This window comes from Pagrus pagrus (assembly GCF_965226575.1).
Source record: "Pagrus pagrus genome assembly, chromosome: 22".
Lineage (NCBI taxonomy): Eukaryota > Metazoa > Chordata > Actinopteri > Spariformes > Sparidae > Pagrus > Pagrus pagrus.
Genome location: NC_140204.1, coordinates 1,017,109 through 1,087,066, shown reverse-complemented (window position 1 = coordinate 1,087,066; position 69,958 = coordinate 1,017,109). Strand labels below are relative to the sequence as shown.

The window sequence follows — 69,958 nt, the reverse complement described above, 5'->3', positions numbered from 1 at the left end:
CATCAGCTACATCGTCCCGTTGGACAGTGGAGTCTACTGGTGTGAGTCCACAGAGGGAGCAGCCAGTACCAGCATCAGCATCACTGTCTCTGGTAAGATGAGGCTGTGCAGTCAGTGCTGATGAAGCTGAAGGTGGATGAAGTGCTGTAGTTTGTCTCTGTGTTGAGGTGGAGCAGTGATCCTGCAGAGTCCTGTCCTCCCTGTGATGGAGGGAGGTGATGTCACTCTGACCTGTACAACAAAGACCTCCAACCTCTCAGCTGGTTTCTATAAAGATGGCTCCTTCATCAGGACTGAGCCTACAGGTCACATGACCATCCACCATGTTTCCAGGTCTGATGAAGGCCTCTACAAGTGTAACATCAGGGGTCATGGAGAGTCTCCACCCAGCTGGATCACCGTCACAGGTCAGGAGGTTCAGCTGTCTACAGATAAATCTGTTTGCTATGTTGACTTAAAGGACAATTTAAAGAGCCCAACAATCACAGCAACTACAGAGAGAAACAAAACAACTTCAGAGAGAAACAAAACAACTTCAGAGAGAAACAAAACAACTTCAGAGAGAAACAAAACAAAAAGTTCTCTGGATGATTTATATTTGTTATTTTTCATTCACTTCAGGGAAACTCACCACGACACCTCCTCCATCCTCCACGGCTGGTTTCTCCTCCTCTTCCTCTCCTCCTGCTCCCTCAGTGTTGTGGTCGGCTCTATCTGTCTGTGGCCTGGTGGTACTGGTGCTGCTGGTGGTACTGGTGCTGCTGGTGCTGCTGGTGAGACGACGTGTCCGGAGGAGACCTGAAGGTGAGACATGTTCATTCATCCTCCATCTTTGAGAGGAGTACTGATTACAGTCCAACATGTCTGTGTTTGTGCCACAAGTTGTCTTTTTTACTTCACATTTCACTTGTTTTGGTTTCATTTAAATTTTGACGACAACAATAACAACATACATGTGTAACTTTCATTTATAACCACGACAACTCAGTCAAATGAAACGTTCTTTAGTACATTAGGTTTTGGACTCTGGTGTGTTTGGTCTGGTCCGACTGTTTGTCCTCTGTGTGAAGTCAGTTTGACATGTTGGTAAATCGTGGGCCTTGTGGTCAAAGTGAGGCTCTGCTGTCATCCAGTTTCCTGTTTGCTGATAAAACCCCCCAGTTATTATAACTCTTATACGTGTTTCTTGACACTGTAAGAAAATGTTTTCACAAGTGGGACCATTGTGCACAAGGTGACGCCGTGCACAGAGACTGATCACACCTGGGATTAACAGACCTCACCTCCTGCTCTGTGTGCAGGTAAACATCATGAGACAAACAGACGCCATGTTTCTGCTCAAAGACAGAAAGAAGTTCATGCAGAACATTTGCTGAATTCACAAGAAGGAACAAATCAGTCAGAATCAGTCAGAGACAGAGTTTCACACAGTTTATAAAGTGTCTCCAACTCAACAACTCACTAAACTGACACATTTGTTAAGGGAGTCTGGGGACAAAGAAGTCGCCTATACTGGTTACTGTTCAGTGTGTTTGTAAAATGTGACATGTTTAGATCAATAAAATGTTTCTTCTTTCATAAATTGAGTGTAAATGGTGAAATCAGTGTAAACAGTGTGTTCAAACAGCTGCTAAATGTTGGCAGGTGAGACTTTAGCACTTTAGACACAGAAGCAGACAGGCTGGTACAGCCATGCTGCCACAAACTGACACTTTTTACAAGGAAACAAACAACTGACTGTTTTCATTTAATGCTGAATTTACAAGAAGGGTGCTTGCAAAAGATTGTAGTAAATAAATGAATATTTAAAATATCAAAACATCAGAAATGAACTGAGAAATGCTGTTCAGTGTTTGGCCTCCAGGATACACTCACCACCTCCACTCTTGTTTTAACACCATCTGTTGTTATTTTTTGTCTATAGAGAAACATCATTACGACCATGGAAGTTAATATTACACATGAACTATCAGCAGTAGTAATGATGATATTCAGTATTTCACTTGACTTTGCAGAGAGCGATCCAGCTCCCGTCTACTCAGCAGTGAAAAGAAAAGTAGACGTCAGTCACGAAGCCGCCGGGTCGACAGGTACACGTCTGTTAACATGTCACACCTGTCCTGTCCTGGTAATGTTTAACAGTGTTGACTTTGGCTGATAACTGTGTGAGTGAAGTGAAATGAATCAACATCATTTATTATCATCGTCACTTCTTCGTTCACTCTGTTGTTTCTATCTTTGTTTGCAGAGAGTGACGCTGTTGCAGTTTATTCAGCGGTGAGAAGAACTAAAGACGTCAGTTATGGACAAATATCCATCAGAGCGAACAGCAGCAGAGGTACGGCTGCCTACTGTTTACTCAGCTTCAGTCCAACACTCACTCTGTGTCACTCATCTACATTTACTGTTATTTCCACAATTCTGACTCGTGACGTGTTTAAATGTTTATTTCTTATTTGTTTGTGTTCAGAGTTTCCAGCAGAGTCGGATGTCGTCTACTCTTCACTCAGCTCCACCGTCACACCTCCACACCGGTCTGACCAGTGACTCCTGCTGCTGCTTTACTGCTCACTTACTCCATATACAACATTTGTTCAATCATATGTTGTGTGTTTATACAGTCCTGCAGCTACACACACACACACACACACACACACACACACACACGTTATTATTTATTGTTTTTATTGTTTATTGTTATTTGTGCATCTGTCTGGATCTCTGAGAATAAAAGGACTTCACAGGTGCATCTCCTCTTGATATTTTGAATGTACGATGTCTGCAGTGGCCATTTGTCATATAATCTAAATCAAACTTTAAATAAAGACTAAACAAATAACTAGTGTGAGTGAAATTCTCTAAAGTCCCTTTTATTATTTTGATATGTTATTCTTGCATATGAAACTTAACACATATAGATACGTGTCGGGTGAAAACTCGTGTCTGTGGGCCGTGTGCATGGTTTCTGTCTATGACCGTTACATGGTTGCAGAACGAGGGCTGTGGAAAATAACCTAAACAGGAACTCAGTTGAGGAGTTCACCCTGAAGCGTGTTCGTGTCACCTCTCCTGGGGCGACCGATTTTCAGTTGCCATGACACTAGCAAAAGAAAAAGCTATCAAACTCAAATCAATAAAGCAAACATCTAGAAGAATCAAACAAAAACACGCTTCTTATTAGCAAAACTGACAACAAACTAATAGCTCCAACGATGTCATATCTCCAAAGACAGAACCATACAAAAATAACAATCAGGAGGAATCATGAATCAGTCCTCGTCAGGGAGGAGAGCTCATCTACATGAATCTAAATTCTCCTCCTGGTGTAAAACTATGTGAATTATTTCTGCTTCAACATGATCGACTGAAGGAAACAGCCGCTGTCAGACAGCTCCGTCACAGCAGGGTTTCTTCAGGTGAACCAGTGAGCAGGTGAGGTCCACACAGTCAGTTACCGCAGCAACAGACCAGAGGTTCAGTTTCCTCTTTCTGGAGCTGAACACTCAGAGTTTCTCTCATCTCAGGGTTAACAAACTCAGAGCTTTCACAAAACCCGCTTTCTGGAACACCCCCCTGGTCTGCAGGAGGGAAAGACTGCAGTAACTTCCTGTTTGTTCTCAGTCTGAGAGCCAGTCAGTGCCGTCAGTCAGCCAGCAGGTGGCAGCACAGCAGCGTCACTGTGTTCATCACATGACGATGACAGTCTGAAGTCTGAACTTGGACCCACAGGAGAAGAAGCACAGACATAAGTTTAAAAATCAGCAAAACAAGCAGTCAGCTGGAGAGAAGAGCTGCAGAGTGACGAGGGTGATGAGATAAGATCAGGTCAAAACATGTTATTTTATCTGAAGCTAAAACCTGTCAGGTGACCTTCAGCCTGCAGCCGGTGTGCTCCAGATTAGACATGCAAAGTCAAAGTCAAATGTTGACGGTGCAAACACTCACATGACGTCCACAGAATAAAGTCTCCAGTATCATTAACACAGTCGTGCAGCTGCAGCTTCGACACAATCACCAGGAGAAATGTTGAAACTTTACATTTGTGTGTGTTCAGGTTTGGACACTAAAAGCTCTCGGTCAGCGTCAGGAAACATCATGTTTGGGTTTAAATACCTGCTTCTGTCTCCACAGACACGCTGGAGACTGTCTCCACAGCGTCCCTCTTACAAATGTTGAGACATGGTGGTCCCTCCTCAGAAACATCGAGGGGCTGCACACTTACAAATGTTGAAACACAACTCATGTCAGGTCCTGAACACGTGACGTGAAGGTCAGAGGACAGGACAACAGGAACAACGTGAACACATCAGTGGTTCGCAGAAACGTTCACAGCCAGTATTTTATTGTGGTGAGCGGCTGGCTGCTGCAGGTCAGACTGTGTTTAGTCACAATGGTCCCAGTCAGACAGGTGCATGCTTTTAATTTGAAGGCAGCAGGTGAGGTGCTGAGTGAGAAGTCTGTGTGAACACATGGAGGTGATGGAGGCTGTTTGAATGTGTCCCAGCTGAAACACAGACAGAAACAGAGCAGGACACAAAGCTGAGGACAGAGACGTCCCAGCTGCTTCACACTGAACACACAGGGAGGGACAAACTGAGACTGTGTGAATATTCATCATCTCCAACAAAGTGTGTACAGCTCAGATGTTTGTGCACCTGGTTAAAGACACAACAGTGTGAGGAGGTGCAGAGTGCTGGACAGACACTGAACACTGACTCACACTGTTGGTGTGGTCGTGTCAGTAAAGATGGCGGCTGCAGGAGACGAGGCTGCCGCTCCTCTGCCGCTCTGACAAAACACTTCCTGCTTTTAGAAATTCAAACGCACTTTTTTAAAGTGGCCTTCAAACCACAGAAAGACCTGGAGGGAAAGACCAGAATCCCCGAACCGCCTCTCTGTTTCAGTCTGGTCTCTGAGGATCACCCAGAGAGATGAGTCGTGAAACATCTTTGTGTTTCGCTGTGAGTGAACACACAGCCAGCGGGACGTCCTGAAGCAGAAACCAAACCTGAACAAACATCATGTTTTACTCACACCTGGTTTACATTTAAACTAGTTTTAAAGTCTAAACTAAACCAGACTGGTTCAGATCTGGTGCTTCAGTTATTTTATGAGCAGCAGCAGCTTTATCGTCTCATCATTTCTTGGTAACAGAAACATTCCCGCCCTTCAGGGGAAACACAAGTGAAACTGTGTTGTTGACTTTCAAACTGAAGCCGCGCCTGAAAACCTGTCAGGTCACATTTTAACAGGTCAGAACATGATGAGTGTCCTGATCCACTGTCACGCATGAGCACCTGGTTTGAAGACAACAATACTCATGACTGCAATGTGATATAACAGAGTGCCATTAGGAGCCACCCTGTTATATATTATCTCTGTATTCAAGTCACACAGCTCAGCTCTGTGTTTTCAGACTAATAAATACAGCGCCTTTAAAAAGTATCCACCTCTTAAATGTTTTCCCCTTTTATTGCTTTTATAAATGGAATCATGATCAATATTCAAAAATATACAAAACAAAAAAATATGTCAAAGTGAAAACAGATTTCTACAAAGAAATGTTAGTTAATTAAAAATATATAATATGAAATAAGTAATTGCAAAGGTTTTCACCCCCTTTAAAGTGACTGACCTCGTTCAACAGAGGTCCAGTTGGTGCCGGTAGTCTCACAGCGGCTGAGCTTGAGCTCACCTGAGTGAAAGTGTCTCAGGTGATTGTAGTATAAAGACACTATGTGTGAAGGTCCAGTCACTGTTCATCAGTATTCATGGCTACAATGACACCATGAAGACAAACCAACACTCAAAGCAACACCGTGAGAAGGTGACTGAAAAGTATAAATCAGGGGCTGGATCCAAAAACTTTTCCAGGTCACTGACCAACCCCCCGGTGTTCAGTTAAATCCATCATGAAGAAGAAGAAGGAATATGGCACATGTGTAAATCTGTCATCTCAAACTGAGTCACCGTAATGAGGTAGGCCACCGAGACACCTGTGACTCCTCTGAAGGAGTTAAAAGCTTCAGCGGCTGAGACGGGAGAGACTCAGTATACAACCACTGTTCTTCACCAGTCAAAGCTTTATGGGAGAGAGGACAAGAGAAAGACACTGTTGAAGAAAACTCATTAAATCTCAACTAGAGGTCACCCAAAGGCACGTGGGAGACTCTGAGGTCAACAGGAAGAAGGTTATTTGGTCTGATTAGACCAAAATGGAGCTTTTCGGTTGTCAGACTAGATGTTTGTGGGACACCGAACACGGCACGTCACCACAAACACACCAGCCGCAGCGTGAAGCACGGTGGTGGTCAGGCTGTGGAGATGCTTCTCAGCAGCAGGCTGTATGAAGTATGACGGGATGCGATCCTTATCAGTGCTTCATTTAAAAAGGAAGAAATACATAAGAACAAACTGTATATTAACTAAAAAGGACATTTCTTAAGAACTTGATTGCTGGTTGTAGAAAATCTGACATTAAACTGAATTGCCCACTTTTTTTTACCGACGGGAGCAGAGCTCAGAGTTACTTTTGAACTTGTGGGATTAAAAAGTGGATTCATCTTCACTGCTGCAGTCAGGTGGTGACCTCCAGGTTCTGTACTGTTGACTGCAGCTGGAGCTGGAGGGGAAATGGACTTTACTTCATAAAGAAAGAGAGAACCAGAACCAGAACCAGAACCAGAGTCTCTGCTGAGTGCTGACTTCACTCAGAGCTTCACCTCAACTCAAACCAGTGTCGTCAGAAATGTTGATATATCGATTGATATCAACACTGAATATCTGAAACGGTTCAATACTCTCTTTTGTCCTAAACTCAGGAGAAAAACAAATGTTTCAACAAAAGTGTGGTAATAGTTTACCAGAGAGAAAGTGTGTCTCATGTTATTACCTACTCTTTAAAATCTTTTTTACAGCAGTCAAACTGGTGAACAAAGTCAGACGACCTCCACTGCTGCTGAAACTCTCTCTGTGACTCAGAGCAGAGGTTTTTAAGTTTTCTTCACGTTATGTTTTGTCTCGTTCTCTGACTTCCTTACTCTCTCTGACTGTCTCTGAAACACAGTGTTACTGTGAGGAACCTTTCTTTTGTTTGAACTTATAATGTAACAACACAACTCGACAACATATAGAAGAAAGACAGTCGGGCAGAGTCTGACACTCCGGACCAGTTCAGAGTTCAATAATTTGCGTCCACATTTGGGATTCAAATCGCTCTCATCACTGAGTCACATGAGATATCTGCATATTGTGGTTTGATATTCTGTGTTGGGACTTTCTGTCAAAAGAAACCGAAAGATTATAATGAATACTGGAATGATCAACTTCTAATGAAACTGACTGTTGGGAATCAGGGACTTTCAGACTAAAAGTTCGTAATTTGAGATGAATTTCAAGAATGTGAACAAAGCAGGAAGTGTTTAGTCACAGCAGAGCGTCTGTGAGGAGGAGGAGCTTCACCCTGCAGCTGCTTCACATGATTCACTCAGTCTCCATTTTCATGTATAAACTCAGATAATGTCATGAGACTCTGCAGACACGGTCCAGACTTTATCTCTCTCACGGCAGGAAGTGTCCGAGTCCGATGTGATCTCAGCTACAGGAAGTACACACTTATGATGACTGTGGTTGTGTTGATGTAAACGCTACAAATACAACAGATAATCCACAGAAGCTCAACTTTTCTGGGATCAGGGTTTAATTTGGACGAATCTGAACATCAACAGAAGTTTGAAAAGAAACACGAGCAAGAAGAAAAGAGAACAGAGCAGTTAGTGTTGACATGACATCGACACACCCACTCGTTCAAGACGGTTCAACATTCACGCTCCTTATTTGGAGTCTAAACTAAACGACCGTAGCTGATTGGCTGTTGGCCCATTTCCTTGTATAGTTGGCTGAGTTATTTTATCAGCATGTGAAGGCCTGAGGACACAACACACAACTTCCTTCTGTTCAAAAAAGGACCAAACTTACAGGAAGAGATAACAATGTGCTGTTAGTTTGTCAAATATCTTCCTTTTCCTGGACCTCATAAGTTCAGCCCGACTCGTTCTCTACTTTCAGAACAGCAGAAGTTCCGGATGCAGAACTGAACCGGGACGACACACAGGATCATGAACGAGGTCAACAGGACGAATTAAAAGAAAACTTCCCTGAACATTCCCACAAACATCAGCAGAGGTCACAGAACCAAGAAGACTGTCGGCCAACAAAGTTTTCATGCGTCACTCTTGTTGACACATTCAACACAACGTGACCGAAACACAAACAGTGACAAGGCGCTATTATTGTGAATACATGAGGGGACCAAGTGTCCACACCCAGAGACAGAGAGACAACAGAAGACAACAGTTTGATCAGAGAGTCCTGATACAAGAGTTATTGATCAGGGAGAGAAGTTCATCTGACAGAAACAGAGTGGAGACTCTCTTCAGGAGACAATCTTTGACCATCAGTGGAAAAAGAGGAAGTTGACCTGGTGTCAACATCCGTCCTGACTGAGCTGGTCACATCACCAGACTCCCTTAACAAATGTGTCAGTTTAGTGAGTTGCTGAGTTGGAGACACTTTATAAACTGTGTGAAACTCTGTCTCTGACTGATTCTGACTGATTTGTTCCTTCTTGTAAATTCAGCAAATGTTCTGCATGAACTTCTTTCTGTCTTTGAGTAGAAACATGGCGTCTGTTTGTCTCTGTGATGTTTAAATGGGGAAGTGAGATCTGGTGTGATCAGCCTCAGTAAAGCAGAAGTGAAACGTTCTCACCGTCTCCAGTTTTAAGTCCTATGAATAATTCACAGTGGGACAGTTGACGCTCAGATCACAGTGGAGGACATGACTCTGTGGTCATGAGTTATTCTGACAATGGAGACATTCAACATTCTTCCCACACAGATGAATCATATCTTTATGTCTCGTAACAGATCTCAGTTCAGTCTGATAGACACAGTAAATAGATTCATGTTAACCGCAGGCTGTTTCTCTGCACACTAACAGCAGAAGGAGAGCAGCAGTGTGTGGTCGCACCCTCATGTTGAAACCTCATCCTGTTGCAGACAGATGGTGGGAGGTGCACAGTAAAACAAGCACAGAGGCTTTCAGACCACACGCTCCTCCCTGAACACCATCTTGTTCTCTAATGACTGATCTCAGACTCACTGCCGCCATGTTGAACTCTCAGACCATAAGCTCCACCCGTTTTCATTTCTCGGAAACTGCAGTGACTGATCAGAAAAGCATATCATTAACTGGGTTTGACAGCAGTCCTAAAAGCTGGACGAGGTTCAGAAGTCATAAAGAAACTGATCTGAGACGAGTTTCTGAGCCTGTTGAGGTTGGAGAGAAGTCAGACTGAACTCTGTCCTCTGTGTCACTAAACTCTCTGTCCTCTGTGTCCTCTGTGTCTCTGAGGACAGCAGTGTTAGCTGTTACCTGGCAGGTTACCTGGAGGCTCAGGTGTGTTGTGTTTCAACAAAGACCTGCAGGAACACGTTCAACAGCTCAGATCATTCAAATACGTTTACTCAGGTACTTCATCAGAATACTCCATGTATCCGACAGCTGCAGGTATAAACATGCTGCACTGTTAAAGATTTAAGATGTTAAATTAGCTCCACCTGCTAAAATCATCTCATGAGACAACATAGGCTTCAGCAATTCAGCTGCTGACACCTTCAGAGTATTTTACTGCTAATGACTGTGTACTTTTACTTCGGTGACATCATGACAGCAGCTCAGGTGTGTTGTGGACTTTTCTGCTCCAGGTGAATTACACCTGAATCAACAGTTCATGTACAATTTATTATAAAATTATCAGAACCTTGAGATTGACAGAAACAAAGACATGTTGTTAATGTGAATACATGACCGGTCTGCACAGACTCATCTGTGAGATCAACTTTATTGATTATGCATCAGTGACATTAACTTGTAACAGCGGTTGAAGACCAAGAGCAATAAATTCACACAAATACCAAAAGAACAAAAATAGAGAAGCAAATTATTAAATGAAACCCTGAGACTTTTTGTCAAATTTCATAAGTCACTGACAAAAACATTCCTTAAACATTAAAAGAGTAGAAATGGATCTTTCCACTCTGTCTTGGTGAATTATATTAAAAACAAGTTGAACTGATCTAAATTGTCTTTGTCACATTTTTTGTTGCCTCATTTTGAATGAAGCATGACCCTCAGTGTATATTATTTTTACATACATAACATTACAAACTGTTAGAAACCTGCATGACCAGCGAACAAAACTAAATTCAAATGTCCCAAAAAAATCAAACAAAGAACTTTGATCTCCTGTTACATCTCACTTTGTGCTCTGAACTGTAAAATCTCATAAAGTGCATTAACTCAACTTTTCTTTTTTTAAAATAATTTCAGTGGGATTGCATTCATTCATCAGTTTCATGTTTTAACAAGGTTGATTCAGACTTTATGAACATAAACTCAATTATAGTTTACTTCAGGAATCAAAGAAACAGTGCACCTTATTTGAATATAAAATCTCAATAATAATAATAGTTTTTAACTAGAATTAACTGACTTTATACTTTTGTATATCAAATGTCAACATTTGAGTTTCGAGCTCACACAACTCCTCAACGACTGTAAGGACACTCGCACACAGGGTTTAGCTCCTCCAGTTAGTCAGAAGTGAAGAAGCCTCTTGGATCATTGGTGAAACGTCTTCAACAAACTGAAACACGTCCAGCTGACTACGATACAGCTGCTGTTTTTACATCTTTTATATTTTGTCAGGATTCAACCTGACGTCACGTCAAACTGTGTGAAGACCTCCGCTGTGTCGTTCTCAGGTCAATCACACATCTTCAGGAGACTGTGCTGCAGGATTATACTGTTTGAAAGTCACATATTTTCTGTGCACATACATTGAAAATTATAGAATATCGAATAGTTTTGATTTGACTTTCTAATTAATCGTAATAATAATAATAATATGTCCTTTGTTACATGTTTAGCTGCAGCGATACAAAATAAAAAGTCTTAACAAAAAGCTGCTAAAGCAAAAAAGAAAGGCTGTTGACTCTCAGCACGAGTTCTGACAGATCAGTGCTACAGGTGGCCCGATTGCATTTAGTCCGACCCTGAAACCTGGGAGACACTTCAGGAGCTGAGTGCTCCAGATAATAGAGAGCTGTGGTGATGATGTGTGTCTGTAGCTAACTGCAGTTAGCATCTCTCTGGTTCCTCTGTGGGATTATTGAACTGGATTCTGGATTATTACAGAAGATAATCTGAAGGTTCTGATCCTTCAGGTTCTGTTCAGCAGATAATCTCCACAGATGAACTCCACTCTGTGATGTTTGAAGGTAAATTAAATGTGTAGCAGTAAAAAGCTAATGCTAGGCTACAAACAGACGACATCAAGGCTTGCAGGATCAGTAACCTCTTTTAAATCTCTTCTTAAAACCCATTTTTATAGACTTGCTTTTATGTGATGTCTTCCTTTTACTTTGCTCCTACTGTCTGAGTTGACTATATTGTTGTTCTTGTTTTATTGATTTAACCCATTTCTTTTATTCTTTTTCTTATTCTTACTTATGTTCTTCTACTACTACTCTCGAATCTGTTCTGTTGTCCTCTACAATTTTGCATTGTCTTTGTCAAAGCACTTTGTAAAACTCTGTTTTTAAAAAGCGCTATATAAATAAAGTTTATTATTATTATCACAGTCAAATGACTTCAACGTCACCAGGCTGGATTGCACCAACAAGGTTTAATTTAATCTAAGATTAGCTCTAATCAGAGATTAGTAAAACTAGGTTTAAAATGAGTTAATCAAGGTTTAAAATTAAACAGAGCTCTGTTGCACCATTTAAAATTGATCTCAGTTTAGTAAAACTCAGTTTAACTGAATTTAAATTTAATTTAAACTAATTTAAATCAATAGGGATAATTGTGGATATCGAAATTAAAATTAATAATTAAATATGCAATTAAATATAAAGGCTACATCGGAAGCGTGCTGTCAGGGCCCTGGATTTATATAGAAAAAAGAGAAAGACTGTTTCAACGGGTGCTTTTCCGATTAAAAGTTACATTGTTGCTAGCTAGCAAAAACGTTAGCCTAACGTCACTTGTGACAGATCGGCTACGTTACTATGGCTCGGCAGAGAAGCTCAGCCAGTAGCGTAGAACCTCAGGGCAACCAGGAGTTGTAGCATCGGTGGTACAGCTGCATTTCTGTCACTGCCATGTTTGACAGTTGGTCCAGTCTTCCTGTTCAGCTCCAAAACTGTTTCCTTGGTAAACCGGTATCTCACCAAAAATTCCTCTTCATCATAAAATTCAAGAGGATTGAGGCTGTCTCTCAGTTTTCTTCGAGGAACTTTATTATTTTGCTCTATCCACCTCAAAAATGCAGCCATTGTTAAAGTTAAACCTTCCCAACTGTCAGTTTAAAATTAATTCTCGATCACAGTTTAAACTGGAGTTTAAAGTTCTGGTGCAACAGAATTAAATTTAAACTTGGTTTAGAGTAAAAATTAAACTGAGGTTTAAAGAGAGGTTTAAATTTAATCTGTCTTAATTTTACACTAGGTCTAAAGTTTGGTGCAACAGAATTTAAACTTAAACCACGATTTAATCTGATTTTAAAGTTAAACCTTGTTGGTGCAATCCAGCCTAAGCGTCTTACTGCACAATTACTATCCAGGTTTCTATAAACTGATCAATGCACAAGTTGTAAAGTCAGAGTGAGAACAGTGTGTAACTAAAGTGGGCCTGTAAAGACGGACTAGTGAGGAGACGAGTCTCCGTGTTCGCTGTGAGGACGTTTAATGTCCCCGACAACCTCTGTAGTCTCATTCAGACACTTGTTAGCAACCGCTAACAGTTTTTAACAGATGAAAAGCTTTATAATTAAACTGGTTTCAGGACTACAGACTACATCACTGCACACAGCTCCCAGGTCAAAGGGCCCTCAAACCCCTTCACCTCAATAAGGTAGCAAATCACGAAGGGGGAATATTGTTAGCACTGATGAACCAGATCATCACGGTGGAGAGTCTCAGACTTCAGACTGACACTGAACCTCAGCAGGCTCTGTGGATGATAACTGCAGTTGTTCATCAGCAGCAGGCTGCTCTGGATTCTTCTTCATTGGTCTTTTATTTACCAGGAAACCGATTAAACCCAAAACAGCAATCACCACAGAAACAGCCATCAGACCCATTAGCCCCGGATGACCACGCAGGTTCCCTTCTTCCTGGCTTCCTCCCTCCTGGCTTCCTCCCTCCTGGCTTCCTCTCTCCTCACTTCCTCTCTCCTCGCTCCCTCCAGCTTCAGGACCTGCAGAGCAGAAAGAGGTGTCAGCTGTCAGCAGGTTTCCTCTCCAGTCTCATGTCGGCTGTCACCATCTGTATAAAACACAAACCTCTGATCTGAGTCTACAAACTCACCTGAGTCTTCAACCTTCAGGTGGACGGTTTGTCTGAACGGTGTGTCAGCTGCTCTCTTTCTGCGTCCTCCTCCTCTGCTCGTGAAAACGACACACTCGTACGGTCCAGAGTCGCTGGCGGTGACTTTCTTCAGGACAACAGAAGCGTTTCCCTGCTTCATCTGTGGATCTCTCAGCTTCACTCGACCATGAAAAGAATCAAGCTGGTAGTCTTCATTTGAGCAGTTATCTCTGAGGAAGAAGACATATTTCTCTGACTTCAGGTCAGTTTTGTTCCATTCTAACTTCTCGATGGAGCCATCTCTGGGAACCTGACACTGAAGAGTAGCATCATCTCCAGGTTTCACCACCACCTGTGTGTCTGAACAAAAACAGAGGAGAGACTTCAGGACTTGTTTCCTGTTCACATGAAAACAACCTTTTCATTCCATCTGTGACGTGAAATAACTAACAACATGTAAAGATGGCCGACGCAGCTCTACTTCCTCACACTGTACAAACTGTGACGTCGTGTGGAGCGCAGTTTCGAGGTTGCGCCCGACTCAATCGCAAGAGTCTCAGCTGTTAAAACACTAGGGTTGTCAAAAGTATCGAAATTCAAAAAAGTATCGATACTAAAATGTTGTATCCGGATACGATACTCATTTTCAAAAGTATCGATACCAGAGAAAAGTCGACCTGCAACCAAACAGCAGCACACACAGCCAACTCCACCGTCTGTGTTTGACCAACAACGAAAATATGATGCCAAGTCCCCAGAATATTTAACGTGTGGTTCTGTTAATTGTTACATGTTGTAACAGAGGTTATTTTTGCATTTTTCTCGTTAATAAAAGTATTTCTTTTAAATTTTGGGGTCTTTTTTTTATCCTTGTGGTATCGAAAATGGTATCGAGTATCGAATATTTTCCTGAGTATCGGTATCGAGTTGAAAATTTTAGTATCGTGACAACCCTATAAAATATATATTATATGTGCAGTCATCCTTTCATTTATTTTACAGCTCTCAGTCCATTGATCTGTTTCTTGATACCGTCCTTTACTGCTTTTATTTGTTATCTTTAATCTGTTTATTGTCCTTTATTCATTTTACTGCTAATAATTGTTTAATCTGTTGTAAATTCATTTCGATGTGATGTTGCCTTCTTTTATTATTTACATGTTACATTGAAACACTTTTGTACATTTAGTGCAGATAACTAAAACTAATGTTCATCTGCAGCACACCTCTGAGACTCATGAGGAGAGCTTGTCTCTGTATTCTGTGCTTCATATGAACCCAACGACTGGCTGCTGGCTGTTAGGACTGAACAGATCTAAACCTGTCATCACAAACAGCATTATTTATTGACAGTAATTCATCAGAGCGATCACAGTAATGAGTCAGGAGCAGCAGGGAGAGGCAGCTGACTACAGTCGGTTTATTAAACGCACCCAAAACAGGAAAATCTGCTAAATCTGAGTATTTAATATGTCAATACTTTTACTATCATCTCCACCTGAATGCACTGATTTAACCTGATTCATGAAGAATTCAACATGTATACATGTCTCAGTGACACGTGCAGAACAAACAGCTGCTTTTCCTTCATCTTCTTCTACCAGAGTAACATCTTGTTGTCCAGATGCACCAGCCTTCTGTCTGCATGGACGGACACGACTGCAGAAGAGTTGTTACAGAACAAGTTTCCCTCCACAGTAAAACTCTTCCTTCACCTTCCACTGTGAACGCACTTTCACAATAAAACAACAGGAAGTCTTTGATAAAGTATAAAAAGTACAAGGATGGAGCAGCAAGGACTGATGGAAGGGAACTGAGTACATTTATCTGGTAACTTTAGTTACTTCACAGATTACATGCTGCATCAGAGCCGAAGAACAACATTTTTTAATGTATTTATTTTATCTTCAATAACACATTAAAAACAAAGGATAATATCTGTATCATTTACTTTTACTGGTACTTTTGTTACATTTAACATCAGATACTTTCAGATAAGTTCTCCTGTTGGATACTTTGTACAACACTGGCAGCAGGTCTGCAGAGGAGCAGCTGCACTGACTGAAAATATGATGATGACACTCAAAACTAAATATATATATAGGTCACTAATATATCCAGCAGCCAACATACATCAACATATAAATGTGTAAAGTGCAGTTGATTCATATCTCATAAATATAATAACATTTTTAACAGTCACAACAATAACAATAATGATAATTAGAGTAATTAAGCTCGAGTCATTTCTGAGCTGTTAACAGTAAATAAAGATGATACCGGAAGTGTCACATTTCTAACATCAGTCACCTCAACACAAGCCATAAACCAGCTCCAACTAGTGACGTCACCACTCACAGTTCTAAACAACTGGAACCTCGACGTCATATGTGAAGAAACACACACGCACGCCCTCTCTCACGCACACACACACACGCGCGCTCCCTACCTCCACAAGCAACGACGATCCATGCAGAGGTCAGGAGGAGCCTCAGTGTCGCAGATGTTATCACGGACATGACTGAGCAGGAGCTCTCTGCTGGTCTCTCTCTTCTGTGACCAACTTCCTGTTTGTCCCTCTATATACACAGACGCCTCCCTGAGTGGGCTGGCCCGTTGCTGCGAGACGTCAGCACGTCCGAGCTCAGCCCCGTGAACGAATAAAGTCGATGGAGTGAACTTTATAAAGCTCCTGCTACAAAGTGCTGTAAGTTAATGCCTCTCATTTACACATTAAACACGTACGAATATATTCAGGAACCAGAAACAACGTCTGTAACGTTCTGATGATATAAACGTTCAGTATACAGGCACCAAACCACCGGATGTATGTTTATAATGTTTTTGGTTCCTGTCTGTTTCCCAGATATATCCGTACGTGTTTAATGTGTAAATGAGAGGCATTAACTTACAGCACTTTGTAGCAGGAGCTTTATAAAGTTAACTTCATTGACTTGTATTAGTTCACGGGGCAGAGCTGACACATCCAATATGGCGGCGACGTCGACGTACGATTCAGCGCAGTGAGGCGTTAAAGTCAGCCCGTCGTCACGTGGTTTCCCAGAAATCAGCCCTGTAAGAGAAAAGTTGCATTCAAGTTGTGTCGGACATTCAGCCACCGACAGATATTTCACTGACGTAAAGGTTCTGAACTTTTTCAAGTACAAGTTAAACTAGAACAACTGTACTTAGATACAAAGTGCAAAGTAGGTCAGTTCAAACAAATCACTGACTGCAGACCCAGTGTTTTTATATCTGAGTGAACATTACTTTGTTATATTTTTACATCTTATATTTTTATATTTTATATTCTTTCTATTTTATATTTTCATATTTTATATATTTTTCATGGTGTCTGTTAGACAGTTTACCTTTTTTGAATAATTGTAATTTTTGTGTTCACTTGCATTACTGCATAACACAGGATTATGTAAAAGCTGATACAAACTGTACAACTGTGAATTACAGTTCAGAGGATAATAACCCCACTAACACCTCAGACCTCACTCAACCGTATGTTTAGGTTTCATACTGACCGTCATCATTGGACTTTATATTAAAGATAAAACTCTGATAGCAGTCAATCATGTTCATGATGAGATGGACTTTTACTTTTGATTCTTGAGCACTGCCACATTTCGCTGATCAGAAATATCTGGCAACAAACAGCAACTGTTAGGATGAACACTGAATACCAACAAACACTCTCACCTAACTGTGACTGAAATATATTCAGTCACTAAATCCAGTGAACCAGTAACCAAAAGTTACTACGTGACTGAGAACCACAATGGGTACATCCTGCTTATTTCCAGAAAGTCACGTGGACTCTGTCAGAGTGTTTTATACCACCAGATGTCAGCAGAGTCACTCACACCCAACAGGATTTACTGCAGTGATGTGTTAGATCATCAACACATGTTCATGTTTAGCAACATGATCCTCCAGCACAAGTGCACCAGTGTGAGAAGAGGGCCTCTGAGCCAGTTCAAAGAAGTGTTCAAGATCTTTATGCTCAGAAGAGATTAGAGACACTGTGAACATTCTAGATCTTTTATTTATTTATTTATTTATTTATCTATTTATTTATTTATTTATTTATTTCGGCATGTTATTAGACAGTCATCATCACACATCATCTTAGTTAAAATCAGCTAGTACACATGGCCGAAAGGGAAAGCGGGAGAAGCAGATGCTTATCTAGTCCCGCCCCCGTTACCCACAGAATACATTATTTCCACAAATTATATTTCTTTTGTATTTTGACGTACATGTTACAGCAGCATGCAGTGAACAGAGCTGCAGTCCAGCTCTAGACAGTCAACAGATCAAGGTTCATTTAAGAAAGAAAGAAAGAAAGATCATTTTATTAATCCCTGAGGGGAAATTAGGTTATCATAGCAGCAGGTACATTCAAGTACAAATACAATCAAAATACAAGGGCAAATATAGAAACAATAAAGTACTATATACAATAAATTGCTAAAGTAGTTATAAAATAAAATAAAATATTGAGTTATCGTGGAGTAAAGGTAAGTGGAACATAAGGTGCAAGAGGATTGTCTTTCTACAAACAGGGTTATACATCAAAATGCTAATTATAGTGCCTTTATGATCATACAAAGTCAGAAAAAAAATCTTTTTATGTGAGAGGAGATGATGACTGAGTTTACCTGTGTTTTAAGGACAGGTAAACTCAGTCATCATCTGAACTGAACTGATGACTCACTTATGTCCAGTCTATGGGTTGCAGCGGTTGTTGGTGGTCAGCTACTTATCATCAGGGATTTCCAGGCTATTGTCATGATTTGCTCAGCATCTCCCGCTAATTGCTTCATAAATGGAGACAGCATCACAAAATGGATCCTGAAGAGGAAGAGGAAGCTACCATTCATCCCTGAGTGATGGCAAAGCCCATCTGACATCACCACAACCCAGGAGGAGGCAGTCGGGCATGTTTTAACCCGACTCGTAAGATGGTCGATCTCGGGCCTGGCTCTTCACAAACCTGCACCATCTCTTAAAACTGGTGATGGAAACACAGTGTGACATCATTTGACTCATCATGGTTGTACATACACAGCCACACCTGAAGCTGCTAAACGTCCTCTTGGACACACACTCCTGACTTATGTTTAACAATCCACACATATCTGTATTTTTGTTGTGATTTCTGCTGATCTGTTGTGTACCTGGACATTTAATGCATGTGTGTCTGTGCTGGGAGAAGAATCCCTCCTCTGTTCCTCTTCCTGAGGTTTTCATGATAAAGGTTATTTTGTGGGTGTAATGTTTTCTTGTCTGATTCGAGGGTCTGAGGACAGCAGAAACTGTGTGCTGTGTAGATAGTAAACCCCCTCGAGGCATATTGTGATTTGTAATGCTGGACTGTATAAAAATAATAAAGCTGGCAGCTGCTCAGGAGGGACGACTGGCTAATTCTGACCCTTCATTTTATATCAGTATAAACACATTCATCTGTACCTGGAACAGAGTTGTAGCCATTCACACCTGATGTGTTTGTTTTTTCTCCTTATCGTCGTATCTCATTGTCCTCTGTGCAAAACTCTTAATACTTCAAAGAGACACTTAATGTTGTAATTTAAAACAGGCTGATCATCAGACACAGTTGAGCTGCAGTGAATCATCTTCACTGACCCCTGCAGGACATTTGTGGCACTGCAACAACAAAAACACAACAAGAGGAAAACAGGTTGCACCCAGGACAGTTTCATCTAAACTACTCAAAAGAGAGGAAACCATCCTCAGACTAACACAGAGTGAAACTCCACTGTGGAAAAGGACATCCTTGTTTCAGATGAATGTGTCTCGACCTCAGACACTCACTCAGGACCTCCAAGACAAACCACACTGCATTTGAAGCACACAGTCATTTCCTGCTTTGTGCTGGGCCCCATCCCTCCTCGTACTCTCTTGGTCATTCGTGCAAAGAAGCCAAACCAGACAACCCATTTATTTTTAACTGGTGAGAAAAAAACCTTCAGTCACCAGTTGAACAATCAAAGAGGAAGGAGGAGAGTTGAATTGATGGTTCAGTACAATGGGACGGACATCTCTGCTGCTCTGTAAGTACAATCTGTTCTGTCAAACTATAAACAACCCTGAACTGATACTGATACTTTATTGATCACTGCAGGGAAAACTAGAGATGAACAAGGCTAAAGAGATGAAGATGCAGCAAACTGACTAACGTAGTGATCGAATGTGTTTGTTGTTTGGTTCAAGCGGAGACACTACAGGTGAACAGGGTGAACATTTCACTATGAAACTTCTGCAGTCCATTACTTACATGGAGACAATTATTTTAAGTATGAAGCGTTTCCTGAATTATGTTCAAATATGCAAATGAGGCTATGTAATTTAATATATCCTAATTTGGATTAAGACATCAGAACACAATGAACGACTAAAGGTGTATTTTGGACGTTTTCTTTCCACTAGTCTGAAGAAGACATGTAAAGACGAGGAACAACTGAAGTAGTTGGGGACTGGTTTTAATAAGGAAACAACAACAACAAAAAGCTGCAAAGCTAAAAGTGTTAGCGTGTCTGAAGTGCTAGCACGAGCTCGACCGCACATTAAGGGTGTAAATCTGGTCTCAGATCAGGTTGTTATCACTTCTCTCCTGCAGACTGTGATCACAGCAGACGAGCTGCATGGAGACATCTGATGTTTAAATCATCTCCAGCTGCTTCAGGTGTTCAGCAGAACGCTGCAACTCTGTTTTACTGTGAAGCTCCAGAAATGTTCTGTGGACTACGAGACTTCACCTGACTTTATATCATCAGGAGGAGACGATGGCTGAGTTACTTTTTCATGGTGAACTGTTCCTTTAAATGTTTTTTTTTCATCATTCAGTCTGAGACAGAGACAAAGACAGAAAAATTAAAAAATCTTTTCATTTTTTTATCAACAATTAATTTTAATATTTTAATGTCTTTAATAGGAACAATATCGTTTAACATAGTTCCACTACAGACAGTGGAACTGAGTTTATAGCTCATTTTCAGCTCTTGTCCTGAGTTGGTCTTTTACATGTAAGACATAAAACATACAGCTGTCAGTGGTTAGTATCATAAAATCACAATACACAGTAGAAGTGGAAATACAATAAATAAAACATACAACAACACATCACCCATATAACCTACATCAGGTTTACTTTCAGTCAGCACTTAACCTTTGTTGTACACAAGTTTATATCTGGAATTAGTTAGATTTCAGTTGGTGATGTCTTCCAGAGTTGCAGCCTTTCATGGACAAAGCTGTGATATTTTACAGTTGCAGTTCCCTGTGCTCCTGGTTACTCTGTTACTGTCCTGTCTTTGATATATCTGGAGAGAGGCTCTGGGGCGAGACTGTTGATACATTTGAAAATTAATTAGAGAAAACAGAAATGGGTAAAGCTCTCAAAGCTAAGTAGATTGCATCTTTTTATTAGCTGACAGTGATGTCATTATTTTCAGGGCCTGATTATATAAAGGTATAATGTGTCTGGTTGTGGATGACAATATGAAAAATGACCTAAAATCATTGACCTTCTGTATTTCTTAATTTCAAAGTAGCATTTAATTTTTTTTTAAAGAGAAACAGTTTTTAATCAAATCCAGTTCAAGATGATTGTGTTGCAGCCACTGATGGACATCGTCCAGGATCCAGTTAGGATCTCCGCTGTCTTGCTAAGTAAGCGGATATATGACAGCATCATCTGCATAAAGCTGAGCAGCTGAGCAGCTGAGCAGCCTGTAGGCAGGACATTTATAAAGAGACTGAAGAGAAGTGGACCAAGGACTGAACCCTGTGGTTTATCTCTTCTGTTGTTTAAAGGGGATGACCTGTCTTGGTCAACGTTCACACACTGTTGTCTAGTTTGAAGATATGAGTCAAACCAATCAACTGCTTGCGCCGCGTCATTTGTGTCAGTCACGCCACCCGGATCACATTTTATCATTGACTTTATATGTAATCCAGTCATGTGAATACTTTGTGTTGCGTTTGGTCTGAACACAACATTAGAAAGGAGAATGCTATGGTTGATGGTGTCAAGGGGCTTTTTTCAGGTTGAGAAACACGGCCCTCACAATAATGAAGCCTTTAGAAGAACATTTACTATCCACATACACACAGTACATTTATCTGAGGTTGAAAGATATTGCCGGTATGTCGAGTGCAGTAAAACTCCAAGTGTCTCAGTGCTCTGTCTGATCTTGTTGTTAACTCTCAAACCAACCTGAGTCTTGTTTCTCCTCAGCATTGATCCCTCTGCTTTGCTGTGAAACCAACGGAGGTGAGTGAACGTCTCTCCTGACAGTCAGCAGCTGTTGAGATAATACTTTCAAGTGAATACTGATGTTCTTTAAAGAGTTGTCCTTTGTTTGAACGTACAGAAACTTAACAAACATACAAGATTTCTGCCATCCAGGTTCAAACAACTGCCTCACAAAACAGACTGAAGTGAATCCCCCAAAAACAAAAAGACCAGACCAACAGAAAGACTCTAAAAACAAGGAGTCACAAGTGGACGGCGAGACTCGACTCACTTGATTCAACTCCAGACTTTAAGAAAATAAAAGCTTTATCAGATCTGACCCGAACCTTTAGTTATGGGATAACGCTGTGGTGCATGAATGGATCGTATTTGAACAGTGAAAAACCTTAAAACTAGCATTTCATAACTGAGTGAGTCACTTCCCTTTTGTTACAGTAAAGATCCAAGAATCCAATTTTCATTCTCATTGATCTATATGACCTACAAACCAAACGAGACCATCAGTGAGAATATCTCTGCTAAAGCATAACTCTCAGTTTTACACATTAAAGTGTGTATACAGGTCTCACAACTGCATATATGAAAAGAGTAGTATAAAGCCTTTAGTGGCTCCAGAGGAAGCTGCATGTAATCTGATAAACCGCCTTCAGTGATGTCACTCAGTAGCTAAGTTGCATCGTGGGTAATGTAGGCACCAGGTCCAAAATCTCACTCAGAAGTCTGAGCTTGTTGCTGAGTCTTAGCTTCACCATCAGCTTGGCAACAAGCTCAGACACAGTGCTTAGATATCAAGCTTTTCTTTTACCTGGTCATTTAGCTAATATTATAACTCACTCCCTCCAGCCTCTCTGAAGATGAGTCCTGACAGCTCTCAGCTGTTTAAAGATCAGTCTGTCTCTCTGAGGTGTGAGGAGGACGACAGCTCTGATGGATGGACGGTGACGAGGAACACGACTAAACGAACCAGGACTCAGTGTGGAGAAGGAGTGTGGGGAAGAAAAGCTGGTGCCTCCTGTAACATCAGCTACATTGACCCGTTGGACAGTGGAGTCTACTGGTGTGAGTCCACAGAGGGAGCAGCCAGTACCAGCATCAACATCACTGTCTCTGGTAAGATGAGGCTGTGCAGTCAGTGCTGATGAAGCTGAAGGTGGATGAAGTGCTGTAGTTTGTCTCTGTGTTGAGGTGGAGCAGTGATCCTGCAGAGTCCTGTCCTCCCTGTGATGGAGGGAGGTGATGTCACTCTGACCTGTACAACAGAGACCTCCAACCTCTCAGCTGGTTTCTATAAAGATGGCTCCTTCATCAGGACTGAGCCTACAGGTCACATGACCATCCACCATGTTTCCAGGTCTGATGAAGGCCTCTACAAGTGTAACATCAGGGGTCATGGAGAGTCTCCACCCAGCTGGATCACCGTCACAGGTCAGGAGGTTCAGCATCAGACAGCCTGTCTCCAGAGTCAGTGTCATCATCGTATGTTTAACATTTCTATGTTTCATACGTAGCAGATATGTTAAAACTTTACACGTCTTTATGTTTTCAGTTCATGTGTTGTCTTATAATACCACAGCTGGACAACCTGACATCTTGTTAAAGTTTAACATTCAACCCATCACTTGATTTATTTACCTGTATATAAAGTAAGTGGGGCTCAGGCTGACACAGAACAAGAGGACCAGACCAGACAGGAGCAAGTTCACTGTCTGAGTTTAACCTCGTTACTCTCTACAGTGAAATGACTGAATGAATTCATCTGATTTCTGTTGCTGATGACAATCTTTGCTTCATTTTAGGGAAACCTGCTGCGACGACTTCTCCTTCACTCTCCTCTCCTTCAGCTCCTCCTCCTAATCAGTGGTGGACTGTTATTCCACCCATTCTGCTGGGTGTTGTGGGTGTTGTGGTTGTTGTGGTTCTACTGGTTCTACTGGTGAGACGGCTGATCAACAGGAAACCTAAAGGTTCGACACATTCAGACACAAAAAAAGACAAAATCATAAATTGTGTTTCTCATGATGTTTCCCAGCCGTGTGCTCAGTTCACTTCTAAAGAGGTGAGAAATGACCAGAGTGAAGAAACAACAGTGTTGACGTTCTGTCAAAGACGTCTCTGTTCTGTGTTACAGACATGTCTACTGAAGTTAGCATGCTAACCAGCTAGCCCCGGCGTCTTCTCACAGGACCCGCCCTACTCCTCCTCCGATTGGTTGTGTTCTCTCTGCTTGACTCAAACTGTTGACTCACAGCAGCCTTGATGATGTTTGTTCGTGGCAGTGAGCAGCAGTTAGCGGTCATGCTGCCTCCTATAGTTTTTTAAACTACCTTCAAATTTTGTCCATTTCTCACCAACTACACCTTTAAAGCCATATTTTTCTGCTGATATTCACATTTATATGAACATTTCAGAGTGTGTCACACAAATCATTACAAGTTTAAACTGTAACAACTGTTTCCTGAAGTCAAACATTCGTTCAGATCCTCGTTCATCAGTTCAGCTCTGCAGCTTTCGATCTTCTTTAGACTTTAAAATGGAAATTTCTGTAATTTTTGTTCATTTCAGCAGCAAAAGAAGAAGGAGGAGGTGATGACATCAGAGATGACATCAGAGATGACATCACATACAGTGGTGTTAGGATATCACGTCCCCCAGAACAGCCAATCAGACGGAGCCGAGGTAAAGATGCTTTAATTGATTCAACTGTGTGTGTGTGTGTGTGTGTGTTCTTGTTCTTGTGTCTTTGTGAGGACCGCTCTCAGCTCGACACCATGAGGACATTTTGTCTCGTGATGTTAGCACAGTTATATAAAATAAAGTGTGTTCATGGAAAATAAAACTAAATCAATGTTTTTGAGTCCACAAAGGTTCAGACTGTAGCTCGGTCTGTCTCAGGTGATGATGCTGTGTGTTGTGTTAGCGTGCCCTCCTGTCCGTTTGCTTCCTGTGGTGAATCTGCTAACAGAAGCTAACTGCTCTGTGGTCGTCCTGCTTCCTGTTTCTGATGAAAACACCTCAGCTGAAGGTGGTCCTGCTCATGTCTCACTGCAGGACTGTTAACAAGAAGAAACAATACACATGAACTATAAACTGTTTATTTAACGTAGACAGTAAATATTAAATACTCTTTATCTCTTCCATGCAGTCACATGTTGTTACTGTTCACATTTACACTCTGTGACTTCATATTAAATTAATCAAATCAAATAAACAATTACATAAAATAATCAAAAACTTTTCAAACAAAAAGTTTTGTGAAGTTTTAATTATTGATTGAAATAAGAGAAGAATGACAGTTTGTTTAATGACTTCAGCTACAATAACAGAACGATTATCAGTTATAGTTTTTCACTATTAAAAATTAACTAAAACAGAACTAATAAAGACAAATGTTACAAAGTGCCTTCATGGATTAGATCCCTCACTGGCTTCCCACCAGCATCAACACAGCTTAATGACATTTGTCTGAATACATAACCAAACACAAGTGGTTGCTACCGGCCCAGAAAGAAACACTGTTGTGGCCCAGAAACTGTGTGGAATGATGGTCCGCTCCATGTCAGCCAAGAGTAAACAAATAAACCAGAACTGACCCAGACTCGGGCCGGGCTGGGTGTTGTCTTTCAGTACCTTTCAGACTCTGTGCAGACACTTCACCTCACCACTGTCACTAACGCTTGTGTGTTGTGTTAGCGTGCCCTCCTGTCCGTTTGTGTCCTGTGGTGAATCTGCTAACAGAAGCTAACTGCTCTGTGGTCGTCCTGCTTCCTGTTTCTGATGAAAACACCTCAGCTGAAGGTGGTCCTGCTCATGTCTCACTGCAGGACTGTTAACAAGAAGAAACAATACACATGAATCATAAACTGTTTATTAACGTAGACAGTAAATATTGATTACTCTTCATCTCCTCCATGCAGTCACATGTCGTTGACATATTAAATTAATCAAATCAAATAAATAATTACATAAAATAATCAAATAAACAAAAAGTTTTGTGAAGTTTTAATTATTGATTGAAATAAGAGAAACATGACAGTTTGTTTAATGACTTCAGCTACAATAACAGACGGCCGGGTGTTGTCTTTCAGTGCCGTTCAGACTCTGTGCAGACACTTCACCTCACCACTGTCACTAACACTTGATTCAGTGTTAGTCTGAGTGCAGACTTATTGTTGATTTGTTGACAACATATAGAATATCACCAAGAAAAAAAATAAGAGATTAAACACAGAAACAACAAAGAATAGGACGTGTTTCCTTCCTCACTCTGAGGAAAGATATGAAAGAGAACAATCTCAACAAACTAAATGAACTTGACTCAGTTTTCTGCATCAAACTGACCTTAAACACACTTTATGTTTTTGTGTTTTACTCTTTTAATCTTGTAAATCAAACCACAGCACCAACTTCCTCCTGCTGTTTCCAGTGAACTGACGCTGCTGATGTTTCTCATTATAGTGATGGGTGGAGTGACCTGTGTTTGTGGTCGTCCAGTTTAAATGAGATCTGTTGTTTTTCACAGCAGGGGTGTTAAGAAGAAAACAACTGTTGACATTTATTAACTCCATAATCAATCGTATTATAACTCTGCATGACAGATAATATAACGATTCCTCCTGCAGAAGTGTTTATATTCTCCTTCTGTTGCAGAGAGCGATCCGGCTGTGGTTTACTCTGCAGTGAGACCAGCAGGAGACGTCACTTATGGACAAGTCGTCTTCAAAGACAAGAAGTCAAACAGGACCAGAGGTACAGCTGCTCTGCTTTGTCCCCGTCATGAACAAACACCAGTATAATATGTCAGAGGATGATTAGTGACACATGTTAGGATCAAACTTAATGAAACATCACTTTCACAGACAGACGTTACAAATAAAAGTGCTTACAAGGATGAGATCCCTCACTGGCTTCCCACCAGGTTAAACACAACCAATGAGGGACTGCTGCTGGAGCATCATATCTCATAAAATCAGTTTAGCCCTGAAACACCTGTGTCCATCCTCAGGGGTCTTTAAACCCTGGACTCAGGCTGACAGGCAGAGCTTCCTCCCCACTTCCAGGTCTGGAGTTGAATTTCCCGTTAGTTCACTCCACTGATGTTTCACACACTCATGTTTTACATTTCACCACATGTCAGACTGAGTCACAACATGAAGACACCAGAGAGTATTAAACCACACGGCAGCATAGTTCATGTGACAAATCTCAAACACTTCAGGCGTCACTGACTGAAATTAATCCAAGAAGGGAATTAAAGCTTTTTACTTTAACAATACTTTGATGAGGAGAGCGGTGGATATGAAGAGGAGACGGACTCAGCAGATGAGGAATATGTTGTTTCTGAACTCTGATAATATTGCAGGTTTTTTCCACTTGTCGCATCAAAGCACACGATCAACTTCCTCCTGCTGTTTCCAGTGAAGCTGCTGATGTTTGTCATGACCAAAAGTGATGCTTTGTGCCTTGTGGTCAATGTGTCATTTATTTTAGTAGAAGCGAGCAGCTTTGTGGTCGTCACAGTTAACTTCCTGTTACACATAGAGACCCTCTGAGAAGAGAAAACAACCTGCTGCCATTTATCAAATAATAAAATATTAATAAAATATATAATCCTACATGAAAAATTATTATTTCTACAGCAGACAGATTGATACTCTCCTTGTGTTGCAGTGCTAACACTAGCAGTAGCTCCACCAGCAGCTCTGTATCAGTTGTCGTACATGCAGTCATGTAATGAGGATGTTTTGTTGTGTTGCAGAGAGCGATCCAGCTGTGGTTTACTCTGCAGTGAGACGAGAGGACGTCAGTTATGGACAAGTCGTCTTCAAAGACAAGAAGTCAAACAGGACCAGAGGTACAGCTGCTCAGTATTTATCAAGATATTTTTAGTTAAGCATGATGATGTAATATTAACACATGATATGAGCATACATAAATATACAAGAGTAGACAGAAATACACAAAATCAGATGACATCATGCTTCGTTTTTCTTCAACATGTGTATAAAACAGAAAACCACAAGACAACAAGTCTCCATCCTCCCAGCCAGCCCAACACTGTGATAGCTGAACAGTTTCTCTGGACTGAATGGGAACAATGTTGCAGAAAAAGCTGAATATTTCCAAAAGTATAACAGATAGAAAAGTGTTTGTGTTTTTTGACATGTTAATAAGTCAACATGTTCATGTATCCTCTCTGACTATAATAACGTATTCTCAACTGAACTAAGAACACGTCACCTATTCTAACAAATAATACCTGAAGACTGAATAATGACTACTGTAGTGGGACAGCAGCAGTAGCTCCACCAGCAGCTCTGTATCAGTTGTTGTACATGCAGTCATTAATGAGGATGTTTGTTGTGTTGCAGAGAGCGATCCAGCTGTTGTTTACTCTGGAGTGAGACGAGCAGAAGACGTCAGTTATGGACAAGTCGTCTTCAAAGACAAGAAGTCAAACAGGACCAGAGGTACAGCTGCTCCGTATTTATGAACCAGCTTTGGACAGTCCAGCTCCAGTCTTAATGCTAAGCTAAACACATCCTGACGACATCTCAGCTCACACAGACAGGAGACTGATATCAGTAACACTTTATATTAACACACACAGATTTCTACATGACTGCAGATCCAAACAAATTAAAGTTACCTGTGAAGTCTCACAGAGGAGGAGAGACACCAGGAAGTGTTCACAACAAGCTGACATCAGAGGACCTGACGATCAGTGTTGGGGAGACTTAAACTACATGTAGTCCAACTACATGTAGTTGAACTACATAGCTTAACTACAATTTGCTGTAACTTGCTGGTAGTTAAACCACATTCATATTTTGTGCTGCGTCAAGTATTTCAACTACTTTTTGGGTAATTTTTTGTAGTTTAACTACTCAATTTACAAACTACAATTTTGGCCAATAACATGAAATATTATTTTTATTAAAAAAAAGACCTTTATAATATAAATTGTATTTTATTTTTCTTTGAAAAAAGGCATGAAACATGTCATGACATGCTAAGCCAACGCTGCCTCTGATTGGCTCGCCCTGGCAGCACTCACATGCTTCACAGAGTGGGTGGATCTTTGTGCCGAGGAGGGCAGTGCTCATATGGCACAAGCAGGTCATGGACAACCCTCCCGCTGCCCCGCCAGCCCAACCATGGCCATATGTGAGCATGTACATGTTGGATATAGATGCATTTTAGTGTTGGTAAAGATGTTTTTAGGGCAAAACTGTACGTCTGATAAAAGCTTTGAGAGACGGCTCATGTGTCGGGTCAACAAGCTATTCTGCCCTGGCATCTGGTTCTGGTGCCTAAGTGTTAGTGCCTCTGAAGCTCCTGTGATGTTGACCAAAAATGTCAGCTTTTGTTCTTTAAAAAATAAAACTTGAGTTGAGAGGCATATTTCTGCTGGCATGTGAATTTTTTGTCGGCTATTATATTTTGTTTCATATACACCATATGTTGATTTATTTAACACTGAGTAAAATGAGTATAATGAGTATAAGTAGTTGCTAAAGCTACTTTTTTTTAGCAGTAGTTTTACAAACTACATTTCTCCAGGGGTAGAAATGTAGTTTGTTCAAACTACTGCCAGTCTGAACTACATGTAGTTTTACAAGCTACGCTTGCAAAGTAGCTTCCCCACCAAGCATCTTAAACCAGTTCATCCATTTTTAAAACAGCTAGGGATCAATTTAATAGTTGAAAACTAATCGATTATTTGATTAATCATTGCAGCTTTATAAATTACAGCTTGTGATGCTACAGTGACTTCCTGTTTACACAGCTGATAGCTCCTGATTGAACAGTGCTGAAAATGTTTCCTAGACACACTAAATATGGTGCCCCGTGTGAGGCTACACTAGCAACCTGATGTAGTGAATCAGTAGTTTGAGTATTCCAGTTCAGAAGTTGCTGTTTGTGGGTGGAGTCTGAAGAGTTTGTTTGTTTGTTTGTTTGTTCAGGGTTGAAGTCGGAGCCGGAGATCCTCTACTCATCACTGAGGTAGACCTTCACACCAGACCAACCAGTGGTGTCCAGCCGGCCTGTGATTGGTCCCCAGAGACCCTCGCACCTCAGCACTGTCATCTGCTTCACTTCTTATCTGATATGTTGAAGCTAAATGAGACCTTTACAGCTACAGAGAGACGAACAGGTCAGATTAAGAGGAAGTTTTTAGAGTTTTTAATGTGTTTTTCAGTGAAATAAAAAATATTAACTCAAAGTGTTCCAGTTCAGTTCACAACACTTGTTTCACTCATATGTTTCTGTTGAACAGAGCCTCCACCTGTTTAGTGTCATATCTAACTTCACTGTTATTTAAACTATATTTATGTCTATTGGACTGTGTTCTTGTTGTCTCTGCTGTGACTTATTATTTCTCTGCAGCATCAATAAACTTTGGTCTCACTTCTTATTTTTTCCTCGTGTGCTTCTGTCAGTTCAACTCAGCTGTCAGATGGAAAACTGGGCTTGTTCTGGTTTGGTTGTGGCTAACCGACACACACCTCCCTTCAGTGCAGATAAAGAACAAACTCAACCGCAACCGCAGACTATAAACATCCTGAGCATCATTCACAGTCGGCACATGTCAGTCTGAGTTTGAAGAGTTTTGATTGTTCAGTCAGTGAACCACTGAGAAGATTCAGGCTGTAAAGTTTCTGCATCATTATGTAGTAAATAACTGGGTCAGCTGGCTTCATTCAAAAAGCAGCTTCACATTGTTTCAACAGTCAGGTGACCATATGATCACAGAAACACACTCAGACTGGAAGAGATCAAACTGAAGAAATTAAATCCACAGCTTCTGTGAAGACACATTTAGAAGTCGGTCTGAGGTTAAGATGAAGCTTCAGTGCTCCGATTTATTTGAGTCGTCTGACTCAGAGAATAAAAGTCTTTCAGAGTCAGTTGCTTATAACTACACAGCCAGATCACAGCCGGATGACAGCTGGATCAGTACCAGATCACAGCTGGATCACAGACAGATCAACACCAGATCACAGCCGGATCAACACCAGATCACAGCTGGATCAACACCAGATCAACACCAGATCCCAGCACATGTATTAAAAGAGGCTTTACAGTTGAAAGGGACACAGCATGTAGATGAAGCTGCTGAACACTGAGCAGACGTGAGATATTCAGACACCTGACGAGGACGCTGAGTGTTTCTCTTAGTTTATTACTACACAGACAAACAGCCAAGTGTCTGTAGCTTCAGGAGTCACTTCATGATTGAAGCTGCAGAAATAAACCTTCATATCTGTGATCTTTGTCTCCACCCTCCAGCTTGTGATCCGACTGTGCTGCCACCTGCTGGTGTTCTGTCTGTACTGCATCTCCACTGTCCTCAGTGTCTTTATGGACTCAGGTCCACAGGTCACACTGAGTCACTGCCTCAGAGACACCTGTGGTTCTGGTTTCTTCTGGATGAGCAGGTTTTAACTTTCTGAAGTTTCTGTTCCAGAGCACGTTATGACAGAATTATGATCTTTATTATTTCAACACATTTCCTTTTTTAGGAAATACACTAAATACACTGACTGAGATAAAAGCCTCATACAAGCCCACATCAACAGACCAGAACTGTCTCTGTGAACCAGTTTGTTTCAGTCTTCATCACGTCACCTTTTACTGAATACATGTTTCACATGTCAATGAGTTGTTAGTTGTTAACTTCAACAGTTTGAGGCTCAAACAATTAAAACCCTTCAATATTTCACAATAAAAGCAGAAACAGATGTTCTGTATTAGAGTTAGTTTGTTCTCCTCTCAGACTCCATCCATCATGTGACGACTCCTCACATGTATCTGGTGGCCCTCTGGAGGGGCCCGACCCCTAGGTTGGACAATTAACTTGTGTTGTAGCGACATCAACGAACAAAGGAGTCGCTGAGAGACTGAGGTTGGGCCTGATTGTCAGACACGCTTCACAACAGAAGTCACTGGGATTTCAAAAATAACTTCAACTTTTTGTTAATGAAAAAACAAAGATCAACTCATGATAAAGTGCACAAACTCATAATCAAAGTAATCACAGTGATCAAAGATAAATATTGGTCAACAAAAAATATGGCGACCCGGCTCACCCTCTCTCTCTCTGACCATGAGAAATGAACAGGTGACTATATTAACCAATATCCCCGCCCACATCATGTGACCCGCTATCCCCCTACTCAATATGATCTCATAATAAAATATCATAACCAAAGCAAACAACACCAAAAGATAACAATATCCCTTCACCTTATTACTAATAGAAAACCCCTACTAATTCAATCATGGCTGCTACATGTCTTCTTCCTGTTAAACTAAATGTCATGTGAGTAAAGCTGCTCGCTGCCATTCAAACCAGCTGACACATTTCACCACCAGGACGAACACGTCGCTGTCAGCTCGAGTAGTGTGTCCTGAGAAACCTCACAGCTTCAGCTCACAGTTTACTGGACTCAAGAGGAAGCTGTCTTTATGTAGAGCAGGGGTGGTGAACCTTTTTCATATCGAGGGCCGTTTCAATTTTATTTTTAAGGTAAGCAGCTCACAATATATTTTTTATGGCCTTTTTAACTTAATTGCAATAACATAAATATCATGACCATTAACTAATGTTTTAGCTAATTTTATCCATCTCAGTGTATCTTATTGTTTTAATCCAATTAATTTTTTAATAATCTGTTCCTGTTGGTTTTAAATTCACTGATGTTTAGTAGTTTAAGCAGTAGATAACTTCATAATGTACCTCAAATCATGAAATAAAATAAAAAATCAGCCCTCTAAAATGTCATGTATCAGCTTTAAATCACTCAAAAATGAAAGATCTGAGTTATAGTCCCTCTGAAGTCAGTCTGCTATTGAAAGAAAACTTCTACATATAGATGAATGCATCTATATGAAATGGACTAAAAGAGCGGTCATGAGTCGTGCAGTAGCCAATGATTTATGTATTACATAAAGAGACTTGCTCCTTTTGTGATGAGATGAGAGACTTGATGTTTTGTGATGATATTTAAACATAAATGTATTCATATTCTGGTAATGGCTTATAATAGCAGCCAGTATGAATCAAGTCTGTTACAATACTCTCACCTTGGAAGAATTGTCAATAAAATCAGGCAAATGTTTATCTGTGTCTGTGTGGATTAATAACACTGTGTACATATAAGATCAGTTTCAGTTCCACTTGTGTACTATTTACTCTCAGCTATTCCACCCCAAAGCTGATGTGTTATTATAAACTTAAACATGTAAGTTATAAGATAGTATGTAAAACATGCTGGAGTACTACCTCAAAGAAGCCAATATGCGGGCAAAAGTATTAAATAGGCTCTATCATAAGAGTAAGAACAACTACAAGCCAAGTATACTTAAACTTTCTATATAAGGCAAGAATACTTCATTATACTTTTCTTAAGTATATCTCGATCAAAAGATTAAGTATAAGTATATGCCAAATATGCTTAGACTTCTTTTAAACTAAGTATGCTTCCGGTATACTTTTTTATGTACTAATCATAGCCTATACTTGGCTTATCTTATATAAGTATACAGAAAAGGCTAAGTATATTCTTCTTTGAGCTTCTTTGAGGTAGTACTCCAGTATGTTTTACATACTATCTTAGTAGTTTATAATAGTTCTGATCCGGGCCGATCAGAATCTGTTGAATACACCTGACACCTAATAATCCTGTAAATTGTTTTTCTGTCTGGTTGGACTAAATATTTTCTGTCTGTCCCAGATGACGAAGTGATCGCTCACAACAATAAACAACATTTCAATCGTCATTAAAGTTACATTCTCATCAAAACAATCGCTGCTTTGTCAATAAGACAATCGACAGCGGGTCGGGCCTCACATCACAGCCAGCAGAGACACGTGTTCCTGTTCCTCTTCCATCTTTAAAACCCCGAAACATTAATCCAAAACTAAAGTAAATGGACCCTTGTGAACTCTCAGGTTTAGTTTAGTGTTTACACTCCTCATAACTCTCTCAAATGTAAACACACAGACACACACTCCTTGAACCGGTGCAACTTTGACCCACCAGGCCCGCTTGAAGCCCACTTCAAACAAACCTCTATAAATCACAGTGAAGCTGCTCAGTGTAAAAGCAGAACTCCCCTGAGAAACTTCATGTTTTAACTTCTCTTCAGTATCACAGTGATCCAGTGATGGTTGTCTGTACATCCATGAGGTCACTGCTAACAGGAGCTGCTAACGGCTAATTCGGCTAACTTTAATGGAGACTGTTTGACTAAATGAAAACAAATGTTAGCTACTAAAAAAAATCTCACTTCAGTCTGAACTGAGTGAGTTATGATTTCTCAGACACAAAACACATATGTTTAGACCCGGGGTAACTTCCACCTCCAGAGGATATCATGACTTCTGATGTCCCTCCAAAATAAATGACCATAAATCTACTTAGAAATCGGAAACAAAAGACCATTCAGAACTCCCCTTGGAAACTTCATGTTTTAACTTTTCTTCAGTATCACAGTGATCCAGTGATGGTTGTCTTGACATCATGAGTTCACTGCTAACTTCTTCTACTTAAGTTGTTTAGCAGAATGCTGCAACTCTGTTTTACTGTGAAGCTCCAGAAATGTTCTGTGGACTACGAGACTTCACCTGACTTTATATCATCAGGAGGAGACGATGGCTGAGCCTGACTTTATATCATCAGGAGGAGACGATGACTGAGCCTGACTTTATATCATCAGGAGGAGACGATGGCTGAGCCTGACTTTATATCATCAGGAGGAGACGATGGCTGAGCCTGACTTTACATCATCAGGAGGAGACGATGGCTGAGCCTGACTTTATATCATCAGGAGGAGACGATGACTGAGCCTGACTTTATATCATCAGGAGACGATGGCTGAGCCTGACTTTATATCATCAGGAGGAGACGATGACTGAGCCTGACTTTATATCATCAGGAGGAGACGATGACTGAGCCTGACTTTATATCATCAGGAGGAGACGATGACTGAGCCTGACTTTAACCGATCATACCGCAAGTATGATCACATCAGCCCCATCCTCAAATCTCTCCACTGGCTCCCTGTCCCACTCAGAATTGAGTACAAGGTCTCCCTCCTCACCCACCAGTGCATTCATGGACATGCCCCCCAATATCTCAAAGCACTCCTAACCCCCCACCCCCCTACACGCACCCTCCGATCCGCAAATACAAACACCCTCAAAATCCCCAGAACCAAGCTCCGCACTATGGGCGACCGGGCCTTTTGCTCTGCAGCTCCAAGGCTGTGGAACGCCCTCCCAGACCACCTGAGGGCCCCACAGACCACTGAAGTCTTTAAACGAAACCTAAAGACATATTTATTCAAGAAAGCTCTCTGCTAAATTTAAGTGCAGGGACACAAGTTCATAAGTTTTATTAACTTGTGTCCCTTTTAATTAAGCTTGTACTGTAGCACTTTGAGATTGCTTAAATGTAAAGTGCATTATAAATAAAATGTATTATTATTATTATTATTATTATTATTATTACTGTCCTGTCTTTGATATATCTGGAAAGCAGTGGCGGATTTAAGAAATTTGGGGCCCAAGGCAAAGGCAGGCATGGGGCCCTCTGAAATGAGAAGACAACACACAAAACAACAGGTCAATTATACAGACACATACGTTTTAACAGAATACACATGTACTATGTGTTTTACCTGTTGTCCCTCTCTTCCTGTCCCTTTGTCACGTTGTCTCTCTCCCTCATTCTGAAAACAAACACACAAACACAGTATCAGGCTCTGACCCAGTGGTGAAGTGTAAGTATATTTACTCAAGTGCTGACGTAGACAATTGAGGATTTCATGCAACTTCAGTTTTGTCTGCTCCGCTGTATCTCAGAGGCAAATACTGCACTTTCTACTCCACTACTGTACATCATTTACGTTGCTGGCTACATAATTCAAACCCTTCCTGCCCAGTGAAAACCATGTACCCTCAAAATGAGCCAAAACTCTTTAGAAAATCGTCTTGGGCCAGCTGGAAAAAACATCATGACAAGACTTCAGTGAAGTTAGTTTTAAGTTGGATATTCGACATTCGCAGCCACTCCAACATTTCAAGTGCACCCGTATTACACAAGGAGAAGACGGCTACAGCGTGTACCGACTTCCTGTTTTCAAAATAAAAATGTGGGATATTTAAAGCAGAGATACTGTGTTTAAAGCTATTGAGAAGCTATTGAGCTAACATGCTAATATTTACATATAGCCTAAAAATTAATACAAAATTATGAACAGATGTAAAAAATTATGAACAGACGTAACACGTAAAAACAAGAGGTGTATCTCATGCAGCCAGTGGAATAACAAGATGCACACTCTACCAACTGAGCTGCTTGGGCCGAGCTGCTTAGAACATTTGAGTATAGACAAGTTATGGAGCGTCTGGAGCTGATTGTCTGGATGACTGCAGCTTTCAGCTCTACCTGAGGCTGACTGGTGCCCAGTTCTCAGCTGCAGAGCATCTGTCTCCCCTGAGGCAGCTTCTTAATAGGTGTGTTAAAATCAAAAGATAGTAACTGTGACCAGCAAGTTGACGTAGACTGAATTAATCTGTTTTACCACATCGGTTTGAACCTAAAACAAAGAGATTTCTCTGTGATCTGAATCAATAAATGGATCAGAAGGACGCTGAAATAACATCACAATGTCGCTTTGTGTAAAGCCTGAATTCATCAGGTCTGTCGGCCAGATGACAAGCAAACAACTTTTAAAATGCTTGTTCCCTGAATGGAATACTGATTGATCTGAGCTATGCTGTGCTAAGACATATTTCCATGACTTACCCGGCAGCCAGACTTCCTGGCTCACTTTCCTCCAAGGCAGCTCCTTGTTGTCCTGTCTCTGTACGAGTAGAATCAGAATCAGAATCAGAATCAGAATTCCTTTATTGTCCCACAACGGGGAAATTTGTTTGCCAAAGCAGCCAAAGGACAGAATATTTAGAAAGAACAATAATAATAATGACAATAGCCAAAAATTAACAATATAAATTAAAAAGGTAAGAAATAGAATAGAAGGTGTGTTATCGTACAGCTCCAGGTGTCCACAAACAGCCACGATTAATGAATATTATCCTCTCCTGCATTGTTGTTCAAGACTGTCCTGATATCAGTGATGTGAATGTCATGACATCAGTGTGAATGTCAACCGCGATAGGCTTTCATGGCACAGCGTCACGTGAAAATTTCGCTTGAGTTCAATATTGTCAAGTCACACGAATGCTTGCTTGGCGCCATTTTTCGCGTCATCGCTTCAAAAGCCCGGAGGGATTAGACACAATTTCGAGTCTAATCACAAATAATTGGGTTGCTTTGGTCTGAACACGGCATTAGAAAGGAGAATGCTATGGTTGACAGTGCCAAGGGGCTTTTTCAGGTTGAGAAACACTTTACATTTTCAATGAAGTAACAGCTGGCTCTTTCTGTGGGATAATTTAAAACCAAATTGTTCATTGGTTCCTAGGTGGTCGACCAGCTGTGCTGCTACAACCTTATTTAAATAAATACCTTTATAATGAAGCCTTTAGAAGAACATTTACTATCCACATACACACAGTACATTTATCTGAGGATGAAAGATATTGCCGGTATGTCGAGTGCCAACCTGAGTCTTGTTTCTCCTCAGCATTGATCCCTCTGCTTTGCTGTGAAACCAACGGAGGTGAGTGAACGTCTCTCCTGACAGTCAGCAGCTGTTGAGATAATACTTTCAAGTGAATACTGATGTTCTTTAAAGAGTTGTCCTTTGTTTGAACGTACAGAAACTTAACAAACATACAAGATTTCTGCCATCCAGGTTCAAACAACTGCCTCACAAACAAAAAGACCAGACCAACAGAAAGACTCTAAAAACAAGGAGTCACAAGTGGACGGCGAGACTCGACTCACTTGATTCAACTCCAGACTTTAAGAAAATAAAAGCTTTATCAGATCTGACCCAAACTTTAGTTATGGGATAACAGTGTGGTGCATGAATGGATCGGTTCAAACAGTGAAAACCCGTAAAACTAACATTTCATAACTGAGTGAGTCACTTTCCTTTTGTTATAGTAAAGATCCAAGAATCCAATTTTCATTCTCACTGATCTATATGACCTACAAACCAAAGACCATCAGTGAGAATATCTCTGCTAAAGCATAACTCTCAGTTTTACAAGTATGTTTACAGGTCTCACTACCACATATATGAAAATGCACATGTATTTTACCTGGTCATTTAGCTAATATCATAACTCACTCCATCCAGCCTCTCTGAAGATGAGTCCTGACAGCTCTCAGCTGTTTGAATATCAGTCTGTCTCTCTGAGGTGTGAGGAGGACCACAGCTCTGATGGATGGACGGTGAGGAGGAACACCAGTGATGAAACCAGAACTCAACAAAAGCTGGTTCCATTCAGAGATCAGGTCTGATTATTCCCAAACTGTAGAATAGACCCAGTCTCCATGCTGGGGTAGTGTCATGTGTCCTTTTGGCCCTGGTTATCTCACCAGGCCTCTTTTGTAAATCAGTTTGAGGCATTAAGCTCGTCCTTCCTTGGGAGTGGGCAACCTCCCCTCTGGATGGTGAAGTACAATTTACTCAAGTTCTGTTCTCAAGTACAATTTTCAGGTACTTTACTTGAGTATTTTCATTTTCTGCTTTTTGATTACTTTAGTTACTAGTAACAGATTCAAATATTTTCTTTGTTTATAGGTTAATTGTGTCGAGTTACCAATCAGACATTGTGTGTGAGGAAGCTGCATCAGAGCCAAAGAAGCACTTTTTAAAATTAATTTCTTTTGCAGATCTGACAGAAAAATTACTGATAACTGAAAAAATGCTGAATATCGGCCTGATAATCAGGCCACACAAGTCAAACTTGTGTAAAAGTAACGGTCACATGTTTAAATATTACTTTGTTAAAGTTGAAAGTTACCCCATATTACTAAAGAATGAAATAATAACAGTAATAATGACAGTAATAATAAGTCAAAGTAAATTATACACAGCTTACCTGCATGTTCTTACTGTAAACTGGACTGAAACATTATTAGCACATCCAGTTTTACTCCACACTTTTCTGATTATTGAATTCTGCATTTTGTTTGTCTTTTAATCCAACTCCAAATTAAAAATGAGCTCCTTTTGCTCTGATGTAGCATGTAATCTGTAAAGTAACTAGTAACTAAAGTTATCAAGTAAATGGAGTGGGGGGGTGCCCATTAGCTCAGTTGGTAGAGCGGGCGTCCCATGTGCAGAGGCCTTGTCTTCGCTGCAGTGGCCCGGGTCTGAATAGGAATAGTTTCTGTCAGACTGTTAGAATAACAACCTCAGCCTGTCAGACACAAAAACACTTTGTCTCAGTTGTGTCGTGGCTGCCAGCTGAGGAGATCAACTGGACCCATCCAAAACTTTAGTACAGTATAAGTCATTTGTATATCAAACATGTAAAATAGGTCCAGGTTTAAAAATTCCAGACTTCCTGTAAACCTCACAAAAGCTCAGACAAGCCAACGCTCCTCACAGACAAACACTTTGTACTGTGTCCATTTACAAATGATTGAATAAACACCAGAAAGACTTTCTGTTGTTTGTGAATTCTTTATTAGACAAACTGCCGACAACACTGAACAGGATGCTCGACTGATCTGACAACAGACACACACAGTCCCTGAAACCTCCGCTGGAAAGAGAGGGTGGAGGAAGGGCTCCAGAGGCCTGAGGACGGGATCGAACCATCCTCGTGTTTGTTGATTAAAAACAACATTCACAGGTGTCTTTCAGCTTCAGAATTCAGAACTGCAAATGCTTGAACACAAGAAAGTCATTTGCTTGTTTGTGATATAATATGGGATGAATTATCACAACTGATTTACATCCAAACACAACTTTAAGAACACATTCAGTTTCCTCAACAACTCAAACACTGAACAAAACACCAGAACAACCAAGAGAACATGCTGCTGGACCTCAGCATTTAATGTTTAACACACCGTTTTGGTTGAACACTTTCTGAGTCTTGTTTCAAACTTTCTCACTTTCAGTTCGGATCTAAAAATACGCAGTAACTCCAAACTCTCATGGAACAACAATATCAAACTTCATAGTTTGTCAGTATTTAGACAACATGTTCCTGTCAGTTGATTCTTTTGCCACATTCACAACAACAATGTGGTGTCTATCCTGTGTGAATCCTTGCGTGTTTGATAAGATTGTGCTTTCGGATGAAACTCTTCCCACATTCACAACAACTGAACGGTTTCTCTCCTGTGTGAATCTCTGTGTGTCTGATACAATTTAGCTGTCGGCTGAATCTTTTACCACATTCACCACAGCTAAATGGTTTCTCTCCTGTGTGAATCTTTGTGTGTGAGATAAGATGTTGCTGTCAGCTGAATCTTTTACCACATTCACGACAGCTAAATGGTTTCTCTCCTGTGTGAATCTTTGTGTGTGAGATAAGATGTTGCTGTCAGCTGAATCTTTTACCACATTCACGACAGCTAAATGGTTTCTCTCCTGTGTGAATCTTTGTGTGTCTGATAAGATGTTGCTGTCGGCTGAATCTTTTACCACATTCACGACAACTAAATAGTTTCTCTCCTGTGTGATTGCTTGCGCAAATCCTCAGTTTTGAGTTCTGGCTAGATCTTTCACAGTCAGAGGAAATAAATTGGTCCTTGCCAGTACAGCATCCTCCACCACTTACAGGGACTTCATTGTTTTTCTGAGAGTTTAAACTTGACTGAAGTTCACTCCAATCATCATCACTGTCTTCAGGCTCAGTCTCAGGTTCAGGAGAGTCTTCAGGCTCAGGTTCACGAAAGTCCTCTGTCCTGTCTTCAGCCTCAGGTTCAGGAGAGTCTTCTGTCTCAGGTTCAGGAGAGTCTTCTGCCCTGTCTTTAGTCTCTGGTTGTAAATGTCTGTAATCTGGATCTGAGTTCCTGGCTGGTTCTGGTCCATCACAGTCCTGTCCGTCAGCTTCCATTTCCATCTGTTCAGTTTGTCTTTGATGAAGCTGCGAGGACTGAAGTTTCTCTTCATCATCATCTTCATTCTTCACAGGAACAACAGTGGATGTGAACTTAGTGATATCAGCCTCCTCCTGTTTAGTCCACAGTTCCTCCTGTTCATCTTTAATGTGTGGGGGCTCTGGGTCCTGCTGGTCCAGACTGGAGCTCCACTCCTGCTGCTTGGGAGAAACCTCTTCCTGACTAAACAACAGCTGCTGGACATCTACAGGACACAGGAGACAAAAAGACAAATGTTAGGCCAACAGAAAAATGTTCAAATTAGGTTGATATTAAGCCAAATACTTGAAAACCTCCAATTTCAAATTTCTTCTGCCCACAATAAAGCTATTATGCTGCGTTCAGACAAAACGTGAAGAAAATATTCACGTTGCATTACTCGCGCTTGTTTGATCGCAGGGTTAAGTGGCAGTTTCTTAATAGGTGAGTTGAAATCAATAAACAGTAACTGTGACCAGCAAGTAGACTGAATTAATCGGTCTTGTCACATTGGTGTGAACCCAAAACAAAGAGATTTCTCTGTGACTGCAACGAATAAATCAAAACGACACCAAAATAACAACATCATAATGCTGCCTTGTAAAAAGCCTGAATTCTTGCTCCGTCAGGTCTCTCAGCCAGACGACAGGCAAACAACTAGGGAAATGCTTGTTCCCTGAATGGAGTTCGGATTGAGACATATTTCCAAAACTTACCAGGTTGTCTGAATCGCTCACTCACTTCCCACAGGGCAGTGAGGCCCACACATCAGCGGAGCCTCGGTTCAACACTGCCGGTGGGGGCAAAAGGAGAAGTGTGGCATTCGCGGAGGAGCTAGTGCTAAGCTGAAAGCTAATCCTTAGAGCACATGGCTACCATCGATTCTGCTTGCCAACGTCCGCTCGCTGGAAAACAAACTGGACTACCTGAGGTTGAATGAACATCCAGGAGGGAGAGCAGAGACTGTTGAGCCCTGATTTACACTGAGACGAGGCTGAACGCAACCGTCACTGCCAGTTACATGGAGGGGCTAACATCATTGTGGGCTGTCAGGAACTGCACTCTCAGTGGTAAAACTCGGGGTGGTGGAGTGAACATAAATAATAATACACAAAGGTAGTCTCTAGTCACTGCTCTCCATACATCCAATTCCTGACTTTTATATGTCGCCCCTTCTACATACCCAGGGAATTTATTGTGATAGTGATCATGGCAGTATACGTTCAGTGCAGACACTAAGGAGGTTTTTCTCTGTGCTGCTCCATCAGTGAGCTACAGTCCACACATCCTGATAGATTGGTCATTGTTGCTGAAGATTTCAACCAGGCCAACATGGAGAAAGTTCTCCCTGGTAATCACCAACATGAGGACTTTGTGACACGGGGTGGTAACACACAAGACCATTTGTACACTAACATCAAGGGGGCTTTCAGAGCAGTCCCCCACCCAGGCTCCTCTGACCATACGTAAGTGCTGCTAATCCCAGCACACAGACCGGCGCTCCCAAGTCCAAAACCTGTTTTGAGGCAAATTAAGGTTTGGCCAGAGGGGCGCATGAGCGCGTTGTAGGACTGCTTTGAATGTACCGTCTGGTTTATGTTTAAAGTTGAACAGCAAACATTCAATGTGGAGGAGTATGCAGAAGCTGTAACTGGATACATACACAAATGCATAGAGGATGTCTGTGTCATGAAAACCATCTCTGTCCATGCAAACCAGAAACCCTGGCTGACCAATGAGGTGCATGCAATGCTGAAAGCTCAGAATACAGCTTTCAAATCTGGTGACATGGCATCCCTGAGGTCAGCAAGACCCAACCTGAACTGTGCTATCAGTAATGCAAAGCAGGCCCACAATCAAAAGATCCAGAGTCACTTCCATGACTCTAAGGACACCAGATGATTGTGGCAAGGTATAAAATTCATCCCAGACTACAGACCTACTCCCCCCCATTGTGACAGCAACACAGACTTCCTAAATGACCTAAATAACTCCTGGACAGTCTGATGCACTAAATAACACACCCACCATTAAAGCCCCCTTCACCAGGATGACCAGGTTCTCAGTCTCAATCCAGCTGATGTCCATTGGAGACTGAGGAGAGACAACCCACGGAAAGCTGCAGGTCCTGACAATATACCTGACCATGTACTTAAAGAGCGGACGGACCAACTGACTCATGTCCTCAAGGATATATTTAACTCCTCCCTGAACCAGAAGATCGTTACCTCCTGCGTCAAGAAAGTCATCATAATCCCAGTACCAAAGAACCCCACTGTCACTTAAAAACTACCATCCTGTAGCACTCACACCCAAGCTGGTGAAAGACCACATGGTCTCAGTGCCACCATCACTCGACCCGCTCCACTTTGCTTACCGCTCCAACTACTCCACTGAGGATAGCATATCCTGTGCACTACATCTGGGAGCCTGGAACATCTGAAAGGGAACACAACACCCATGTCTGAATGCTGTTCGTGGACTTCAGTTCCACGTTTAATTCAAATCACCCCCAGCACCTGTGAAGCAAACTGGATCTGAATCCCCCCGTGTGCAACTGGATACTGGACTTTCTCACTGACAGGCACCAGTCTGTACGCGTGGGAAGGAGCACCAACACCATCATGCTGAGCACCAGCTCCCCACAGGGCTGCATGCTGAGCCAACTGCTCTTCACCCTGATGACCCATGACTGTTTTGCTAGGTTCAATACAAATCACATCATAAAGTACACGGGCCACACAACAGTGGTGGGCCTCATCCAGGACAAAGAAGAGCTGGCAGAGAGGAGGTGAAACATCTGGTGGACTGGTGTAACCTCAACAATCTGGACCTGAATGTTGACGACACAAAGGAGATCATTGTCAACTTCAGAAGCAGCCCACTCATACTCCTCTCTACATGGAGGGGCTGCTGTGGAGATCGTCCAGAGCACCAAGTTCCTGGGTGTGCACATTACCAACGTCCTGACCTGGTCGCAGCACACATCCGTCCTGACCAAGAAAGTTAATGATGTTACTGAGTAAATGACATGTGAGCCGCTTGTGTCTGTAGATGAAGGTGAATCTAAAAGGAGTCTTTGTAAAGTTGTAACTACAGTTTTACTGTGAAAAAATAAGGACCAACCTTAAAACAGCTGCTTTCAGAATAGAGTTTGGTTTAGCAGTGTGTCAGTGGACAGAGCTCCAGGAGCAGAAGCTGTTTTAATATTGGTGACACTTAAACTGAGCTGAGCTGCCTTCTAATGATGAAGCTCCTTATCAGCATTGAGTGAGTTGAAGTGGAGCTAAACCGACCTGTTTCCACCTCCTCTCAGCTCAGAGTCATGAAACAGAACAGAGCCAGAGAGATGTAATCAGATTACCATAAAGTCACATTGGACAGATTATAAAACAGCAACATAAGAGTCTTAGGGCGCGTTCACACCAGCCTCGTTTAGTCCGGTTAAACCGAAGCGTGGAGCGTTTGCCCGATGGTGCGGTTCGTTTGGGTCCGTGTGAACGCTGGCCTCGAACTCTGGTGCGGACCAAACAACCTCACCCTGGTCCGCTATCAAGCGAACTCCAGAGATGATTATTTCTGGTGTGAACCACATCCGCACCAATAACAAGAAGTGCACCGTTTTACGCGTCATTTCCGGTTATGGCTGCGGTAAAGTTAGCAGCCAGCAGCTAAAATGACTGGCGGCAGGGGACAGACATGGAGCTACAGGTTAAATGCTTGCCTGTCGTCTACTCCGGTACGATCCTCGGATCGCATAGCATCTTCGGCGAAATGCATGGATCAAGACATTATTTAATGCCCGCTGCTCAATGAGGCGTTCATACGCGCAGTCCATTAAAGTTTGCGTGTAAGCGCTCCAGATCAGCACTAATGTAAAAATAAGCAGACGCTCCATGATGTACAGTAGGCTACTCTGATGTACAGATGTGCTGTCTACCCACCTAAACAGTTTGACCAATAACAGCGGGGCGTTGCGGCCACGTGAGTTTTGTTTACAGATTTTGGACCTTTGATTTTGGACCTTTGTGAACGCAAACTGGACCGACTCAAAATTGAAACAATGTATCATCCCCGCGTTGGTTCGGATCAAAAAACGGACCTTTCACGGACCTTTAGGTGTGAACCCGACCTTAATGATGAAAAATGAGCTGGACATTTGTCAGGTGTGTCCACTGTGATGAAGACTGGGACTGAAAGGACTCATCATCCACTGTTTCCTTATCTTTCTATGTAACAACGCCAAACGTTGATCAGCAACGACACAATATAACTGCTTGCCTGCCTGGCCGCAGTATTACAGGCGTTAGAATTTGTGTTGACCGCCATTCAAATTAAGCTTGATTTATGCTTCTGCGTCGTGGCGACGGTGTAGCTACGTTGTAGCTACGTCGTCGACGCAGACCCCTACGCCGACCCTGCGCCGTAGCCTGACGTGCGCCTCCAAAAAATCCTGACTACGCGTTGCGTTGACGCGTCGAGACGCGAACGGCAAGGACTGTGATTGGTCCGCTCAGAACGTCATTTCCGGCAGTTGCTTTTCCGGTCAACAGTATAACAACACCGGTTGGCGGTGAATTGCAGAACAACGCGTTCCCTCGAAGCAGAACTTCGAATGTTCAATGACGGCGTAGGGTCGACGATGTAACTACGCCGTCGCCGCGACGCAGAAGCATAAACTAGGCTTTAGGAGGATTGTTTCCACCCGAAAGGATGACTGGGATGTGACGCAAGGGCAAAGTACCTGGATGGGTTGATCTCATCTATAGGAGGACATTTCAGGATGGATTTTGAGTTAATGGGCGACATCACCTGGAAACTAATGATAAAAATGCAGATTTTTCATGACAAATATTCATATCAAACATAAGATGCAGTGAACTCCAATAAAAAGAGGTGCGTCTCATTCAACCAGTATATGAAGACAATTCGGCATTGATTTTGAGTCAATGGGTCACAGGACCTGGTCAACAGAACCAACCTGCTCTGTGTAACCGAAGCTCAGGCGTTAAAGCAGCGTCCAGTAGGTTCCGGTGTCGCTGGTTCTCCTCTGTGGACCGACGCAGTTCCTCCTCAAACAGCCCACATATCTCCTCAGCAGCTGCAGCCACTCGCTGCTTCACCAACAGTCTCAGCATCTGGACTTTAGACATCTTCACAGTCACGAACTCCGTCCAAAACTGTGCTCTGTTCACAGCTAGCATGCTAAGCTAACTTGTATCGTAGCTGGCGGGAGATGAGTCAGAGGTCAAACAGCACAAAGTCCATCACACACGTTCATCCAGACTGTCGCTACGTCACCACCACTGACGGATCATCTCTAATCGATAATCAATAATCTGAATAAAGGCGATCTGAGCAGCGCGGGTCCGTACGGCAACACCACTTGGACAAACCTCAGAGCTGCACGTTCAACGAACCCGCCTTTGCTTTTTTCCTAACGTGTAAACACGTCGGACAGATCCGTTTTTTTACACAAAGAAAGAAATATCTTCATGTATAACGTTTGCCGAATGAACAAGTAGGCTCAGATAGTTAAGAAAGTTTTGTAGACAACGTTTATCAAAGTTTATACAGTTTCTCCTAAAGCGACAAGTCTCAAAATGATCGTTTTTTAAAGGGAGTCTGGGGACATTTTATCCACGGGGACAAAGAAGTCGCCTATACTGGTTACTGTTTAGTGTGTTTGTAAAATGTGACATGTTTAGATCAATAAAATGTTTCTTCTTTCATAAATTGAGTGTAAATGGTGAAATCAGTGTAAACAGTGTGTTCAAACAGCTGCTAAATGTTGGCAGGTAAGACTTTAGCACTTTAGACACAGAAGCAGACAGGCTGGTACAGCCATGCTGCCACAAACTGACACTTTGTACAAGGAAACAAACAACTGACTGTTTTCATTTAATGCTGAATTTACAAGAAGGAGACGATGATTCAGAGTCTGTCAGAGACAGAGTTTCACTACGTTACAAAGTTTGTTTTAACTCAACAACTCTTAAATCACCACATTTGTTAAGGGAGTCTGGTGCTGTTGAGGTGACTGATTCACTTCATGTTTTCATTTAATGCTGAACTTACAAGAAGGCTCCAGCGGAGGAGAACAAGACTCTTCCTTCTTCAACAGGACAACAGATTGAGTGGATGTGAAGCTGCAGGTGTCTGTGCTGTGTAGCTGTGACATGTCCACACCAGTAGAGGGCAGTAAACACCAGAGACATGTTCTTCTGCAGCTGCTGAGACTCTTCATACTTGTATGGATGCTCATTTAGATAAGTTACATAATGAGTGTGTCTGATATGAAGAGCACAGCGTACCTCTGATTCAGCCACTAGATTAACTTATAAAACTGTAAATATGCTGCTCAGTTATGTCTGAAAATACAAACATGTCATCTGAAGCAGCACCACATGATGGATGCTCTCATTGCAGGTCCCACCCTCGTTTGAGGAGGACGGAGGAGACTAGAAGGTGAGCAGCTCCACAGGAAGAGTTCTGGTGGGAAAGCCACAGAGACGAGCCAATCAGAGGGAGAGGAGGGCGGGTCTCACAAGAAGAAGCAGCAGGATCCACAACAACAGAACCTAGAAGGTGAGCAGCTCCACAGGAAGAGTTCTGGCTCCTACGAAGGAAACGTGACTGAAGAAGAAGGAGAACACGTTGGATCAACTCAGAGGTGATGCTCTGTGGTGACAGCAGCCATGACATCATCATACTCATCAGCCAATCCCTGCTCAGCCTGGGTGGGAGGAGCCATCTCCATGGAGACGGGCAGGTCATTTCCTGCAGGCGGAGAGAGTGAGATCATTTATCAACAACTGTCAATCGATTGATTGATTGATTGATTGATTGATTGATTGATTGTTACCTGTGGACCTGTGTCGATACAAAGACACCATGATGACAGTGGAGATGCAGTACGGACAGAACACCACCAGGTGGAGCAGCAGTCTGAACACCAGCTGGAGGGGGGTGGAGTCAGGGGGCGGGGTGGTGGTGATGGGCGGGCCTGCTGCGGTGGGCGGGGCCTCAGTTGTAGGCTTACCTGCAGAGAGAGTCTCACCTGGTCAGGTGAACATGTGGATGAAATGAGTCCTGAGATCAAAGGGAACCTCCTGACCTGTGACGGTGATCCAGCTGGGTGGAGACTCTCCATGACCCCTGATGTTACACTTGTAGAGGCCTTCATCAGACCTGGAAACATGGTGGATGGTCATGTGACCTGTAGGCTCAGTCCTGATGAAGGAGCCATCTTTATAGAAACCAGCTGAGAGGTTGGAGGTCTTTGTTGTACAGGTCAGAGTGACATCACCTCCCTCCATCACAGGGAGGACAGGACTCTGCAGGATCACTGCTCCACCTCAACACAGAGACAAACTACAGCACTTCATCCACCTTCAGCTTCATCAGCACTGACTGCACAGCCTCATCTTACCAGAGACAGTGATGCTGATGCTGTTACTGGCTGCTCCCTCTGTGGACTCACACCAGTAGACTCCACTGTCAGATGGGAAGATGTAGCTGATGTTACAGGAGGAACCAGCTGGTTCTCCCCAGCTGCCACACTGAGTCCTGGTGTCTTCAGTCGTGTTCCTCTTCACCGTCCATCCATCAGAGCTGTCGTCCTCCTCACACCTCAGAGAGACAGACTTCCAGCTGAAAGACTGAGAGCTGTCAGGACTCATCTTCAGAGAGGCTGGAGGACGACAGGAAGAGGATGTGCTGGTTCAAAAGTTTATTATATGAGCCTGTAGGAGCAGGCGGATTAAAGACAGCTGAAATCTATCGTTGAACATGTTTGATAATCATTAATCTGCATGTTCCTACAGAAGGTTCCTACACAAACACACACAAGAAGTTTCCTCACCTTGGTGTGTGGAGCCGCTCAGCAGGGACGTCACAACTAAAGACAGAAGACACTCAGGTTGGTTTGAGAGGACACACAGAGGAGGACAGTCGTCTCAGAGACACATCAGCTGATGTTGTTTTTAGAGCAACAGTGTGAAAAGTGACGTCCTGTCAGAGTAACATGGACACTAACGTCTGTTCGTGCTCCAGAAAACAAAGTGTGTGTTTCCTCCAGCTGAAGTTTGAGTGGACTTACAGAGCAGACGCAGCAGACATGTTTCCTCCATCCTCACGTGATGCCTTCACTGACAGTTGTGTCTCAAAGCGACCGCTTGTCTCTCCACCAGATGTGAGTTTGAAGCTAATGAGCTGACTCGATGATGATCGTCAGTATAACAGCTGGATCTTCCTGGAGGTGACAGGAGGAAGCTGGTTTTGAACCTGCGTGTCTGAGTCTGTCTGACTCACTCGCTCTGCTCCAACCACTGAACTGTGGTCAGGAAGAGGCTGAACTACAGCGAGTGGCTGCACGCCGTCACACAGCACATCAGTCTGAGGCCAGGTGATGCCCTCACTGCACCTGAACACATGAACTACTGGCTGACTGAGTTTCTTGTCTTTGAGCCTGAGAGGAGTTGATCTGTTCTGTTCAGGCCTTCTTCTCCACGCTACCTCCCACCAGTCCAGTCCACCACCTCGGGTCTGTTAGTCGCCTCCAGAACGGCCCACAAAGGCGTCTTCAGATATAAAGTCATCAGACTTCATCTGTGTGCGACTTCTACAAGTGTCTGATAATAGATCTGTGTTACGATGTGACGACTCAGGTTGAGGTTGAAATCATCCACCTTCAACCAGAACCTGCAGGTCCACAGGGAGGTGTTTTGGGTTCTCTCATTTATTTTACTTGTTTTATCTCTAAAGGACTTGAAGTTTTATTTGTTGGTGACTCGAACATTTGAAATGAATCTGAGATGAGGACACATTGGATCAGTTCAGGAGGGATGTATCAGTCCCCATGAAACAGCTCATATTGAGCTAGTTGCTTTTGTTTCCTGTAAAAAGAGGCAACATCCAACAGCACAGTTTGTACGTTACACCCCGACCCGTAACCGCAGAGTCGCCGCTGACTCTCCGTGAACTGGCAGCTCCCACTGATGGACCCAGTCGGACCAGGGCAGAAAAACACCGCCTGCTACAGGACGAGGCTAGTTTGATATCTTCTATTCCAGAAGGAGCCACAGTAACGAACACATCCCCCTCAGGGATCAACAAACGGCAGCTAACTACTTTTAGCAGCAGTTAGCGCTTACTTTAGCATCAAAGCTAACAGTATTTGTCAACCACGATATTCAATAAGTCGCCCCAACACTGTAACTGTCCTTGTCGTGGTTCTCGGAGGGTTCGGGATAACTTAACCCCGTCTACCCAACATGTTAACATCGTCTGACTGCTGATGAAGAAACACCTCCAGAACACAGAACCTTCAGAGAGCAGGTTCATGACCGGGTTCATCAACACTGTGCAGTCTGGCTGCAGTCTCGTCAGTCTCATCAGTCAGACCTGCCTCCTGATCAAGATATCATCAACCTGTGAATCACTTGGGGGAAGCAGTCGGTCATGAAGCTCCTCTCTGATGTGCTCTTTCATCTTCTGGAGGTGTTTCTCCATCAGAAGTCAGACGACGTAGATGTGTTGGGTTTAATGTCTCCAGCATGTCCCACAGACTTTAATACAGCTGTCAACAGTCCCACACGAAGCACTCAGTAACATCTCCTTCCATCCTTCAGGTTTCCTGTTTGTTCTCTGTCTGAGATGCATGCTGGGTAAATCACACTTTGGACTCAGGCGTCATGTCAGTGCAGTCAGACAGCCAGCAGGTGGCAGCACAGCAGCGTCACAGTGTTTCACTGATGATGAGCTTCAGGCTGAACTTTGACCCACAGAGAAACACAGCTGAACAGAAGAGCTGCAGGAACATCAGCACTGTTTCACTGCTCATGTGGAGACAGGAAGAGCATGTTTGATTTGTCCTGTCTCTCTTTGTTTGGCAGGCTTCTGATTGGCTGTCGTGGCCTGATGGTGCAGGTTTATACCGGCTCCCCTAACCCATGTCCGTGTGGACGAGGCCTGAGAAACACGACATCGTGCAGTAATAAGTCCTGAGTTCATCATTTACATGTGAAAAGCTGCTTCGCTGCGTCTGTGAGCCTCTTTATCTAAAGCTAAAACCTGTCAGGTCACATTCAGGTGCTGCTGGGAAAACACTCAGAGCTGATCTACACCTGAAAACACCTTTACAATGCAAACACAACATTAACACACACAGGACCACACTTCTCCACACAGTGACGTCTTCAGTGTTCGCTGCACTAGTTTGTGGAGACATTTAGTCTTTGAATGAAATGAGACGCAGCACAGGAAGCAGTTTATGATGTATTGTTGTAAAGTTCAGAGCAAAGAAGAGTCTGGCTGCTCTATTTAACACGATGATGACGGACCAGGTGGAGCAAAGACAAGTCCCGTGATGCTCCTCTTCACGCTTCAGTCTCCACTGTGGACTCATAAAGGAGCATTTTGTCTCATATTCATTCAAAACTCTGACAGTTTGATCAAAGCAGCAGGTGAACATGTGACATATAAACCAGTGTTTCACTGCTAACAATGACTTCTGTGTTCAGGTGAATGACACCTGGATCAACAGTTCATGTACAATTTGTTATAAAAATATCAGAAGCTTGAGACTGACAGGAACACAGACATGTTGTTAATATAAGATCAACTTTATTGATTATGCATCAGTGAGATTAAGTTGTAACAAGAAACAATGAACTCACACAAACACCAAAAGTACAACAATAGAGAAGCAAATCATTAAATGAAATCCTGAGACTTTTTGTCAAATTTATAAGTAACTGAAAAAACCTTCCTCAAACATTAAAACAGTAAAAATGGATCCTTCCACTCTGTCTTGGTGAATTATATTGAAACAAGTCGAAATGATCTAAATTGTCTTTGTCACATTTTTCTGTTGCTTCATTTTGAATAAATCACGGTAATAAATAATAAATATGGTGCCAACATCTCATTTAATACACTGTAAAAACATCAGTGTATATTCTTTTACAGAAATAACATCACAAACTGTTAGAAACCTCCATGATCAGCAAACAAAACTAAATTCACCATCACAATAAAACCTCTTCTAGTATGTTCATACAAGACTGAGCCAATCAGGAGCATCAGAGTGGAGGCTGCAGCTCCTTCTCCTCCTTCATAGTAAAAAGTCAAAAGTGCTGATAAACTCTCAAAGTGCCCTCAAACCCTCCACCTCACTAAGGCAGCAGTTCATAGGGGAAATGTTGGTCGGCACCGATGAACCGGATCATCACGGTGGAGAGTCTCAGACAGACTGACACTGAACCTCGACAGGTTCTGGGGATACGTGCGGTTTTTCATCAGCAGCAGGCTGCTCTGGATTCTTCTTCATCAGTCTTTTATAAACCAGGAAGACGATTAAACCCAACACAGGAACAGCCATCAGACCCATTAGCCCAGAACCACGATGCAGGTTCCCTCCCTCCTCGGTGTGTCCAGCTTTGGGACCTGCAGAGCAGAAGGAGGTGTCAGCAGGTAGCACGTCAGACATCATGTCCTGCACTCTGGTCACACGACTCAGACCAGCTGGAGTCGGGCGCACACACAGCTTCATAGACCTGAAGACCAGTTTCAGTTTACAGAGACACACTGAACTCTACAACTCACCTGAGTCTGTAACTGTCAGGCTGATGTTGCTGATGGAGACAAGAGCTCCGTTCTTCAGTCCGATTACACACTCGTATGTTCCAGAGTCGTTGACGGTGACGTTCTTCAGATTCACAGCAAAGTTTCCATCTATAAACGTGTAGTTCACTCGACCACGAAAAGACGGATGCTGGTTGGATTCGTATGAGTGGTTATTTCTGAGGACGATGACATCACCCACTGACTGGTGTCTCCACGCCATCACTGCGATGTTACTGGGAACCAGACACTGAAGAGCGACACCGTCTCCAGGCTTCTTCTGTATGTCTGAACAAAACCAGCAGATAACAGACGGCGTTAAAACAGTTCAGACATCATCTGAAACATACCAACACAGAAGAACCGACTGTGCTCAGACTGAGAAGTGATTTAAACATCACCAGATGAACTAAACTGTGATAGACAGATTACACTGTTACGTAGCGATGACACTGAACGTGATGGTCGTCACTCAGACGTCTGTCAGACAGCCTCAGTTCAGGCGACTGTCTGTAAACCACTTTCATCTAAAGGAAATGGTCCAGATTTTGTTTCTGCTTCTGCAGGATGTTGATCATGAAGACAACAGTGATGACAACGAGACATCGAGACAAATCATGAACGTCACTACAACCTCTGATTTAGACCGACAGCAGCTGGAACGAGGTTACAACATCAAATATGTGTCGTGGGTTTGATTATGAGCTCGTCTGTAGGTGGAAAGAGACGATATTGATCAGTTTAATTTATGTTTCATGTGAAATGTCTTCAATATGGAACAAGAAGCTTGAGGACCTGCTGATGGACCTTCTATGTGTTAATGTCCAATAACAACATCTAGACCACACTAAATGTTCTTGTTGGACTTGTGGCACAAAGCGAACAGACTAAAGGAATCAACTCGATGCTCCACACAGTCAGAGTGTTACTGGCTGTGCTGGTGTAACTGGGACAGCAGCAGGTTCCCAGTTGGAGAGTTGCTGGTTTGAACCCTGTTCTCCTTCATTTGACAAATGATCTTGGCTTTGTGTTTAATGTTTATTTGCTATATAGACGCCTTTTACTCACTACAGCGTCCACTTGATGAAGCCACGCACACGTACACATAAGAGGCGCGCAGACGGCAGCTTCACGTACAGTAAACTGTTAGACGTTAGCTTCTTGCTGGTCCTCTCCCTCACATCTCATTCACCTTCCTGTAGTCGTTTTCTGCAGAAAGACCTGACGTCCATAACAGAAGATGTTAACAAGCCCACTAAAATACTGAGATATAAAACAGTCTTACTAAATCTTAAAGACGACTTGTTCACCATTCGTCTGCCATTTATTCTAATCCATCGTTTCACTGCTCCGCTTCGTTCAAACGGATCGAAGTCAGAAGAACAGGAGCTGTAACCTGAGCCGCAGGTCGACTCCTTCCTTCCTCTCTCTCTCACATTCCTGATGGCCGCTCCCTTCTTTCAGTTCGACCAACCAGATTTCACCACGATCTCTGTGAGTCGATCTGAGCCAATCGTTTCTGTCCACCTGTCCTCGTCTCTGCTGCGTCAGCTGCCACGTCAGTGACCCTCCTCCATCTTTTGTTCACCTGAAGCCGCTCCCCACGTCTAATCGCCCAGGTGTTCACATTCCTACACTTTCCTGTCACACTACCTTCATCTGCTCTAACTCAAGTCTCTCCTCATTGAAACATTCGTGTTAGTGAAACGTAGTGACTTTAATGTGACCGTGGATCTGTCAGTTATTCACTGATGGAACAAAGACGTGTTGTTACCTCATTAATAATCTTCTACAGAGCGACACAGAGCTCCTTTAAGACGACGAACCTTCACATGAAACCACTTCTGTCTGATTTAACCTACAAATGAACAAACTTTGTTAAGATAATCACACGATCATGTGTTTTGTGACACGTTAACGTTGTAACCGCAGTTTAGACGTTCAGAGTGAAAATCATGTTTCAACTAAAAATCCACGAAAAAGATCAAAATAATCACGAGAGTGAAAAATGTGTTGTTAAAATGATCCACATGGTGATCAGTGTTGATCTGTGTGGAGACACAACCCTGCTGCTGACACATTATATTAAATATAATTCATATAATATATAATATAAGTGGATAAATAAGACATCTCACCTCCAGACGCAGAGAGGACGGCGGCACTAAGCACCAGGAAGGACAAACCCAACATTGTTCCCATTGCTGAGTCGCGCAAACTGAAGCTTTGGGCTCAGATTGGTCGCCATCTTGTGCTCTTGTTCTTCGGTTTAGAAGCCGAAAAATCAGAGAAGTCGGAATAACGACTCGAGTCCGCGCGCTATACCGACTGACGAGTCTCCCCAAGTTTCACCTCACCTGTCTGTGACGAGTGTGTAGCTGTAGCCCCGCCTCACCTGTCAGCACAGAGAGGGCGAGGCTACAGCTACACACTCGTCACAGACAGGTGAGGTGAAACTTGGGGAGACTCTCACCTGTCAGCACAGAGGGGGCGAGACCACAGCTACACACTCGGCACAGACAGGTGAGGTGAAACTTGGGGAGACTCCGTCAGCCTCACGGAGACTGGCCTGTCTGTGCCGGGAGTGTAGCTGTAGCCTCGCCCTCTCTGTGCTGACAGGTGAGGCGAGGCTACAGCTACACTCCCGGCACAGACAGGTGAGGTAAATCTTGGGGAGACTCGTCAGTCGGTATAGCGCGCGGACTCGAGTCGTTATTCCGACTTCTCTGATTTTTCGGCTTCTAAACCGAAGAACAAGAGCACAAGATGGCGACCAATCTGAGCCCAAAGCTTCAGTTTGCGCGACTCAGCAATGGGAACAATGTTGGGTTTGTCCTTCCTGGTGCTTAGTGCCGCCGTCCTCTCTGCGTCTGGAGGTAAGATGTCTTATTTATCCACTTATATTATATATTATATGAATTATATTTAATATAATGTGTCAGCAGCAGGGTTGTGTCTCCACACAGATCAACACTGATCACCATGTGGATCATTTTAACAACACATTTTTCACTCTCGTGATTATTTTGATCTTTTTCGTGGATTTTTAGTTGAAACATGATTTTCACTCTGAACGTCTAAACTGCGGTTACAACGTTAACGTGTCACAAAACACATGATCGTGTGATTATCTTAACAAAGTTTGTTCATTTGTAGGTTAAATCAGACAGAAGTGGTTTCATGTGAAGGTTCGTCTTCTTAAAGGAGCTCTGTGTCGCTCTGTAGAAGATTATTAATGAGGTAACAACACGTCTTTGTTCCATCAGTGAATAACTGACAGATCCACGGTCACATTAAAGTCACTACGTTTCACTAACACGAATGTTTCAATGAGGAGAGACTTGAGTTAGAGCACATGAAGGTAGTGTGACAGGAAAGTGTAGGAATGTGAACACCTGGGCGATTAGACGTGGGGAGCGGCTTCAGGTGAACAAAAGATGGAGGAGGGTCACTGACGTGGCAGCTGACGCAGCAGAGACGAGGACAGGTGGACAGAAACGATTGGCTCAGATCGACTCACAGAGATCGTGGTGAAATCTGGTTGGTCGAACTGAAAGAAGGGAGCGGCCATCAGGAATGTGAGAGAGAGAGGAAGGAAGGAGTCGACCTGCGGCTCAGGTCACAGCTCCTGTTCTTCTGACTTCGATCCGTTTGAACGAAGCGGAGCAGTGAAACGATGGATTAGAATAAATGGCAGACGAATGGTGAACAAGTCGTCTTTAAGATTTAGTAAGACTGTTTTATATCTCAGTATTTTAGTGGGCTTGTTAACATCTTCTGTTATGGACGTCAGGTCTTTCTGCAGAAAACAACTACAGGAAGGTGAATGAGATGTGAGGGAGAGGACCAGCAAGAAGCTAACGTCTAACAGTTTACTGTACGTGAAGCTGCCGTCTGCGCGCCTCTTATGTGTACGTGTGCGTGGCTTCATCAAGTGGACGCTGTAGTGAGTAAAAGGCGTCTATATAGCAAATAAACATTAAACACAAAGCCAAGATCATTTGTCAAATGAAGGAGAACAGGGTTCAAACCAGCAACTCTCCAACTGGGAACCTGCTGCTGTCCCAGTTACACCAGCACAGCCAGTAACACTCTGACTGTGTGGAGCATCGAGTTGATTCCTTTAGTCTGTTCGCTTTGTGCCACAAGTCCAACAAGAACATTTAGTGTGGTCTAGATGTTCTTATTGGACATTAACACATAGAAGGTCCATCAGCAGGTCCTCAAGCTTCTTGTTCCATATTGAAGACATTTCACATGAAACATAAATTAAACTGATCAATATCGTCTCTTTCCACCTACAGACGAGCTCATAATCAAACCCACGACACATATTTGATGTTGTAGCCTCGTTCCAGCTGCTGTCGGTCTAAATCAGAGGTTGTAGTGACGTTCATGATTTGTCTCGATGTCTCGTTGTCATCACTGTTGTCTTCATGATCAACATCCTGCAGAAGCAGAAACAAAATCTGGACCATTTCCTTTAGATGAAAGTGGTTTACAGACAGTCGCCTGAACTGAGGCTGTCTGACAGACGTCTGAGTGACGACCATCACGTTCAGTGTCATCGCTACGTAACAGTGTAATCTGTCTATCACAGTTTAGTTCATCTGGTGATGTTTAAATCACTTCTCAGTCTGAGCACAGTCGGTTCTTCTGTGTTGGTATGTTTCAGATGATGTCTGAACTGTTTTAACGCCGTCTGTTATCTGCTGGTTTTGTTCAGACATACAGAAGAAGCCTGGAGACGGTGTCGCTCTTCAGTGTCTGGTTCCCAGTAACATCGCAGTGATGGCGTGGAGACACCAGTCAGTGGGTGATGTCATCGTCCTCAGAAATAACCACTCATACGAATCCAACCAGCATCCGTCTTTTCGTGGTCGAGTGAACTACACGTTTATAGATGGAAACTTTGCTGTGAATCTGAAGAACGTCACCGTCAACGACTCTGGAACATACGAGTGTGTAATCGGACTGAAGAACGGAGCTCTTGTCTCCATCAGCAACATCAGCCTGACAGTTACAGACTCAGGTGAGTTGTAGAGTTCAGTGTGTCTCTGTAAACTGAAACTGGTCTTCAGGTCTATGAAGCTGTGTGTGCGCCCGACTCCAGCTGGTCTGAGTCGTGTGACCAGAGTGCAGGACATGATGTCTGACGTGCTACCTGCTGACACCTCCTTCTGCTCTGCAGGTCCCAAAGCTGGACACACCGAGGAGGGAGGGAACCTGCATCGTGGTTCTGGGCTAATGGGTCTGATGGCTGTTCCTGTGTTGGGTTTAATCGTCTTCCTGGTTTATAAAAGACTGATGAAGAAGAATCCAGAGCAGCCTGCTGCTGATGAAAAACCGCACGTATCCCCAGAACCTGTCGAGGTTCAGTGTCAGTCTGTCTGAGACTCTCCACCGTGATGATCCGGTTCATCGGTGCCGACCAACATTTCCCCTATGAACTGCTGCCTTAGTGAGGTGGAGGGTTTGAGGGCACTTTGAGAGTTTATCAGCACTTTTGACTTTTTACTATGAAGGAGGAGAAGGAGCTGCAGCCTCCACTCTGATGCTCCTGATTGGCTCAGTCTTGTATGAACATACTAGAAGAGGTTTTATTGTGATGGTGAATTTAGTTTTGTTTGCTGATCATGGAGGTTTCTAACAGTTTGTGATGTTATTTCTGTAAAAGAATATACACTGATGTTTTTACAGTGTATTAAATGAGATGTTGGCACCATATTTATTATTTATTACCGTGATTTATTCAAAATGAAGCAACAGAAAAATGTGACAAAGACAATTTAGATCATTTCGACTTGTTTCAATATAATTCACCAAGACAGAGTGGAAGGATCCATTTTTACTGTTTTAATGTTTGAGGAAGGTTTTTTCAGTTACTTATAAATTTGACAAAAAGTCTCAGGATTTCATTTAATGATTTGCTTCTCTATTGTTGTACTTTTGGTGTTTGTGTGAGTTCATTGTTTCTTGTTACAACTTAATCTCACTGATGCATAATCAATAAAGTTGATCTTATATTAACAACATGTCTGTGTTCCTGTCAGTCTCAAGCTTCTGATATTTTTATAACAAATTGTACATGAACTGTTGATCCAGGTGTCATTCACCTGAACACAGAAGTCATTGTTAGCAGTGAAACACTGGTTTATATGTCACATGTTCACCTGCTGCTTTGATCAAACTGTCAGAGTTTTGAATGAATATGAGACAAAATGCTCCTTTATGAGTCCACAGTGGAGACTGAAGCGTGAAGAGGAGCATCACGGGACTTGTCTTTGCTCCACCTGGTCCGTCATCATCGTGTTAAATAGAGCAGCCAGACTCTTCTTTGCTCTGAACTTTACAACAATACATCATAAACTGCTTCCTGTGCTGCGTCTCATTTCATTCAAAGACTAAATGTCTCCACAAACTAGTGCAGCGAACACTGAAGACGTCACTGTGTGGAGAAGTGTGGTCCTGTGTGTGTTAATGTTGTGTTTGCATTGTAAAGGTGTTTTCAGGTGTAGATCAGCTCTGAGTGTTTTCCCAGCAGCACCTGAATGTGACCTGACAGGTTTTAGCTTTAGATAAAGAGGCTCACAGACGCAGCGAAGCAGCTTTTCACATGTAAATGATGAACTCAGGACTTATTACTGCACGATGTCGTGTTTCTCAGGCCTCGTCCACACGGACATGGGTTAGGGGAGCCGGTATAAACCTGCACCATCAGGCCACGACAGCCAATCAGAAGCCTGCCAAACAAAGAGAGACAGGACAAATCAAACATGCTCTTCCTGTCTCCACATGAGCAGTGAAACAGTGCTGATGTTCCTGCAGCTCTTCTGTTCAGCTGTGTTTCTCTGTGGGTCAAAGTTCAGCCTGAAGCTCATCATCAGTGAAACACTGTGACGCTGCTGTGCTGCCACCTGCTGGCTGTCTGACTGCACTGACATGACGCCTGAGTCCAAAGTGTGATTTACCCAGCATGCATCTCAGACAGAGAACAAACAGGAAACCTGAAGGATGGAAGGAGATGTTACTGAGTGCTTCGTGTGGGACTGTTGACAGCTGTATTAAAGTCTGTGGGACATGCTGGAGACATTAAACCCAACACATCTACGTCGTCTGACTTCTGATGGAGAAACACCTCCAGAAGATGGAAGAACACATCAGAGAGGAGCTTCATGACCGACTGCTTCCCCCAAGTGATTCACAGGTTGATGATATCTTGATCAGGAGGCAGGTCTGACTGATGAGACTGACGAGACTGCAGCCAGACTGCACAGTGTTGATGAACCCGGTCATGAACCTGCTCTCTGAAGGTTCTGTGTTCTGGAGGTGTTTCTTCATCAGCAGTCAGACGATGTTAACATGTTGGGTAGACGGGGTTAAGTTAACCCGAACCCTCCGAGAACCACGACAAGGACAGTTACAGTGTTGGGGCGACTTATTGAATATCGTGGTTGACAAATACTGTTAGCTTTGATGCTAAAGTAAGCGCTAACTGCTGCTAAAAGTAGCTAGCTGCCGTTTGTTGATCCCTGAGGGGGATGTGTTCGTTACTGTGGCTCCTTCTGGAATAGAAGATATCAAACTAGCCTCGTCCTGTAGCAGGCGGTGTTTTTCTGCCCTGGTCCGACTGGGTCCATCAGTGGGAGCTGCCAGTTCAGAGAGTCAGCGGCGACTCTGCGGTTACGGGTCGGGGTGTAACGTACAGACTGTGCTGTTGGATGTTGCCTCTTTTTACAGGAAACAAAAGCAACTAGCTCAATATGAGCTGTTTCATGGGGACTGATACATCCCTCCTGAACTGATGCAATGTGTTCTCATCTCAGATTCATTTCACATTTACATTTACATTCAGGGCATTTAGCAGACGCTTTTGTCCAAAGCGACTTATAATAAGTACATTTGTCACAAGAAAGAAAACACGACATATCACCGTTGATAAAGTAGAAAAGATAGAAACAATATTCAAGCCCTCATCAGAGCAAAGTAGCTGCTATTTAACAAGGATACCTTTCATAAGTGCTATGATGTAAGTGCTGAAGGCAGGAACATACAAGTGCATAGAAGTACTTTTTTTGGGGTGGGTGTTGGTGCTATGCAGGGTCGAGGTGAAGTCTGAACAAGTGAGTCTTGAGTCTTTTGCGAAAGATGGCGAGTGACTCTGCAGTTCGTTCCACCACTGAGGTGCCAGAACAGAGAAGAGTCGGGATTTCGCTGGGCGGTCTTTGTTTGCTCTCAGCGATGGCGGTACCAGCCAACCAGCTGATGTAGTAGAGCGAAGTGCTCGCGCTGGGGTGTGTGGTCTGATCAGTGTTTGGAGGTGGATGGGTGCAGTTCGGCTGACGGCCTTGAAGGCCAGCACCATCGTCTTGAATCTGATGCGGGCCGCAACCGGAAACCAGTGGAGGTCACGGAGGAGGGGGGTCACATGGGAGAGTTTGGGTAGATTGAAAACAAGGCGTGCTGCAGCGTTCTGGATACGTTGCAACGGTTTAGTCGCAGAGGCTGGAGTCCAGCCAAGAGAGAGTTGCAGTAGTCGAGGTGGGAGATGACCAGCGATTGAACCAGGAGTTGCGTTGCTTCCTTTGTGAGGAAGGACCGGATCCTGCGGATGTTGTAGAGGGCAAATCTGCAGGATCGGGCCACCGCGGTGATGTTGGGGGTGCAGGAAAGTCCTGTGAGTCACCAACAAATAAAACTTCAAGTCCTTTAGTGATAAAACAAATAAAATAAATGAGAGAACCCAAAACACCTCCCTGTGGACCTGCAGGTTCTGGTTGAAGGTGGATGATTTCAACCTCAACCTGAGTCGTCACATCGTAACACAGATCTATTATCAGACACTTGTAGAAGTCGCACACAGATGAAGTCATCCTGATGACTTTATATCTGAAGACGCCTTTGTGGGCCGTTCTGGAGGCGACTAACAGACCCGAGGTGGTGGACTGGACTGGTGGGAGGTAGCGTGGAGAAGAAGGCCTGAACAGAACAGATCAACTCCTCTCAGGCTCAAAGACAAGAAACTCAGTCAGCCAGTAGTTCATGTGTTCAGGTGCAGTGAGGGCATCACCTGGCCTCAGACTGATGTGCTGTGTGACGGCGTGCAGCCACTCGCTGTAGTTCAGCCTCTTCCTGACCACAGTTCAGTGGTTGGAGCAGAGCGAGTGAGTCAGACAGACTCAGACACGCAGGTTCAAAACCAGCTTCCTCCTGTCACCTCCAGGAAGATCCAGCTGTTATACTGACGATCATCATCGAGTCAGCTCATTAGCTTCAAACTCACATCTGGTGGAGAGACAAGCGGTCGCTTTGAGACACAACTGTCAGTGAAGGCATCACGTGAGGATGGAGGAAACATGTCTGCTGCGTCTGCTCTGTAAGTCCACTCAAACTTCAGCTGGAGGAAACACACACTTTGTTTTCTGGAGCACGAACAGACGTTAGTGTCCATGTTACTCTGACAGGACGTCACTTTTCACACTGTTGCTCTAAAAACAACATCAGCTGATGTGTCTCTGAGACGACTGTCCTCCTCTGTGTGTCCTCTCAAACCAACCTGAGTGTCTTCTGTCTTTAGTTGTGACGTCCCTGCTGAGCGGCTCCACACACCAAGGTGAGGAAACTTCTTGTGTGTGTTTGTGTAGGAACCTTCTGTAGGAACATGCAGATTAATGATTATCAAACATGTTCAACGATAAATTTCAGCTGTCTTTAATCCGCCTGCTCCTACAGGCTCATATAATAAACTTTTGAACCAGCACATCCTCTTCCTGTCGTCCTCCAGCCTCTCTGAAGATGAGTCCTGACAGCTCTCAGTCTTTCAGCTGGAAGTCTGTCTCTCTGAGGTGTGAGGAGGACGACAGCTCTGATGGATGGACGGTGAAGAGGAACACGACTGAAGACACCAGGACTCAGTGTGGACCTGACTGGGGAGAACCAGCTGGTTCCTCCTGTAACATCAGCTACATCTTCCCATCTGACAGTGGAGTCTACTGGTGTGAGTCCACAGAGGGAGCAGCCAGTAACAGCATCAACATCACTGTCTCTGGTAAGATGAGGCTGTGCAGTCAGTGCTGATGAAGCTGAAGGTGGATGAAGTGCTGTAGTTTGTCTCTGTGTTGAGGTGGAGCAGTGATCCTGCAGAGTCCTGTCCTCCCTGTGATGGAGGGAGGTGATGTCACTCTGACCTGTACAACAAAGACCTCCAACCTCTCAGCTGGTTTCTATAAAGATGGCTCCTTCATCAGGACTGAGCCTACAGGTCACATGACCATCCACCATGTTTCCAGGTCTGATGAAGGCCTCTACAAGTGTAACATCAGCGGTCATGGAGAGTCTCCACCCAGCTGGATCACCGTCACAGGTCAGGAGGTTCCCTTTGATCTCAGGACTCATTTCATCCACATGTTCACCTGACCAGGTGAGATTCTCTCTGCAGGTAAGCCAGCTGAGGCCCCGCCCACCACATCAGCCCCACCCACCCCTTCAGAAGCACCCCAATCTGCAGCCCCGCCCCCTGACTCCACCCCCCTCCAGCTGGTGTTCAGACTGCTGCTCCACCTGGTGGTGTTCTGTCCGTTCTGCATCTCCACTGTCATCATGGTGTCTTTGTATCGACACAGGTCCACAGGTAACAATCAATCAATCAATCAATCAATCAGTTGATGATTGACAGTTGTTGATAAATGATCTCACTTGCTCCCCCTGCAGGAAATGACCTGCCCGTCTCCACGGAGATGGCTCCTCCCACCCAGGCTGAGCAGGGATTGGCTGATGAGTATGATGATGTCATGGCTGCTGTCACCACAGAGCATCACCTCTGAGTTGATCCAACGTGTTCTCCTTCTTCTTCAGTCACGTTTCCTTCGTAGGAGCCAGAACTCTTCCTGTGGAGCTGCTCACCTTCTAGGTTCTGTTGTTGTGGATCCTGCTGCTTCTTCTTGTGAGACCCGCCCTCCTCTCCCTCTGATTGGCTCGTCTCTGTGGCTTCCCCACCAGAACTCTTCCTGTGGAGCTGCTCGCTCTCTGTGAACTTCTGTCATGTCAGCAGCAGTGATTCAGGATGAACTGTGGCAGGTTTAGTGAATCTGTCTCCGACGTGGAGAAATGGATTGTATGAAGAAGTCAACATGTTGGTTCAGATGAAAGCTGGTAGCTGTTCTGATTCTGGTGTGAGTTGTGTCTTTATAACAGATGATGTTGGTGATTGAAGGTTTTTTTTGTTTCACCGGATCAAATAAAATCCGACCAGGATCTTGTCTTCTCTCAGTGTGTGTGGTGTGGTTTTGTCTGCAGGTTCATCTCGTGCCTCCTCTTCTCTTTCAAACAGCCTGTTTCCTCCAAGCTGCTGTAGAGGAAACCACAGAGGCACTGGGTGGTTCACAGACAGGAAGGAGACCTTTACTGGCTGTTAAACTGCTGCTGCTCTCATTTCAGCAGCAGCATGGAGGACACATCTGTCCAGATTACCTGCCAGGTAACAGCTAACACCTGTCCTCAGAGACAGAGAGGACAGAGTTCAGTCTGACTTCTCTCCAACGTCAACAGGCTCAGAAACACATCTCAGATCAGTTACTTTATGACTTCTGAACCGTGTCCAGCTTTTAGGACTGCTGTCAAATCACTGACTGCAGTTTCTGAGAAATGAAAACGAATCCTCAGAGCTCGACATGGCGTCAGTGAGTCTGTGATCAGTCATCAGAGAGAACAAGATGGTGTTCAGAGTGGAGCTTGTGGTCCTCGACTACCTCACCAACCGGCCACAGTATGTGAGGACTCAGGACTTTTATTGAGATCATACACAACTCCCCCGCTGTCACTGTACCTGCACCCTGTGATTTTACTGTTGATAATTTTAACAGTAAACTGAATTCAAGCCTTGACCCAGTAGCTCCCCTCGTAACTAAAACAGTTAAACATAAACTCAAACCCCGTGGAGAAATGAGATAAAACAACTGAAAAGAAAATGCAGGAGTGCAGGAAGGAAATGGAGAAGCACTAAGTTGACAATCCATCTGGAAATACTCCTTGAACGACTCAAAATCTACAATAACACTGTCAAACAGGCAAGAATATCCCACTTTTCAAAACTCATTACAGACCACAAAAACAGCCCCAAAATTATTTTTTCCACTATTGACCTCTTAACCAACCCTGATTTTAAACAGTCCTCTGGCGTCCCAACAGTCTCTGAATGTGAGGACTTTGTAGACCACTTCAGAAGTAAGATCGATTTTATCAGATCCAATCTTTTATCCCAACAGACGACAGTGTGCGACACTTCTGAACCGTTCTCTTTACCTGAGGAAACACTGGAGCGTTTTGTCCTGGTGGATGCAGGGATGCTTGGTAGAGTTTTCTCCCAAGTTAACCCAACAACCTGCCTTTTAGATCCCATTTCCACATCACTCTTTAAAACATTTTATGGATTTTTTGAGGATGAGTTGTTAAGCATTGTGAATTGCTCTCTCCAGACTGGTGTCTTCCCTGCTGCCTTTAAAACAGCAGTGGTGAGGCCCTTTCTGAAGAAGAGTAACTTAGATCCCAACACTCTTAACAACTACAGACCTGTATCCAACTTACCTTTTTTAAGCAAAATTTTAGAAAAACTGGTTTTTATTCAACTCAATGAATTTTTGAATAGAAACAATATTTTAGAGAAGTATCAGTCGGGTTTTAGGACGAACCACAGCACCGAGACAGCCCTGTTGAAAATTGTTAATGACATCAGGTGTAACGTGGACTCTCAGAAACTTTCAGTCCTGGTGCTACTGGATCTTAGCGCTGCCTTCGATACAGTTGATCACCACACCTTAATAAACAGACTTAAAAACCTGGTGGGCCTCTCTGGCACTGTTTTAAACTGGTTCAACTCCTACCTTAATGACCGACAATTTTTTGTAAGTATGGATGCATGTTCCTCAAAAACCTATGAAATAAACTGTGGGGTGCCCCAAGGCTCAATTTAAGGCCCAATACTTTTTAATATATATGCTTCTGCTTGGCGACGTCATCAGGAGACACAGTGTAAATTTTCACAGTTATGCTGATGACACACAGCTCTATATCGCCGTGTCTCCTGAAGACACGAGGCCAGTTGATATTCTTCTAAACTGCATTTTAGATATAAAATCATGGCTGGCAGAGAATTTCCTGCAGCTCAACCGGGACAAAACAGAAGTTTTAATTATTGGTCCTGAAGCCAAGAGAGAGAAACTTTTACCAAAACTACAAGACTTTAAACCTTCACAATGTGTCAAGAACCTGGGCGTCATTTTTGATTCTGAGCTCGATTTTATTCCTCATATTAAAAATACTACAAAGACAGGGTTTTATCATCTCAAGAACATAGCCAGAATCCTCCCGTTTCTCTCTCGGTCAAACACGGAGGTGCTGATGCATGCTTTTATCTCATGTCGTATAGATTACTGTAACGCCCTGCTCTCTGGTCTTCCAATGAAAAGCACTTCCAAACTCCAGGTACTTCAAAATTCAGCCGCATGTGTGCTCACAGGGACCAGAAGGCAGGAGCACATCACACCTGTTTTAAAATCGCTGCATTGGCTCCCCGTGTGTTTCAGGATCGATTTTAAGGTTCTTTTATTAGTTTTTAAGTGTCTTAACGGTCTTGGGCCTTCTTATCTATCTGATTTGCTTTTACATTACCAACCCTCGCGGACCCTGAGGTCCTCCGGCTCCAACCTTTTAGTCATCCCAAGTGTTCGGACAAAAACCCACGGTGAGGCATCATTTTATTACTACGGCCCAGGTCTGTGGCATGGCCAGCCGGAGAGCCTCAGGGCCGCAGAGACTGTGGATGTTTTTAAGCAGGCTCAAGACACACGTTTTTAACTTTAACACACTAACTTTTATCCTTCTTCTAAACTCTTTTTAACTTGCCATTTATGGTGTTTTACTCAGATCTAAGTTTGTTTTTGTGGTATCTTAGCTTTTTTTTTTTAGTCTCTTTCTTAATATTTTTAACTACTTTTAACTTCTTTTAATGTTGATTTTATCCTGTTTTCTTTTCATCTTCTAGCTCCAGTGTTTTCCTCACAGGGGGCCCTCGACACTGGGAGTAGTTTGATCCGCCTATGGGGGTGCTGCCCAGGGGGCTGTCCTGACCTGGATGGATGGGGTGGCACTGCACCGCGGCCATCCCCAGAGCCGTGGTGTGGGCTCCTCTGTCTGTCCTGGTTGGGTGGTTCCTATGGCAGTGCCCCCTTGTGGCCATGGATCAACATGACTTCCCGGCGTGGATGGCTCCCCAACGATGCTTTCCTCACCTGGATCCTCAGTGCCCAGCCATATCATATCATATCATATCATATCTTAGCGAGTGTATGTTTGCGGCTGTGTGTGCACGCCGAAGTGAGTGAGTAGGTGCGTGTACTTGTGCGTATGTGTGTGCTTGCATGTGTGTGTGTGTGTGGGGTGCTTGTAAAGCACTTTGTGTTGCATTTTATATGTATGAAAAGTGCTATATAAATAAATAAAGTTTAAGTTTAAGACTGTGTGTCGGACACAGTTGTCTGCAGTATGGGGGCTGCCAGTTCAACGCCGGGAAGACCAAAGAGCTGTTGGTGGGTTTAACCCTAACCCTGGAGCAGCAGCATCTCAGCAGCAGACAGGAAGAGACTTGAGAAACTTATCAAGAAGGCAGGTACCACAGGTCCAAGTGTGTGAAGGAGAGGTACCGCAGGTCCAAGTGTGTGAAGGAGAGCATGATTGTTGTAAAAAATAAAGATGTCTTTGTGTTTTGTTTTTGTCTTTCAGACGAGGGACATCTCCCCCCCATATTTGAACTTGTGACCCTCCACCCTGACAAGCACATGGAATTTGTAGGAGTTGAGGCATTAAATGTAGTTTAATTTGGCCATGTTTGACGATTTTAATATTGTAGTTAGTTTTTTTTTTTTAACAATATTTTTTATTGAAGTTTCAAGTGTATATCAAACGAATATACAAACATTTTCATTTATATCCCCTCGAACAGCCACTCATTCACACAGACAAAGAAAAAGAATAAATAAAAGGACAGTGACAACAGAAAAAACTAAATGAGTAAAATAAAAGAATAAGATGGAGCAAAAAATAAATAAATAAATGAATACAAAAAAAAAAAAAAAAAAAAAGGGGGGGGCAGGATCATTTCATAACCTGTTATTCAGTCAGTGTTATCCGTTTCATTGGTCAGGAATGACATAAATGATTCCCAAATACAAGCAAACTCCTCTTGTTTACCTTTAACAATGTATGTCAATCTCTCCAGTCCAAGACAAGTCATCAACTCCTTCTTCCATATTGCCAGTGATGGTGGTTCTACATTTTTCCAATATAGTGCAATCACTCTCCTTGCATGGAGTAGTCCAAAGTCAATCATTTTCGATTGTTTCGTTGTTCTGATGAAGTCTTTGGGGTATATTCCAAGTATACAGATTGTTGACGTTAAAGGAATGTTACACTTAACCATCCGTGATAAACATTTAACTACATTTTCCCAAAATACCAAAATCTTAGAGCATTCCCATAGGCAGTGAATCAAAGTTCCCTTTTCAGTCAGACATTTAACACAAACATCAGGGATGTTAGGGGAGATATGGTGAAGTTTTACAGGGGTTATATAAACACGCATTAACCACTTATACTGAATCAATTTTAATCTTGTGTTAATTGAATTCTTTTGCGCTTTTAAACATGCTCTTCCCCAATCTTCTTCACTAATATTTTCTTGTGTGTCTGTTCTCCAAGCATTTAATTTATCTGATGCTGATTCTGTTGAGTACTCCGCTAAAAGGTTATAGAATCTAGATATGTGTTTTTTACCATTCAAATTATTAATCACCGTTTCCTCAATAATCGATAGTGGGGGTGTGGCCATGAATGTCTTATATTTTGATGCTACAAAACTTCTTAATTGCAAATATTTGAAAAAATGTTTTTGAGGAACTCCATACTTATGACAAAGTTGATCAAAACTGAGAAGGGTACCTTCAAAATAAAGGTCCGAAACCGTCCCAATTCCTTTCTCTGCCCATAATTTGAATCCCCCATCCAATCTACCAGGTTTGAATTGTCTGTTGCCCCAGATAGGAGTAAATTGTGACAAAGTTATTGTTTCATCAACAAAGTTATGTGCTGCATACCATACTGATATTGTATTTTTTACAAAAGGGTTTCTTGTCTGTTTTTTCAGTGTCCTGATATCTGAGGAATATAAATATTGCTTTATGGGCAGATCTGACACTGATTTTTGTTCAATATTTACCCAAGCAGGTGGTGTGGATGAAGAAAAATAGTACATTGCAGAACTTAATTGGGTAGCCCAATAATACCATTTCAGGTTAGGGACCCGAAGTCCTCCCCTTTCATAGGGTAAAAATAATAACTTGAGCCGGAGTCTACCCTTTTTATTGTTCCAAATGAACTGGCTAAATATACTATCAATTTTTTTATAGAAGTTACTTGGTAATGGAAGTGGGAGTGCTTGGAAAAGATATATAAATTTGGGTATAATAGACATTTTAATAAGATTTATACGACCAATCATTGATATTGGCAATTTAGACCACCAGTCCAACTTTTCTGTCACTTCGTCTATCAGGGGGTTATAGTTTATAGGGACAATATCATCAAGTTTTGGGGCAATCTTAATACCCAGATATTTAAATCCATCTTGCGTGGCCATAAATGGTGTATTTATTTTGGGATTACGTCTTTCTTCTTCATTTAGAAATAACAATACCGACTTAGATTTGTTTATTCTGTATCCAGAAAACTCGCCAAAGTTTTCGAGTAAAGTAACCAAATTTGGAATACTATTCCTCAGGTTCGTTAAGAAAAAAATTATATCGTCAGCATATAATGCTATATGATGCTCTATGTCCCAAATCCTGATGCCGGATATATTCCTACGTGTCCTTACTGCGATCGCTAGAGGTTCTATTGCTAAAGTGAAGAGCAGAGGAGACAAAGGGCAGCCTTGCCTGGTTGAGCGTTGTAAACTGAAAGGTTTAGAAATTATATTATTAGTCAATATTTCTGCTGTTGGGTTTATGTATAGTAATTTAATCCATTTGAGAAATGTTTCTCCTAGACCATATCTGGGCAGCAGATCAAAAAGGTATTTCCATTCTATTCTGTCGAATGCTTGGCTAGCATCAACTGACAACATTGCAGTGTCTTTGGCATTATTTTTCTCAAACAATACATTTAAAACTCTCCTGATGTTATGGAAGCCTTGCCGTTGTAATACAAAACCGTTCTGATCATTGCTGACCAATTGAGGAAGATATTTTTCTAATCTTTTAGAGAGAGCTTTGCATAATATTTTTGTATCGCATCCCATTAAACTAATGGGCCTAAAAGATGAACAACTGGTTGGCGATTTGTCAGGTTTTAATATCACAGTTATCATAGCTAATCTTAACGATGGTGGAAGAGTTCCTGTTTTATATGATTCGTTAAACATATCTAATAAAGGTTGCGCAAGTTTCTGTTTAAACCTCTTATAAAATTCTATTGGTATCCCATCGGGACCAGGTGCTTTCCCACTGTTCATACTGCTCATGGCGTCATAAAGATCCTCA

General features: G+C 42.7%; 8 protein-coding genes across 9 annotated transcripts in view; 4 read left to right on the top strand and 4 right to left on the bottom strand.

Annotated features, from left to right (window-relative positions):
• LOC311251398 (uncharacterized protein) overlaps positions 1–2,831 on the top strand; it is a 5,741-nt gene extending 2,910 nt beyond the window's left edge. For both annotated transcript variants that reach the window (XM_084343797.1, XM_084343796.1), the window contains exons 4-9: positions 1–92; positions 168–407; positions 622–804; positions 2,016–2,090; positions 2,249–2,338; positions 2,471–2,831. The exon at positions 1–92 is cut by the window's left edge and continues 169 nt beyond it. In XM_084343797.1, coding sequence (XP_084199923.1) covers positions 1–92; positions 168–407; positions 622–804; positions 2,016–2,090; positions 2,249–2,338; positions 2,471–2,547 — 757 coding nt within the window. In that variant the 3' untranslated portion in view covers positions 2,548–2,831. The remainder of the gene's footprint in view (positions 93–167; positions 408–621; positions 805–2,015; positions 2,091–2,248; positions 2,339–2,470) is intronic.
• Positions 2,832–9,885: 7,054 nt separating this feature from the next.
• On the bottom strand, positions 9,886–16,137 carry LOC311252049 (uncharacterized protein). The gene is made up of 3 exons (XM_084344825.1): positions 15,883–16,137; positions 13,434–13,793; positions 9,886–13,323 (listed from the first exon to the last, which is right to left on the bottom strand). Exons 1-3 carry the CDS (start codon positions 15,950–15,952, stop codon positions 13,043–13,045), a joined length of 711 nt encoding a protein of 236 aa, XP_084200951.1. The 5' UTR covers positions 15,953–16,137; the 3' UTR covers positions 9,886–13,042.
• Positions 16,138–19,378: 3,241 nt separating this feature from the next.
• Positions 19,379–30,084, top strand: LOC311251527 (uncharacterized protein). The gene is made up of 10 exons (XM_084343994.1): positions 19,379–19,519; positions 21,706–21,741; positions 22,567–22,833; positions 22,909–23,148; positions 23,520–23,687; positions 24,286–24,399; positions 26,371–26,469; positions 27,479–27,574; positions 28,092–28,190; positions 29,688–30,084. Exons 1-10 carry the CDS (start codon positions 19,495–19,497, stop codon positions 29,729–29,731), a joined length of 1,188 nt encoding a protein of 395 aa, XP_084200120.1. The 5' UTR covers positions 19,379–19,494; the 3' UTR covers positions 29,732–30,084.
• A 9,243-nt stretch (positions 30,085–39,327) lies between these two features.
• On the bottom strand, positions 39,328–47,031 carry LOC311251432 (uncharacterized protein). Its single transcript, XM_084343830.1, has 3 exons — positions 46,824–47,031; positions 45,727–45,971; positions 39,328–40,971 (listed from the first exon to the last, which is right to left on the bottom strand). The coding sequence occupies exons 2-3, from the start codon at positions 45,947–45,949 to the stop codon at positions 40,208–40,210; spliced, it is 987 nt and encodes a 328-aa protein (XP_084199956.1). The 5' UTR covers positions 45,950–45,971; positions 46,824–47,031; the 3' UTR covers positions 39,328–40,207.
• A 214-nt stretch (positions 47,032–47,245) lies between these two features.
• LOC311251792 (uncharacterized protein) lies at positions 47,246–48,877 on the bottom strand (the record flags this gene model as incomplete). The annotated part of the gene is made up of 6 exons (XM_084344435.1): positions 47,246–47,525; positions 47,611–47,787; positions 47,863–48,102; positions 48,178–48,438; positions 48,610–48,645; positions 48,847–48,877. The coding sequence occupies 6 exons, from the start codon at positions 48,875–48,877 to the stop codon at positions 47,413–47,415; spliced, it is 858 nt and encodes a 285-aa protein (XP_084200561.1). The 3' UTR covers positions 47,246–47,412.
• A 2,472-nt stretch (positions 48,878–51,349) lies between these two features.
• On the bottom strand, positions 51,350–54,726 carry LOC311251178 (uncharacterized protein). The gene is made up of 3 exons (XM_084343519.1): positions 54,509–54,726; positions 52,353–52,658; positions 51,350–52,193 (listed from the first exon to the last, which is right to left on the bottom strand). The coding sequence occupies exons 1-3, from the start codon at positions 54,570–54,572 to the stop codon at positions 51,991–51,993; spliced, it is 573 nt and encodes a 190-aa protein (XP_084199645.1). The 5' UTR covers positions 54,573–54,726; the 3' UTR covers positions 51,350–51,990.
• A 254-nt stretch (positions 54,727–54,980) lies between these two features.
• On the top strand, positions 54,981–58,405 carry LOC311251756 (uncharacterized protein). Its single transcript, XM_084344395.1, has 3 exons — positions 54,981–55,246; positions 57,097–57,402; positions 57,562–58,405. The coding sequence occupies exons 1-3, from the start codon at positions 55,183–55,185 to the stop codon at positions 57,762–57,764; spliced, it is 573 nt and encodes a 190-aa protein (XP_084200521.1). The 5' UTR covers positions 54,981–55,182; the 3' UTR covers positions 57,765–58,405.
• A 3,310-nt stretch (positions 58,406–61,715) lies between these two features.
• On the top strand, positions 61,716–63,610 carry LOC311251791 (uncharacterized protein; the record flags this gene model as incomplete). Its single annotated transcript, XM_084344434.1, has 6 exons — positions 61,716–61,746; positions 61,948–61,983; positions 62,155–62,418; positions 62,494–62,733; positions 62,809–63,000; positions 63,081–63,610. 6 exons carry the CDS (start codon positions 61,716–61,718, stop codon positions 63,191–63,193), a joined length of 876 nt encoding a protein of 291 aa, XP_084200560.1. The 3' UTR covers positions 63,194–63,610.
• Between the last annotated feature and the right edge of the window lie 6,348 nt (positions 63,611–69,958).

What these genes read in the sequence shown, in the direction of transcription:
- LOC311252049 (XM_084344825.1), bottom strand. Translation starts at nt 15,952, where the DNA reads ATGTCCGTGATAACATCTGCGACACTGAGGCTCCTCCTGACCTCTGCA. An exon ending in GATCGTCGTTGCTTGTGGAG is followed by an intron (nt 13,794 to 15,882) that starts GTAGGGAGCGCG and finishes GTTTTTGTTCAG; the next exon opens with ACACACAGGTGGTGGTGAAA. An exon ending in CCTGAAGGTTGAAGACTCAG is followed by an intron (nt 13,324 to 13,433) that starts GTGAGTTTGTAG and finishes TCTGCTCTGCAG; the next exon opens with GTCCTGAAGCTGGAGGGAGC.
- LOC311251527 (XM_084343994.1), top strand. Translation starts at nt 19,495, where the DNA reads ATGGGACGGACATCTCTGCTGCTCT. An exon ending in TTGCTGTGAAACCAACGGAG is followed by an intron (nt 21,742 to 22,566) that starts GTGAGTGAACGT and finishes CACTCCCTCCAG; the next exon opens with CCTCTCTGAAGATGAGTCCT. An exon ending in CAGCTGGATCACCGTCACAG is followed by an intron (nt 23,149 to 23,519) that starts GTCAGGAGGTTC and finishes GCTTCATTTTAG; the next exon opens with GGAAACCTGCTGCGACGACT.
- LOC311251432 (XM_084343830.1), bottom strand. Translation starts at nt 45,949, where the DNA reads ATGCTAGCTGTGAACAGAGCACAGTTTTGGACGGAGTTCGTGACTGTG. An exon ending in GCTTCGGTTACACAGAGCAG is followed by an intron (nt 40,972 to 45,726) that starts GTTGGTTCTGTT and finishes TGTGTCCTGTAG; the next exon opens with ATGTCCAGCAGCTGTTGTTT.
- LOC311251178 (XM_084343519.1), bottom strand. Translation starts at nt 54,572, where the DNA reads ATGGGAACAATGTTGGGTTTGTCCTTCCTGGTGCTTAGTGCCGCCGTC. An exon ending in CGTCCTCTCTGCGTCTGGAG is followed by an intron (nt 52,659 to 54,508) that starts GTGAGATGTCTT and finishes GGTTTTGTTCAG; the next exon opens with ACATACAGAAGAAGCCTGGA. An exon ending in CCTGACAGTTACAGACTCAG is followed by an intron (nt 52,194 to 52,352) that starts GTGAGTTGTAGA and finishes TCTGCTCTGCAG; the next exon opens with GTCCCAAAGCTGGACACACC.
- LOC311251756 (XM_084344395.1), top strand. Translation starts at nt 55,183, where the DNA reads ATGGGAACAATGTTGGGTTTGTCCTTCCTGGTGCTTAGTGCCGCCGTC. An exon ending in CGTCCTCTCTGCGTCTGGAG is followed by an intron (nt 55,247 to 57,096) that starts GTAAGATGTCTT and finishes GGTTTTGTTCAG; the next exon opens with ACATACAGAAGAAGCCTGGA. An exon ending in CCTGACAGTTACAGACTCAG is followed by an intron (nt 57,403 to 57,561) that starts GTGAGTTGTAGA and finishes TCTGCTCTGCAG; the next exon opens with GTCCCAAAGCTGGACACACC.